The sequence below is a fragment of the Oncorhynchus mykiss genome, chromosome 1 (genome assembly GCF_013265735.2).
Source record: "Oncorhynchus mykiss isolate Arlee chromosome 1, USDA_OmykA_1.1, whole genome shotgun sequence".
Classification (NCBI taxonomy): domain Eukaryota; kingdom Metazoa; phylum Chordata; class Actinopteri; order Salmoniformes; family Salmonidae; genus Oncorhynchus; species Oncorhynchus mykiss.
In genome coordinates this window covers 77,675,799-77,736,746 of record NC_048565.1, presented here as the reverse complement: position 1 = coordinate 77,736,746, position 60,948 = coordinate 77,675,799, and the positions used below count along the sequence as shown (strand labels likewise).

Genomic DNA, 60,948 nt, shown 5'->3' with positions numbered 1-60,948 from the left:
TCCCATGGTGGCGGTGGGGTTATGGTATGGGCAGGCATAAGCTACGCACAACGAACACAATTGCATTTTATCTATAGCAATTTGAATGCACAGAGATACCGTGACGAGATCCTGAAGCCCATTGTCGTGCCCTTCATCAGCCACCATCACCTCATACAAGCATTTCGCATGAATACTGAATACATGAATACTATATAGGAATACAATTTTAAAAAGTTATTCAAGTATAAATTACCAAAGTTATGATAGATTGCCATAGATTTTCTGTTAATTACTGACGATTCCAGTAACTTGGTAAATGATTGGTAGCTTTGCAACCCTAACCGTGAACAAAGAGGTTGTGAGTTCAAATCCCAGGTGTGGGGGAGAATGTTTCTTTGGGACCATCAGGCAAAGTCCTGACAACTGATACACAGAAATGTTCCTGCAACATTCCCATGAAAGTGTCTAGAACATCAATATCTTATATATTAAGAACTTGGCAACCATGTTCTGTGTATGTTGAGTGTGATGTTAATCTCTTGTGGACAGATTCCAGTGTAAACAGGAAGTGACAACTTTCATGAGAATTTTACTTCTGGGTAACAAAGATTAGTGTGATGTTGATGGTATGTTCTCCTAACCCACAGAAAACTGGAAACACAAATGTTCTTGCAACGTTACCATGAAACTTGCCTAGAACATTGATATATTATATTCTGAGAACATGGTAACCATGTTCTGTGAATGTTTGGTGGGCTGTTGATGGAATGTTCTCCTAACCCACAGAAAACTGGAAAAATGAATGTTCTTGGCACGTTCCCATGAAACGTGTCTTCAACAATATCTTAATATCTGCGAACTTGGTAACCACGTTCTGGGTAAGTTCTATTTTAAGGGAATGGTCTCTTGGAAACAATCATTGCACATCACAGGAACATTCCTATGAAAACATTAGTTGATGACCTAATGAGACTCTTAAGGGAACAGTTTTACTAAAGTTGTGGAAACGTTTGTTGTTAGCTGGGTAGGGGAGTTCTGCAAACTGCTGCGAAACTGGCATATTCAGGACTTCCCAGAGAGCCACGAATTAAATATCCCATTAATAGGGTATGACTTTTAGGGAGCAAATATCTAGGTTATTTCTCTAATTATGGATGTTAGTTAAATTGCCCCGATGACGCAGGATGTCTCATCTTGGAGACTGCCTCCGTTTCCAAGCTCGTTTCCATGCACCGCCTTCTAACAACATGGCGCCAGTTTACAGCGGTGCTGCCTTCCAAAGGGATGCCAAAAACCGCGCCGTAAGAGGAACATATGATTATTGAAAGTAACAGTTAACTACAAAAAGGATAACGGTACCGTAGTTCTTATAAATAATACTTGTGTTCTTGTCATCTAAAATTCTGGAATTTGCGTGCAGCAACAGTTTGTTAGTGACAGGTTGCGCATGAGCCCACCTGCCGGAGAAACTGTGACGACGGTGGACCATTATGAATCTCCTGAACCTGACAATATAGTGGGCGATATCCTTTAATAGAGACCTGCAATATTATGCATATTCTTCGACAGCGAAGTAACGCGTAAACGTCTCCGTAGACTCATTGTAGTGCAATAAATAACTTTCTATTTTAAAAAAGAAGAAGCTCACTCTGTAATGAATGAAGAGAATTGTGCGCAATCGGAGGTGGAAAGGGAAAAGCTCCCTCCAATATGCCATACGTCACCAACTATGGTAAGTGCAAAATTGTTTACATTCAATCAGAAAATGCTTACAACTTGTTGCTGTAAAATATAGTTAATTATTTGAGCTCTTTTCTGTAATGTTTTTTCTTACACAATATTTCCTTTATTCAACTACAACCTAAAGACATTACTGAACTGGCCCAGTCAAACAATGTGAAGTATTTATTTTGCAGTATGGGCTACTATTATAATTTGTTGTTGTCAGCATCCCTACTATAAATGGCATTATAAACTGGGTGGTTCAAGCCCTGAATGCTGATTGGCTGACAGCTTATACCAGGGGTATGACAAAACATGTATTTTTACTTCTCTAATTATGTTGGTAACCAGTTTATAATAGTAATAAGGCATCTTGGGGGTTGTGATATATGGCCACTATACCACGGCTAAGGCACTCCGCGTCCAGGCACTCCGCGTTGCGTCGTGAAAAAGAACAGCCCTTAGCCGTGGTATATGGGCCATATACTACACCTCCTCAGGCATTATTGCTTAATTCTCCTGTGGAACAAGATGCTTAGTGATTTAATTCACAAAGTAAGTGGACTCAAGGACTTAAAGTATCAGAATAGGACCTATACCAATAATCCACACAGTTTGATGAACCAGGATATTTGTCATTGGAAAAAGCATTGACATTTGTTCCCCAACAGTCCCCCTCAAAAGAGGTACATTGGAAGAGTTTTTTTAAATTAAAGGGGCAATCCGCAGTTGCTACATCCGTTTTTGGACTTATAAATTAATTGATTCTTGAGGAATATAACTTGTAAATTCCTCATGAGCTTAGTTCAACTGTCATACCCCAACATAACCCAAAATATAAGCTTGTTTGAATCCAATGTTTGTAAACATTTTAAATGTAAACAAACAAATGCTTAACTATAATTTTTTGTATCTTGGATGGTCAGTCCTTACATCAAAAGCTTTGTGAATTTAAGAGTGGTTAGATTTCTCCAGGCCAATCCCTCAACTTTTTACCGTACAGAGGCGGGTGGGACCGCTTTGTTATTGTTTTGACTGCGGATTTCCCCTTTAACTATCCAATATGGAACCCATCATTTTTCATACTAATGTAGGCATAATGTCTGGAAATGTCCTAATGCTGCTTCTGCTCTCTTGCTCTCTCTTTCTTTCTCCCTCTCTCTCTCACCCACACACACACACACACACATTCCCACCAACACACTCATTACACGGTAGCATCATTGTAGTGATCTAGATAGTAAACGTCCTGGAAGAGCAACATGGGAAGAGATTTAGGAGTGAGGCAGACTTTTCCACAGACACAGACGGTTATTCTCTCATAAAGTGCTGCATTTTGGCACAGCCATGAATAACAGAATAGAAGGACAGGAGTGGTCGAGGAGGGAGGGGGAGGGAGGAGAAGAGGAAAGAGGAGTGTGATGTTTTTATCCAGAAGTTAGGGTTGTAATATAAAGAACAATTCTGTAATTCAGAGGAGAGGAGCCACACCAAGAATCACTTCGCCCATGATACAATATGTGTTATTGTGTCACATCATCATTTTCAGATTAATGTAGGCCTAATATCTGGAAATGTCGTAATGCTGTTATATATCTCTCTCTCTCTCTCTCTCACACACACACACACACACACACACACACACACACTCCAGCCTGTCCCTGTGTATCATTACACATAATGCTGAACACAGCAACTGCCTTGTGTGTCTCGCCTCACCATAAATAACACATTATTCCTATTTTTCCCTCCGTAAACAAAAACATTATTAGATCCTCTGAGTCCGCTTGGGAAAGGAAATGTTTAACTGTTTTTTTTTTTTAAATACCAAAGGCACACTAAAAGCAACACTAATAAAATTTAAACAAACTAAGCAGTTATTCGAACGCATGGAAAGTATAACCCAGACGTTATAGGCATTTCTGGTTATTGATGTTGTTAGAAGATGTGTCCTTATTATGAGCAATGGGTAAACTACAACTCTAAAATCAACTGAAAGGTTTGTGTGTGTCTAATGTTTGTGTGGTGTGCATGCGCGTACTGTTCGTTTTTTTTTCTTTAAGAGTGTGTCCAGTGTAGCTCAGTTGGTAGAGCATGACACTTTGATTCACATGGGGGACCAGTACAAAAACAATGGTCTTAACACTAGGTACTGTAAGTCGCTCTGGATAAGAGTGTCTGCTAAATTACTAGAATGTACAAATGTAAATGCATACTTCTTTGAGAGCGTTTTAATATGAGAGATGGAGAGATAATACACACTAGGTGTATCTCTGTGTGGCAGTCTCTTTCTGTATGTTAATGGAGTGTGCTGTTTGGAGATATTGTTCCTGTCTGTGTCTCGGATGAAGAGTTTGTTTGATCTGCCCTTTTGTACACACGAATGTTGAATTAGTTGAATAGAATCCATTGGATCGAATTAGACAACGGGATACGGGGGAGGAGATATCTTTTATCCCTCTGAAATTAAGCATCTACCATATTCCACTGAGGTGCAGGTTTTTACATTTTATTTTTATAGATGTCAGTTTGATTAGCACAAACTGAAAATGTTTTTGAAATTGTGCTAAACAATAGTTTTTACAATATGAGACATTGGAGACAATATTACTGTCTGTATCAGAGTAACTCCATGTGGAGTGCTAATGGCATAATCAAGGAAGATTTTTATGGGTGTAATTCTAATCTCAGTGATCTCATTAGGATTGTCTGGACTTGAGAAGTTCCCTTCCCTCTCTCTCTCCCTCTCTCCATGTCATCTGTAAGACATGTGTTTTCTCCCCCTCCTCTTCGTTCGGTGGAGAGTTTTAAGGTGTCAGGACCTGCTGCTGTGCATATGCTTTTAGTTGGCCCTCCTCTCTCTCTCTCAATCTGTCCACTGCACTCAGTTCCTACCTCCCACCCTCCTTGCTGTCTGGGCTACCAGAACAGTTGGCTGTAGGCATTGGTGAGAGCAGCAGCAAGAAATAGGAAATTGACATCATATATATTTTCTAAACTGGTTGTCGGATTCACCTTGGGTGGAAAAATCACGTGGACCACTTAACTGAATGAAATAAATGCCAATTATATGATATGGTATTCTATCCCTATGATTCATGTTGATTCATGAGTCTAATGTGTGGGCCTAATAGGGTTTCCTCTGGCAAAGGATAAAGTGCAATTATTATTTTTCTATTCACAAAATAACGGTAGCGGTAGTAGCAGTTGTTAGGATAAATAATGTTGCCAACTGTTGTGTACAGAACACTGGCAGAGCCAGGTAGAAATACCTTGTGCCACTTCCTGGGCTATAACATAGCCATAATGAGCAGTGGTGCACAACTGGTTGAAATCAATCATTTAGCCAACACGGTGGCTATATCACATTCATAGGTGTGTGTACATTCACATGTCTGCGTGTCCAATTGGAGCTCTGAGAAGCAGCAACAAACAAGAACACACACAGTAATCAACCTAAATAAATACACAAACTGAAGGAAAATAACTTCACTTGATTAACAAACATAGTCTAATGACAAGAGGGAAGTTTAATAGCAACAGAGCTCATTCAATTATCAAGAAAATGGGGGCAAATCAGACTTTAAGGCACAGTGCAGTCAAAATGTTTTTTTCCTGTGATTGTATCATATTGTACAACTGCTGATGACACTAACACTGTAAAAGTGTGACTTTTTTATCAGTGTAAATTCCTGATATTTGCAGGTTTAAAATACAATTTACACTGGATCTTCTAATCAGCAGGTTTAATAGAAAGTTAATAAAGTTAATAGACCAATAACAAAGAGTTTTCTCTACCAATAACAGATACTTTTCACTCCCTTAGGCCCCTCACTCAGACTACTCCCAAACAGTCCTAGAAAACTGATTGCTTGAAAAAGTGTTTTTTGCTAAAAAAAAAATAAAAAGCTATTTTTGACCATTTTAATGGAACAATATTACAGTAAGGTACCACGTTACCCAGAAATAATTTCATATTAAAATAAAAATGGCTGCATTGGGCCTTTAAGTCAAGAGCACACAAGGGAGAGGAGGGCTTGAACTTGAGCACGCCTGTCACCATCACAAAGTCATTCTTGAGCAAAGTTAACCTCTAACTCCTATATGAAACGTTTCCCAACAGCACAAACTGTAGCAGGAGTTCCATGACTCCATAGCTGTTAAAGTGTAAGACTCAAAGGCCCTTTGAACTCTGAGCCCACTACAAGAACACACAAGAACACACCGGCATACATACATAATTGTACATTGTTTTCAGTTCAGTTTTCCTCCCATAATGATGTAATCTTCTTGTGACAGGATTTGGGGCGTGGTGCGAAACAGCCCTTTCCCTCCCTCAGCACGTTCATCTCCTCCCTTAACCAGCGGAGGGAGACGGGAGGCCGGTTCAGCGTGGGCACAAACCAGTGTCTACCAGGTGGACGACATGGTGAGTTAACAACACTGGGCAGATTCACACACTGTGGTGGTCTACAAAGACACTGGAGAAACGTTGCCCTCGCGGATCCTACAATAATCTCTCCTCTTTCCAACCTGATTCCTGATGGGCTTCCCTATATTCACACAGAAGCTGGTCTCTCCACTGGATACAATGATATGTCACTCACCACTGTACGGCAATGGAGACATTGTTTATTTAGTTAAATGAACAAAATGACAGTATATTAAAGAACAGTTGTCAGGCCTGCAGTGCACACTAAATCCATTTAGTCGCTGCTGCTACTGATGCCAAAATAATTATGCGAACATCTCTGTCAAATGAAAGCCATATGAAGGCTTGTTTTCATGGGGTATACATGTTGGTGGAGAGGAACCATGCAGCAGGAAAGCATTTCCAAGCGTTTGTCATTTCAAATGTAGTTGTTTAGATTCCTTGCCTGATTTATTGTTATGCACAAACTATATGATTGCTCTGCCATTTATGCAAATCAATATGTTCCATCACTTGATATTTGTAACCTCACTGAAATTGAAACTCTGTTACCAATGTAAATTAACACATGATATTTGGCAGAAGTTTAAGATTTTCTTCCTCTGATCTTCAAATGAGATTTCTATGCATAAAAGGGTTTTGATAGGAAAACAAAAGCATGGGCAACATGAATAGGGTGAGATGAGATGGGTCAGCTATCTGAGGTAATGATGGACGTCGTCAATTGTTATGACCTGGCAACAGCCAGCAGAAATAGTTTAACAACTTCATTGTGTCTTCTTGTGAGAATGCTGTCATTAGTCGGTATACACTGTTGTCCTGGCCTGTTAGGTCCTGAAAAAGATTGGTAGAGGCAATCATGTGTCCATACTTAACGGAAAGTTGGCTTTGGTTAACTAAGGTCATGCAGTGAATGTACTATGTGATTACAGACTGATTGGGTCGAGTTTAATTAGTGTTGTTAGTGAAGCCAGTCTGAGCAAGTCGCAATCTAAGGATCTCGCAATCAAAGCCTTGTGAATCATGTCCATTGTGGAAGCTAGCAGTCTTTGCAAGCAGTAACAAATATATGTACATATCTGCCACACAACACAATAGTCATGTGTATCATACTCTGTGTAAAGGGAACTAACTATGTGGGTCTTGTAATTTCCCAGGGAGGGAGCTACCTCCTATTTGCAGTGATGTGAGGCAGAAACAGAGGATCTCCATCGACACACTTCCCCCCGAGGTGAAGGCCCCGTTCCCCTCTGAACCTGTCATCCCCCTCCGCACTAAGACCATCAAAGAGTTCCAGTGAGTAACACCACCTCTCTCCATGACCTCCATTTGACCTTTTAACAGTGAGTAGCATACCTTTATGATCGTCACGACTTCCCACTGGGCACAGACGTCATTTCAACGTCTTGTTTTGATTTCAATTTGGTAGAGTTGTCAACTAACGTAAATTCAACATGAAATAACATCATGTCATTGGATTTAGGTTAAAAGTTGGGTGAAAATCATTGACTGTTTGCAAATCCAATCAGTTTTCCACTTTGATTCAACATCAACACATTACATTTTTTTTGTTGAATTGACGTGGAAACAACGTTGATTCAACCAGTTTTTGCTCACTGGGCTATGATTCGCTATGACAATGATTTATTGATGGATTCCTTCCACTGTGTTGCAGGGAAGACATGGAGCGAGCCACAACCTCAGGGGACTGGAGGGATGTGAGGGATTTCTACCTAACCACCTTTGACTCCTTTCTAGAGATCAATGCTGCCTTCAAGGTAATGGCTCTTGAAATGGCTCATGCAGGCATTTTGTTATTATGTTGTGAGTTATGCTTTCCCCAAACATACCTTATCAATTTTAGAATATTCCACACCCTTTGGTTTAGTTCCTCGTATTAAATGATTGTTATTTGCAGCACCTCTTTCTCCATTGTGAATTCTCTTAAGGAAAGCATGCAGAGCATGTGTTCTGGAATGTGTTATTCATGAGGAAATCAACGGTACATAAACCAAGAGAAAAGCTGCACTCGAAAGTACTGACCTTGACTTCTTCCAAAAGTTCATTACGTTACAGCCTTATTCCAAAATATATTTTTTTCAAACTCATCAATCTACACACAATACCCCATAATGACAAAACAAAAACTGCTTTTTTGCAAATGTATAAAAAAGAAAATCCAGAAATATCATATTTGCATTAGAAGTCAGACTGTTTACTCAGTACTTTATTTAAGCATCTTTGGCAGCGATTACAGCCTCGAGTCGTCTTCGGTATGACGCTAAAAGCTTGGCACACCTGTATTTTGGGAGCTTCACCCATTCTTCTCTGCAAATCCTCTCAAGCTCTGTCAGGTTGGATGGGGACCATCACTGCACAGCTATTTTCAGGTCTCTCCAGAGATGTTAGATCGGGTTCAAGTCCGGGCTCTGGCTGAGTCACTCAAGGACATTCAGTGACTTGTCCCGAAGCCACTCCTGCGTTGTCTTGGCTGTGTGCTTAGGGTCGTTGTCCTGTTGAAAGGTGAACCTTCACCCCAGTCTGACGTCCATTAGCACTCTGGAGCAGGTTTTCATCAAGGATCTCTGTACTTTGCTCTGTTTATCTTTCCTTCGATCTCTGTTTATCTTTCCTTCGAGGATCTCACAGTCCTTGCCACTGAAAAACGTCCCCACAGCATGATGCTACCACCACCATGCTTCACCGTAGGGATGGTGCCAGGTTTCCTCCAGACGTGACACTTGGCATTCAGGCCAAAGAGTTCAGTCTTGGTTTCTTCAGACCAGATAATCTTGTTTCTCATGTCTGAGAGTCCTTTAGGTGCCTTAAGGGCAAACTCCAAGCGGGCTGTCATGTGCCTTTTACTGAGGAGGGTGTTCCGTCTGGCCACTCTACCATAAAGGCCTGATTGGTGGAGTGCTGGAGAGATGGTTGTCCTTCTGGAAGGTTCTCCATGTCCACAGATGAACTCTGGAGCTCTGTCAGAGTCACTATCGGGTTCTTAGTCACCTCCCTGACCAAGGCCCTTCTCCCCCGATTGTTCACTTTGGCCGAGTGGCCAGCTCTAGGAAGAGTCTTTCTTGGTGGTTCCAAACTTCTTCCATTTAAGAATGATGGAGGTCACTCTGTTCTTGGGGACCTTCAATGCTGCAGAAATGTTTTGGTACCCTTCCCTAGATATGTGCCTGGACACAATCTTGTCTCAGAGCTCTACAGACAATTCCTTCAACCTCATGGCTTGGTTTTTGCTCTGACATCCACTGTCAACTGTGAGGCCTTTATATAGACAGGTGTGTGCCTTTCCAAATCATCTCAAATCAGTTGGATTTACCACAGATGGACTCCAATCAAGTTGTTGAAACATCTCAAGGATGATCAATGGAAACAAGGGTGTTTTTAATTTTTAATATATTGGCACAAATGTCTACATTCCAGTTTTTGCTTTGTCCTAATGGGGCATTGTGTTTAGATTGATGTGGAAAAAAACACATTTTTAATCCATTTTAGAATAAGGCTGTAACGTAACAAAATGTGGAAAAAGGGAAGGGTCTGAATACATTCCAAATGCACTTATAAGGTCCGAACCTTGTTTAGTTGGCATCGAGCAAGAATGGTTCAACACACACTGCCATTGTTCAACACACACACACACACACACACACACTATATGTCCTCACTGCAGACAAGCCCAGGGTTTGGCTGTAGCAAGTGCCCGTTGTTTGAGCTGTTGTTAAAAAGGCCTGAAATAAAAACATTTTAACAATGAGAAATGTACAATTTTCCTTTTCCTCCTTTCTTAGAGAGAAGCTAACGCCCCATTTAACACAATCGAGGATTCTGGAGTCAACTCAAAATTTTTGAATGCAGTTTATGATGCTTTACTCTGCACAGTAAGTACTGCCAACGTGACCTTTCTATGGAAGAGGATATCATATGAGAAAACAAATGAAGTCCTATTCAGATTTTTTACCATGAAAGTGCTTCCTGAAACCAGCAGAATTTGGGTAATTTCATCCAATTTAGAGGTTAACTCATGTTTGTTTATGTTGTTTTAGCCCCAAGACATCCAGAAATCAGTGTTGAAGGGAATCATTAACAGCCTATTAAGAGAGTGGAAAGGGTGAGTGCTGCTTTCAATTTATACCGCTACTACCATTTACTGTTACTATGCTACCTGTTGTTACACTGCAGCAACCATTTACCATAAATAGAGCATTGCTTATGAGAACTAAATGACATTCATACAGTTTGGCATCTAATTACACACAACATTTCTTTTCAAATTTGTTGCCATTTTTTGTTGCCACAATGTGCTAGTTTGGATGAAATATGATGTCTCATTAGGCTGACGGTATACATTTTGATTTCCTCCTTTTGCTGAAAACAATGTGTTGTGTTTTCAGTCCCAGAACGAAAGATGACCTGAGGGCATACTTCATCTTAGTTCAGGTAACATTTACTTCTTAAGATAACATCTTATTAAGTACATGCACCAGTACGTTTTGTTTGTAAAAGTTTCATTTTATAAGGTATAAATAATGTCTTATGTTTTATGCTTTGTCGTTTGTGTTCAATTCCCTTGTGAACAATCTTGGATTGGTGTAAATGCTCAGTAAATCCCCATGTTGTTAAACAGTTAATTTCAGGACAGGAATAAATGGCTATAATGCTCCCGTCATCAGATTCTTGGTTTCCATTAATCCCTGTCATTTCCTGTGGAAAGTGGGTTATTTTGTGCTTTCCAAACCACCACTGCCACAGGCTTAAAGGGACTGTTAGGGTCCCATATCCCCTGTGGTATTCTAGCCCCTTTGGTATTCTAGCCCCTGTGGTATTCTAGCCCCTGTGGTATTCTAGCCCCTGTAGTACTCTAGCCCCTTTGGTATTCTAGCCCCTTTGGTATTCTAGCCCCTTTGGTATTCTAGCCCCTTTGGTATTCTAGCCCCTGTAGTATTCTAGCCCCTGTGGTATTCTAGCCCCGTTGGTACTCTAGCCCCTGTGGTACTCTAGCCAGTGTAGTATTCTAGCCCCTTTGGTTCTAGCCCCTTTGGTATTCTAGCCCCTGTGGTATTCTAGCCCCTGTGGTATTCTAGCCCCTGTGGTATTCTAGCCCCTGTAGTATTCTAGCCCCTGTGGTATTCTAGCCCCTGTGGTATTCTAGCCCCTGTGGTACTGTAGTCCCTGTGGTACTGTAGTCCCTGTGGTACTGTAGTCCCTGTGGTATTCTAGTCCCTGTGGTACTCTAGCCCCTGTGGTACTCTAGTCCCTGTAGTATTCTAGCCCCTTTGGTACTCTAGCCTCTGTAGTATTCTAGCCCCTGTGGTACTCTAGCCTCTGTAGTATTCTAGCCCCTGTGGTACTCTAGCCCCTGTGGGACTCTAGCCCCTGTGGTACTCTAGCCTCTGTGGTACTCTAGCCCCTGTGGTATTCTAGCCCCTGTAGTACTCTAGCCGCTGTAGTACTCTAGCCGCTGTAGTACTCTAGCCCCTGTGGTTCTCTAGCCCCTGTGGTACTCTAGCCCCTGTGGTACTCTAGTCCCTGTGGTATTATATCCCACTGCAGTCACATGTGAAGTGATACAGAGGCAGCCGTTCTGGCTCATTGGATTCAGTGGCAGGACTTCTTTCTGCCCTCACGTCAGTTTTGAAGATAGTTCTGGCTGTAGTGCAGTGAGTCTCTGTTTGTTTTGGTGGTCTAAGTGTCTCTGTTTTTCATAGAGAGACAGTAGTTATTGGTTTTGGTCTGATGTGTAGATGCTTATATCAGATGGTAGTGCTGGTTCAGTATGTCTTGTTTCAGTGTGCTGTGGCAGTGGATGTTCTTCTTGGTCTAATGCCTAGCTGTACAGTACAGTGGCCAGGTTAAGCAAGACCAGCTGGAATCCTTAGGCCTCCTCCCTCTCCATACACCCCATTGACTCCAGTCGTATGTCAGGCAGTCAGTCCACAGCAGTACTGCAACAACTACTCTCTGTGCCCCGAGCTAGCTGTGTGACTAGAGTCGTTGATTTGACTTCACCTGTTTCACCTCACATAAAATCTAGTAACCCTAGTCCGTCGAGGGAAAATGCTAATGATGTCATTAATTGAAATACTCTGAGTAAGTCTGTACTTGCTGTAACTAACAGTGCAGGACAATTGTAAACAAGATTGGCTATAGCAATTCTGTTTTTTGTTCAATTTCCTCTATATAAGTGTAGGCCTATTCTCTTGTTACACGTTTGTGTAAAGAATGTGGGTGGTTGTTCGACCGGGAGATACACAGCACACGTCTGATCAGCCAGATCCCTGATGTCATGTTCCTTGTTCTCCATGGAGACTGGGTGAGGTCATCCTGGACTGCTGGAATGTCGGTTTCCTGTGTGATGCTGTTCTTTCGGAGAGGCTGAATGTTTTATGGTTTTCACTGAAGTTCAGTGCATAGAAACCGATGAAATAGACTGGACTATAGTCAGCTTTTAAAGCTTTCTCTTGCCTCTCTTTTCTCTGTATTGGTGCAAGGCAATTTTGCAGTACATTCTGGATTTTTAGAACAGATGACATGTGTTTATTTGTTTTCTAGAACCCTCAGTATTCCAGCACCAGTACCTATGTGATCTATGCCCACCTACTGAGACAGATAGCTGGCCTGTCCGAGGCTGACCACCATTTCCTAGTGCACTGGTTTAAAAAGTAAGTGCAGTCTGCAAAGTGTGTCTTAAAGCCTCACCCCTGCATGGATTATAAAACATGTATTATTATAAACCATGTGTTTGTTTCACACTAACACAGCCCGCAGTTATGAATAGGGGTTGAGTAGTGAAGTATTTGATCTTCATAGAGGTGACTAACACCCAGCCTGTATCCAGTTTGAGTAGGCAATACACAGTCTCTCCCTACACGCTGTCACACCCAGACACTACCTAACGTTCACTCTGGCCTGTGGTAACCTAAATGTTGTGTGTGTGTGTGTGTGTGTGTGTGTGCGCGTGCGTGCTTCCTGTTCCTCGCCCCTCCCCAGACTGTCTCCAAGGCGTTTCAGGCAGCTGGTGGAGCGTTTTCTTCACTTCATCTCCACTCGTCTGTTACCTGCTCCTCCTGATGAACTGCCCCCTCTGACCAGGTGTTCCTGGTGGATCCCTGCTGCCACCAAGGTCCTCGCCCTCTTCAGTAAGTCATGTCCACAACATCAGGAACAGGGTATTTTACCCGGTGTACCCCTGGAGCTGTTCAGTGGATTCTGGGTAACCCCACAGTGCTACAAATGTGCCCTGTGTTATCCAGTATGTTCTGTAAAACCTGATACACATACCAGAGACAAAGTGAAAGTGTCATTGTTCAAGGGAGGCTGTAGGTTCAGGTGCTGTCAGGAGGGCCGGAGGGGTGACGTGGTTTTTCATGCATATAGAATCTCTACCTAGATTCTATCTCGGGTGTAAAGTCATTTAGACATGTGTAGATAAACTCTAATGCCCTTGTATACCCTGTCCCACCAGATGCAGCTAACAGCATATCCACGCCTCCTATCATGTCCTTCACGGACTTCTACAACATCACCTTGGACCACATCGACATCATGGAGCAGTACCGCACCTGGCAGAGCCACGGCAACTCCAACAAGTGAGTCCCCAGTTTACAGGATCAACACTCGGATCCCATATTCAGGGTCCAGTGTTTTTCCTAATCAGGACATTTTCTTAGCCCTTCTTATAGGCCATAACTTATTGGTTAAACATCTTCCAATTCTGAACATAGTTAGGAAGTCCTGCTGGGAAGATTGTAAACCACAGCATGTCGTTTTCCCATTTCCCATATCAGCCAGTGATTGACAGCACATGGCACTGAGAGCAGAACACACGGCACATTAGATATACTTCTCATAAGCTGCACATGTTTTTCCTCTCCCTGTGTGTCCGTTCCAAGTTTTTGATGATACAGCTCCCTCTTGTGTGCCATACATCATATGAACAGCTAAAAGTGCTAATGCAGCGCTACTGAAGGTTAGCCTTCCCCAGCTCTTCTCTTGCTGTGACAACCCTCAGTGGAACAGCTCTGTGAGTCAGAGCCGAAACTCAAAACAGAGCACATCACGCCTCCACATGGTGTGACCGTCAAGGGACACATATTATGGAGAGAGAAGGATATTGCACAATGATTCCTGTTTCTAAAGATGGAACTGATTGTGGAGCAGTCCAGAGACTGTGGGCTACTCTCTTCCTCTTTATGGAAATCCTAGGGGGTCCATATTTTATAATCTTCTTCCCAAGTGCATTTTTTCTTCCTATCTTCTCCTCCTCAGGTTCTCTTTCTGCCAGTTCCCATTTATCCTGTCAACGGTGGTGAAGAAAGCCATCATCCAGAGAGACTCAGAACAGCAGATGATAAGCATGGCCAGAGTGAGAGACAGCCTATTATCTTCTGTCAACCTTCCTCTATCAACACAGTTGTCCCTGAGCTGTGCATGAACTGAGATGCATATGATGTACAGTGACCTGCATTCATATTAAAACCTTTTCGTTATGTGTTTTTTCTCTCTCTCCAGCAAAGCCTGGTGAACAAGGTCTCTCGCAGGCAGAGAGTGGACATGAACCTGTTGTTCCTCAACATCAAGGTACGACGGGCCCAGCTACTCAGTGACTCATTGGATGAGGTAAGACCTCCTAACACGTTGTTGAAACACTGTCCTCTGTAAATAAATATAAAATGTGTGTGTGTATATATATATATACATATATATATATAATCAGTTGAAGTCGGAAGTTTACATACAATTAGGTTGAAGTCATTAAAACTTATTTTTCAACCACTCCACAATTTTTTTGTTAACAAACTATAGATTTGGCAAGTCGGTTAGGACATCTACTTTGTGCATGACACAAGTAATTTTTTACAGACCGATTATTTCACTTATAATTCACTGTATCACAATTCCAGTGGGTCAGAAGTTTACATACCCAGAAAATACCCAGAAAATGATGTCATGGCTTTAGAAGCTTCTGATAGGCTAATTGACATAATTTGAGTCAATTGGAGGTGCACCTGTGGATGTATTTCAAGGCCTACCTTCGAACTAAGTGCCTCTTTACTTGACATCATGGGAAAAATAAATAAAATCAAATTTTATTTGTCACAAACACATGGTTAGCAGATGTTAATGCGAGTGTAGCAAAATGCTTGTGCTTCTAGTTCTGACAATGCAGTAATAACCAACGAGTAATCTAACCTAACAATTTCACACAAGTGTAAAGGGATGAAGAATATGTACATATTGTAGCGATGAGACAAGATAGTAACTACAAACAATTGGATACCATGACATTGGGGAGAAAGGGGGTAAAAAAAAATATATATATATATATATAATGTACATAAAAATATATGAATGAGTGATGTACAGAACGGCATAGGCAAGATGCAGCAGATGATATAGAGTACAGTATATACATACAGTATGAGATGAGTAATGTAGGGTATGTAAATATATAAAAGTGCCATTGTTAAAAGTGGCTAGTGATACATGTATTACATAAAGATGGCAAGATGCAGTAGATGGTATAGAGTACAGTATATACATATGAGATGAGTAATGTAGGGTATTTAAACATTATATTAAGTGGCATTGTTTAAAGTGGCTAGTGATACATTTTTACATCAATTGTTCTATTATTAAAGTGGCTGGAGTTGAGTCAGTGTGTTGGCAGCAGCCACTCAATGTTAGTGGTGGCTGTTTAACAGTCTGATGGCCTTGATAGAAGCTGTTTTTCAGTCTCTCAGTCCCAGCTTTGATGCACCTGTACTGACCTCGCCTTCTGGATGATAGCGGGGTGAACAGGCAGTGGCTCGGGTGGTGGTTGTCCTTGATGATCTTTATGGCCTTCCTGTGACATCGGGTGGTGTAGGTGTCCTGGAGGGCAGGTAGTTTGCCCCCAGGCACTACTGGATATAAGAGCAACGTCAACTCACCATCATTATGACCAGGAATACGACTTTCCCAAAGCGGATCCTGTGTTTTGCCCACCACCCAGGATAATGGATCGGATCCCAGCCGGCGAACCAAAACAACGATGCCGTAAAAGGGGCAGACGAAGCGGTCTTCTGGTCAGGCTCCGGAGACGGGCACATCGCGCACCGCTCCAAAGCATACTACTCGCCAATGTTCAGTCTCTTGACAACAAGGTTGATGAAATCCGAGCAAGGGTAGCATTCCAGAGAGACATAAGAGACTGTAAATCATCCAGGACCTCGTCAAACCGCTCAGGAAGGAGACTCATTTTGTCTCCTAGAGATGAACGTACTTTGGTACGAAAAGTGCAAATCAATCCCAGAACAACAGCAAAGGACCTTGTGAAGATGCTGGAGGAAACAGGTACAAAAGTATCTATATCCACAGTAAAACGAGCCCTATATCGACATAACCTGAAAGGCCGCTCGGCAAGGAAGAAGCCACTGCTCCAAAACCGCCATAAAAAAAGCCAGAGTACGGTTTGCAACTGCACATGGGGACAAAGATCATACTTTTTGGAGAAATGTCCTCTGGTCTGATGAAACAAAAATAGAACTGTTTGGCCATAATTACCATTGTTATGTCTGGAGGAAAATGGGGAGGATTGCAAGCCACAGAACACCATCCCAACCGTGAAGCACAGGGGTGGCAGCATCATATTGTGGGGATGCACTGCTGCAGGAGGTACTGGTGTACTTCACAAAATAGATGGCATCATGAGGAAGAGAAATTATGTGGAAATATTGAAGCAACGTTTGACCCAAGTTAAACAATTTAAAGGCAATGCTACCAAATACTAATTGAGTGTATGTAAACTTCTGACCCACTGGGAATGTGATGGAAGAAATAAAAGCTGAAAAAATTCATTCTCTCTACTATTATTCTGACATTTCACATTCTTAAAATAAAGTGGTGATCCTAACTGACCTAAGACATGGAATCTTTACTAGGATTAAATGTCAGGAATTGTGAAAAACTGAGTTTTTAAATGTAATTGGCTAAGGTGTAAACTTCTGACTTCAACTGTGTGTGTGTGTGTGTGTGTGTGTATATATATATATATATATATATATTATAAAGAAATATATTATAAAGAAATGTACACTTTATTAAGTTATCTGGTTCTAATGGTGATAGAAAGCACATAACACTACAGCACAGAGCCGTTAGTGGACCCATTGCTTCCCCCTCTAAAGCCCATCTGGTATTCTGTTCTGGAGGTTCTGTCACCACGGCTTGATTTGGAAAACCTTCCTGGCCGTAAAACGCAGGGTTTGTGTCTCCCCTCCTCCCCTCCCCCTCCACCCCTCCCTCGCCTTGTCCAGCTGAGCAGGAAGAGAGCAGACCTGAAGAAAAAGCTCAAGGTCACTTTCGTAGGAGAGGCGGGGCTCGACATGGGCGGCCTCACCAAGGAGTGGTTCCTGCTGCTGGTTCGACAGATTTTCCACATTGACTATGGTGAGACATGGAATGCAGGACAGAATATATTGGCCTCATTTAGAAACTGTCACATAGAATCCATATATTGCTTAAAACCCATGCAAGATTCATCAAATGTTTTTCCCTCTCATTTGAGATACTGGAAGAAATGGAAAGCAAATCAGCTTTTATTAAATCTCAGCAGAATTAGAATATTAGCCATAAAGCCATTCTCACATACCCAATAAAAACCTAATAACTCTGAAACAGTGGCGTGAGCTTGTTGCTTTTGGAGTCATTGGGTCTCTCCTTTTCTCTCAGTCCTCCAAGCCCAGTTATTCTTTCCATAGATACATTTTCAGAGATGCGGGCTGCTTGCCTAGACTATATGAAAACTGTGCCCGCTCATTAAAAACGCGAACCAACCCATCTACACTCAAGTTTTTTTTCCTTGTCAAAAAGTTAATGCTAGGCACAATAATGTTTCATGTTTGAAGGTCAGAGTTTTCATCTGGTTAAGGAAACTGTTGAATGCACCTGTGAATGTTTTCGGTCAACTTTTAGAATACTACTATATAAAATATTATTAGACTAGACATTGAACAGACGTTTGTGTTACATTAGGCCTGTGGAGGGGTTTTCCCAGTCCCATTTATGCTCCCTACACTGGATTATATATCAAACTTGTTTGTTTTTTCAGGCATGTTCACCTACTTGAAGGATTCGCGATGTCATTGGTTCAGCAGCTGGAAATGTGACAACTACTCAGAGTTTCAATTGGTCGGGACTGTATCCTTTCATTCCTAACCCAGGAATTACTGTGTCAACGGTTTCAGATATGCAGCAATCTGCACCACACACACAGATGAGGCAGTGCTGGAAAACCACACTGGAGAAACTGATACTTAATGTATTTGCGATGCTATAAATCAGTCTAACCATTGCAATATATGCTTATTATCTATATTTAATAGGACTTAGATGACATTTTCACTGTATTATGTAAACCCCTTTTGCAAGACATGAACAATAACAGAATCTTCATGATATAATGTTAAGCATGAGGTTGTTTCCTGCATTCAATAAGTAAGAGATACGAAAAAGTAACATTTCAAACCACTGAACATAACATTCCTAACACTCCTGAGATAAAGCTGATCTGGACAGCTGGTCTGTCTATATATTAGGATGCCAGCGGCCACCAAATCATCATATTGACCTAGTAATGCTGTTACATTCATATGTCATGTCAGTGTAAGCCAACTTAATCTGACATCTTGTCCTCACTTAACCCACTGTACATTCCTATTTATCTACGAATGTTAAACCTGTTGTGTTTTAGTTAACATATGTATTACATATACTTATATTGTAAACAGCCTGGAGTGGGCAATATCCTTTATCTGTAGGTAGTCTTCCTTTGTCTGTAAAGACCTCATGGAGAACTCATGACTTGCAAACTTTGACCTAGGATTGTCCTCTCTTGACTTGATCTACTGGGTTGCAGTGCCTGAAGAAGACACTGTCGATACAGAAGTGGAATCCATGGGTGTGTTAGTGCTGTTAGGACTGATAACAAGTGACTGCAGCGCCAACACAGAAACCACTGTGCTGTGATTGGCCGGCCTATTGGGCGTCTGCCTCCTAGTGGGATGTTACAATTAAGCAATTAAATATATTTTATGAAGCCCTTTTTATATCAGCAGTTGTCACAAAGTGCTTTACAGATACCCAGCCTAAAAACCCAAAGAATAAGCAATGCAAGATGCAGAAGCACATTGGCTAGAAAAAAACTCCCTAGAAGGCAGGAACCTAGAAAGAACTAGAGAGGAACCAGGCTCCAAGGGGTGGCTTTACCGGGTGGAGATTTAAAGGGATAGTGTGAGATTTAAGCACTTTTTCTCATGGATACCATTTGTATGTCTGCATCCAGTTTGAAGGAAGTTGCTAACTAGAGTTGGCGCAATTGCTAACTAGTGTTAGCGCAACTTCCAGTCATTGTGCTAACACTAGTTAGCAATTGCGCCAACGCTAGTTAGCAACTTCCTTCAAACTGGATGCAGAGACATACAAATGGTACCCAGAGTCAGATGAACCCATGGATAAGTGGAAAAATCTCACTATCCATTTAATATTTTGTTAACTTTCACCTCAGTTTCACTTTCACCCTCCCGGGTGGCGCAGTGGTTAAGGGCGTTGTACTGCAGCGCCAGCTGTGCCATCAGAGTCCATGGGTTCGCGCCCAGGCTCTGTCGTAACCGGCCGCGACTGGGAGGTCCGTGGGGCGACGCACAATTGGCCTAGCGTCGCACGGGTTAGTGAGGGATTGGTCGGTAGGGATCTCCTTGTCTCATCGCGCACCAGCGACTCCTGTGGCGGGCCGGGCGCAGTGCGTGCTAGCCAAGGTGGCACGGTGTAGCCTCCGACACATTGGTGCGGCTGGCTTCCGGGTTGGATGCGCGCTGTGTTAAGAAGCAGTACGGCTGGTTGGGTTGTGTATCGGAGGACGCATGACATTCAGCCTTCGTCTCTCCCGAGCCAGGAGTTGTAGCAATGAGACAAGATAGTAGCTACTACAACAATTGGATACCACGAAATTGGGGAGAAAAAGGGGTAAAAAAATAAAATAAAAACATTAGTCTGTGGCTAGTGGCCTAGCGGGGCTGTGTGCTAGCTAAGTGCTAAATTAGCCAACCTGTTCCCGTAGTCTTGGCAGTCTGTCAGGCGGTCATGGAAAGAGCATAGGAAGAAACTTAGAGAGGAACCAGGTTCCAAGGGGTTGTCTTCTGGCTGTTCCGGGTGGAGATTTAAAGGGATAGTGTGAGATTTTGGCAATTAAGCCCTTTTCTACTTGTCCAGAGTCAGATGAACTCATGGATACCATTTGTATGTCTCTGCGTGCAGAACAGGCCAAGAGTTATAGATCTGAGACTACATCTGAGGCCTCTGAATCCCTCTCCTATTCGAGAGCTCAGAGCTCAAGGCAGTAAAAGGCAGCCTGTCAAATAAAAGCCAGATGGATGAGGAAGAAGCCTCTTATAGCTCACAGACTTTGATACGGATGGTGGATCACAGCCACTTACCGCTGAGATTTGTTTACACTGAAAGTGTGTTTCTATGATGTTAGAGTTGTGCTTTGCACGGTGCAGAGACAGTGCACACTGCATGCTGTTCCTACTTTGTGCATGTTGTTTGCAGTTTGTACACTTTGCAGTAGTCTTGTGCTGGAATTGAGCCTGCATATTGCTTTAACTTGCAATGGGATGGGTAGAGACACGTCTTGCAAAACGAGACTACAGGGACAGGTTCAAAGGAAGAGATTATTTTTCAAACTGTTCCCTTGTTGCAAACGCCATGCTCTACCAACTGAGCCACATGAGACCACTGGCATTACCGCTCTGAGCCACACGGTTGTCTTGGCATTACCTCTCTCATTACCCCCCATTTGCCTCATGCAGTGTGACATCTCCTTCGCATAGAGTTGATGAGGCTGTGAGAAGTTGCTGGATATTGACGGGAACTGGAACACGCTGTCGTACACGTCGATCCAGAGCATTCCAAACTTGCTCAATGGGTGACATGTCTGTGTATGCAGGCCATGGAAGAACTGGGACATTTTTATCTTCCAGGAATTGTGTACAGGTCCTTGCGACATGGGACTGTGCATTATCATGCTGTAACATGAGGTGATGGCTGCGGATGAATGTCACGACAATGGGCCTGAAGCCCATTGAAGATCTCGTCACGGTATCTCTGTGCATTCAAGTTTCCATCAATAAAATGCAATTGTGTTTGTTGTGCGTAGCTTATGCCTGCCTGCCCATACCATAAATCCAGCGCCACCATGTGGCACTCTGTTCACAGCGATGATAACAGCAAACCGCTCGCCCACTTGCCATACACACTGTCTGCCATCAGCCCGGTACAGTTGAAACCAGGATTCATCCATGAAGAGCACACTTCTCCAGCGTGCCAGTGGCCATCCAAGGTGAACATTTGCCCACCGAATTCAGTTACGACGCTAAACTCCAGACCCTGGAGAGGATGACGAGAATGCAGATGAGCTTCCCTGACACTGTTTCTGACAGTTTGTGTGGAAATTCTTTGGTGGTGCAAACCCATAGTTTAATCAGCTGTCCAGGTGGCTGGTCTCAGATGATCCCACAGGTGAAGAAACTGGATGTGGAGGTCCTGGGCTGGCGTGGTTACACGTGGTCTACGGTTGTAAGGCCAGTTGGACGTACTGGCCACCCGATACTTGTTTAGTAGAGAAATTAACATTCAATTATCTGGCAACAGTTCTGGTGGACATTCCTGCAGTCAGCATGCCAATTGCATGCTCCCTCAACTTGAGACATCTGTGGCATTGTGTTGTGTGACAACTGCACATTTTAGTGGCATTTTGTCCCCAGCACAAGGTTCACCTGTGTAATGATCATGCTGTTTAATCAGCTTCTTGACATGCCACACCTGTCATGTGAATGGATTATCTTGGCAAAGAAGAAATGCTCACTAACAGGGATGTAAGCAAATCTGTGCACAGAATTTGAGAGAAAATAGCTTTTTGTGCATATAGAAGATTTCTGGGATATTTTATTTCAGCTCATGAAACATGGGACCAACACTTTACATTGCATTTTATATTTTTGTTTAGTGTATTAGGTCTTTGCCCTCAAATTCCCCAAAATAACGTTGTGTGAAGCTCCTTCCCTCAGTGTTGCCTAATATTGTACGGTGAGATTTCCAACCGTTGAAGTACTTGGAAAGCCAATGACATTAGAGTTTCAGAGTAGGTGGCAGTGTATTTCCTTCACTACGGCAACCCCGTTGAATTTCTCATGGTTCTGTGAGTGTGAAAGCGTGTGCACAAAGTGTGTATGTGTGCATGTCTTAGAGTGTTGTGCGTGTCTGTGCAGTTTGCATACATGTGTGTTTGTGTGTGTACTCTTGAATCCAAGCACCCACTCTACCTGCAGTTGACACATTATAAAGTGATCTTTGTGTGGGCTTTAACTCTGAAATACATCCAGAGTAGCTTCCTCATTTGGAGGCAATATGGAGACTAGGCAGCTAGGAACGTGTTTGCATGCATTCGTGCGTGCGTAGGTGATGGAGAATTAATGGGATAAATGTCCTGTCCACCTGCTGGGTTTTGTGGGGTAGGGGCGGTGGCTGACGTAGTCTGAACACACACAGTAACACAATGTAGTCATTTATTCTGTCTTGGTGTAATTTAGAAACATTCTTTGTGCAGTCTGGTCTCTGTGTGCTTACTGGGCATCAGCCCAAACATTCACAGTCGTATGGTACTGTATGTTATGTTCAAGTTTCCTGTGTTATTGTGTTGCACTAATACATTCATTAATATAAGACACTGATCCTGCTTTGGTGAACACTGATCACCTAAAATGGCCTGATCTGTCTGTGAATCAATGTCTGGTCCTTGACTCTGTGCCAGCTCATGGGTCTCGCTGTGTACAACAGCATTGCTCTGGATATCCACTTCCCTCCTTATTGTTACAAGAAGCTCTTGACTCCACCCATTGTGCCATGTGACCAGAATACTCCCATCGGCATGGCAACCGCCACCCTGGGCGACCTGCAGCAGGTCATGCCGGTATGTCTTCTCTGATTGGTTCATCTGAAGCACAGCATTTAGAGTAAGAAATGTACTCATTAAGGATAGGCATCCTCAACAGTAGGTCAATCAGACCAGTGAGGATCACAATACCCTTTTTAACCAGCTGGGGGAACCACAGTTTAGCTTTTCTTTCTTTACTCCCAAATGTTTTCCTTTGGGCTGGATCCAATCTCTGAAACTCATCTGAATTCATAAAAATGTATCAGTATTTTACACCTTTCATTCATTTTTTCCAATGTGAAATAACTCTACGGTCTCTTATTCTAAAATGTACACACCCATTGCTGAGATGGTGTTTCTCTGTGTAAGAATTTGCTTTTAATTGTTAAACTGTGCCAGATGTTTGCCTCCTAGTTTCTTTGGGCTTTGTTCATAGTTTCATAAGAGTGGGGCGTTGTTCTCTGCCCTGTCTGTCCTAAAAAAACTTTGTTTTAATAACACTGTGGCTTTGATGAGGCAGGGTGGCTGGCCTGGCATACTCCCAGTGCCACAGTAATCCTGCCCTGGCTCCCTTTGGGGCATGAAAGGTAGGCACAGCCATGCCACTATACCACTGATCAGAGACTGTCCCTTCATCCTATGTAACTGCTTTGCAGCTTGGCTGATTCAAGAAGACGGTTGAAAGTCGCTTTGCTGTACAGTCCCATCTGCAAAGGCAATTGACCTTTTGCTAAGCCCCGCCCCCTTGATTACTGTTGCAATATCTGACAAGATTTTTATGGGAAGCCTATTTCCCCGTATGAACAACTGGAGAAATCTCAAACTGTGTTTTTAGTATATAATGAAATTTAAACACTGATTACCCCATGCTAATTAGCAAACTCTCGGGTATGTTGTGGTGGACTGTCATTACAATTGCTAAATGGGAACCTGGTAAAATCGTTTGTAGTGTGTCTAGCCATTGAATGTTTCTGAATTCACTGTCCGCGTGTAGCCAAAGCTACTAACCATTTTTCGAGCTAACTAGAGCTCTCAAATCGTATCCTGATGTCGACAGCAGATGAGAGTTGTATTAATAACATGGCTGACTTAGCTAGCTAACACACATTTTTAGAAAACTGGCTAGCTAGCTAGCTAGCTAGTGTTAGCAAAGTTGGGTAGTCAATGAGAAGCTAGCAAACAATGTAACAAAAGTATAATTTCATATTTAAAAAAATACTCTAACAGACTCTGCATTTCAGGAATCACAGTACCCCTGGTGCACTGTTCAATTATCTAACCAATAGTTTTTTGTTGTTGTTAAACTTAATTTTTCCCACTGCCCTTACTGGCTTACATGTGTTTTACGTGTGTTGAATGGTTTGCTGAATACAACAGCTGATTAGCTTTAGAACAGAAGCTTGCTAACATAACATGCTTATTCATGCAGCACACACAGTAAAACATGACCCGTGTCACGCTGTGTGCAACGTACAGTCCATTTGAAAGGAAATAATAAAAGTGACAAAGTATTTGCTATTTCAGGATTTGGCTCATGGGCTTGGAGAGCTGCTCTGCTATGAGGGCAATGTGGAAGAAGACTTCTATCTGACCTTCCAGGTATGGACCTCTCCTATGTATTAACAGTGCAAGGCCAACAGTGCACTATTGAACAGGACACAAATGTACATAGATCAAAAAAATAAAAGGATCTTAGTCCAATTAGTTTGGCTAAAGTGTTCCCCAAACCTTCAGAAGGTTTTGGCCTCACAAGGTTTTAATTACAGACTCCATCAAGATGACCAGGAGCTAGGCCTCCCGGGTGGCGCAGTGGTCTAGGGCACTGCATCGCAGCGCTAGCTGTGCCACCAGAGACTCTGGGTTTGCGCCCAGGCTCTGTCGCAGCCGGCCGCGACTGGGAGGTCCGTGGGACGACGCACAATTGGCATAGCGTCGTCCGGGTTAGGGAGGGTTTGGCCGGTAGGGATATCCTTGTCTCATCGCGCACCAGCGACTCCTGTGGCGGGCCGGGTGCAGTGCTCGCTAACCGGTGTAACCAGGTGCACAGTGTTTCCTCCGACACATTGGTGCGACTGGCTTCCGGGTTGGAGCCGCACTGTGTTAAGAAGCAGTGCGGCTTGGTTGGGTTGTGTTTCGGAGGATGCATGGCTTTCAACCTTCTTCTCTCCCGAGCCCCGTACGGGAGTTGTAGCGATGTGACAAGATAGTAATTACTAACAATTGGATACCACAAAATTGGGGAGAAAAGGGGGTAAAAAAAAGAAAAGATGACCAGGAGCTGTTTAATGATTTTAAAGAGTGACTCAGTTACATGACTTCATCAATTCAGTATTACAGTATGGCAGTTAATAGGTGGTGTGTCACTGGTAATAGAGCTACGTGTCATAGTGTGTGGGTATGGAGGGTCTGAAGGCTGTGGAGATGCATTCTCTCACGCCCTCCTCAAGACTAACACTCCAGTGTGAAAAGCAGTGACTATCACTGTGTCCGAATTGCCATTGGAAGGAGTGGGATCTGGGTAAGGCCTTGATTTTCATCATTAGTGATCATGAAACTTAAACTGAATCTGCGGTAGAGATAGAAGAACATCAGAGGTCAAAATCAATCCATCACCACTAATGATGAGTTAGGTGGTCACACCTCTGAACTATTATAAAATTGTGAGATAATTATTTTGGAAATGTGCATTTTGGCCTCTGAGTTGAGGCCCAAGGTTTCAGGGTCTTTCACCCTTTTACTGAGCCAGAGATATACTCACTGACCTGTATTCAGATCCCGACCACCACCATCCATTACCCCTCTATGCTATATCTATAGACATATCAAATCATATAGACATGCACTCAGTGGCCAGTTTATTAGGTACAGTAAATGGTTTGCTCCTACAAACAGTGGCCGTGGCTTGCTATATAAAACAGGCATCGAGGCATTCAGTTACTTTTCGTTTGAACGTAAGAATGGGCAAAACGAGTGACCTAAGCCGCTGAGCGTGGGACGATCGTCGGTGACAATGTTCCAGTATCTCAGAAACAGCCCGCCTCATGGGCTTTTCACGCACGACAGTGTCTAGGGCCCTCAAACTCAACTCTTCACGTCGAAGCCAGTTCTACTGCACTTTTTCATTGTTGCCTTCTAATCAGGGACAGATTTTCGACCTGGGAAACCAGGTGGGCTCAAATAATTGTCAGTTAGAACAGAAAAACAGCAGGCTCAAGACCTCGTAGGGTAAAAGTTGAATATCCCTGGTCTAGGGTTTACCGAGAATGGTGCGACAAAAACATCCAGTTAGCGGCAGTATTGTGGGCGAAAACAGCTGGTTGATGAGAGGTCGAGAGTGGCAAAAATCGTGCAAGCTAACCGGCGGGCCACAAACAGGCAAACAATGGTGCAGGTACGACAGTGGTGTGCAGAACTGCATCTTGGAATGCACAACTCATCAGTCCTTGTCATGGATGGGCTATTGCAGCAGACGACCACACCTGTTTCCACTCCTATCAGCTAAAAACAAGAAGAAGCGTCTCCAGTTGGCACTTTATAACTAACACTGAACAATTAAGGAGTGGAAAAACATTTCCAGGTCCGACGAATCCCCATTTCTGTTGCGTCATAGTGATGGCAGAGTCAGGAGTTGTTTGTAAGCAGCATGAGTCCATGGCTCCATCCTGCCTGGTGTCAATGGTACAGGCTGGTATTGGTGGTGTAATGGTGTGGGGAAGGTTTTCCTGGAACACATTAAGTTCGTTGATACAAATGAAGCAACGATTCCACGCCCCGAAGAATTCAGGCTATTCTGGAGGAAAAGAGGGGTCCGACCCGTTACTAGATGGGTGTACCTAATAAACGGGCCACTGAGTATATCATATAGACAGACATACAGTGCGTTTCGAAAATGATTCATACCCCTTGACTTTCCACTATGTTAGACTTATTCTAAAATGGATTAAGTAAATGTTTTTCCTCATCAATGTACACACAATACCCCATAATGACAAAACGAAAACAGGTTTTTCCAATTTTTTGCACATTTATCAAAAAACAGAAATACCTTATTTACACACAGTACCAGCCAAGTTTGGAAACACCTACTCATTCAAGGGTTATTTATTTGTACTATTTTCTACATTGTAGAATAATAGTGAAGACATGAAAACTATGGCATTCTCTCAAACAGCTTCACCTGGAAGTCTTTTCCAACAGTCTTGAAGTAGTTTCCACATATGCTGAGCACTTGTTGGCTGCTTTTCCTTCACTCTGCGGTCTAACTCATCCCAAACCATCTCAATTGGGTTGAGGTCAGGTGATTGTGGAGGACAGGTCTGATGCAGCAATCCATCACTCTCCTTGGTCAAATAGCCCACACAGTCAGATCAAATCAAATTGTATTTGTCACATACACATGCTTAGCAGATGTGAATGCGAGTGTAGCGAAATGCTTGTGCTTCTAGTTCCGACAATGCAGTAATAACCAACAAGTAATCTAGCTAACAATTCCAAAACTACTACCTTATAGACACAAGTGTAAGGGGATAAAGAATATGTACATAAAGATATATGAATGAGTGATGGTACAGAGCGGCATAGGCAAGATACATTAGATGGTATTGAGTGCAGTATATACATATGAGATGAGTATGTAAACAAAGTGGCATAGTTAAAGTGGCTAGTGATACATGTATTACATAAAGATGCAGTAGATGATATAGAGTACAGTATATACGTATACATATGAGATTAATAATGTAGGGTATGTAAACATTATATTAGGTAGCATTGTTTGAAGTGGCTAGTGATATATTTTACATCATTTCCCATCAATTCCCATTATTAAAGTGACTGGAGTTGAGTCAGTGTGTTGGCAGCAGCCACTCAATGTTAGTGGTGGCTGTTTAACAGTCTGATGGCCTTGAGATAGAAGCTGTTTTTCAGTCTCTCGGTCCCAGCTTTGATGCACCTGTACTGACCTCGCCTTCTGGATGATAGCGGGGTGAACAGGCAGTGGCTCGGGTGGTGGTTGTCCTTGATGATCTTTATGGCCTTCCTGTGACATCGGGTGGTGTAGGTGTCCTGGAGGGCAGGTAGTTTGCCCCCGGTGATGCGTTGTGCAGACCTCACTACCCTCTGGAGAGCCTTACGGTTGTGGGCGGAGCAGTTGCCGTACCAGGCAGTGATACAGCCCGACAGGATGCTCTCGATTGTGCATCTGTAGAAGTTTGTGAGTGCTTTTGGTGACAAGCCAAATTTCTTCAGCCTCCTGAGGTTGAAGAGGCGCTGCTGCGCCTTCTTCACGATGCTGTCTGTGTGGGTGGACCAATTCAGTTTGTCTGTGATGTGTACGCCGAGGAACTTAAAACTTACTACCCTCTCCACTACTGTTCCATCAATGTGGATAGGGGGGTGTTCCCTCTGCTGTTTCCTGAAGTTCACAATCATCTCCTTAGTTTTGTTGACGTTGAGTGTGAGGTTATTTTCCTGACACCACACTCCGAGGGCCCTCACCTCCTCCCTGTAGGCCGTCTCGTCGTTGTTGGTAATCAAGCCTACCACTGTCTGGAGGTGTGTTGGGTCATTGTCCTGTTGAAAAACAAATGATTGTCCCACCAAGCGCAAACCAGATGAGATGGCGTATCTCTGCAGAATGCTGTGGTAGCCATGCTGGTTAAGTGTGCCTTGATTTCTAAATAAATCACAGACCGTGACACCAGCAAAGCACCATCACACCACCTCCATGCTTCATGGTGGGAACCACACATGCGGAGGTCATCTGTTCACCTACTTTGCGTCTCACAAAGACATGGCAGTTGGAGCCGAAAATCTAAAATTTTGACTCATCAGACCAAAGGACAGATTTCCACCAGTCTAATGTCCGTTGCTCGTGTTTCTTGGCCCAAGCAAGTCTCTTATTATTATTGGTGTCATTTCTTTGCAGCAATTTGACCATGAAGGCCTGATTCACACAGTCCTGAACAGTTGATGTTGAGATGTGTCTGTTACTTGAATTCTGTGAAGCATTTATTTGGGCTGCAATTTCTGAGGTTGATAACTCTAATGAACTTGTCCTCTGCAGCATAATTAACTCTGGGTCTTCCTTTCCTGTGACAGTCCTCATGAGAGCCAGTTTCATCATAGCGCTTGATCGTTTTTGCGTCTGCACTTGAAGAAACTTTCAAAGTTCTTGACATTTTGTTGTATTGACTGTCCTTCATGTCTTAAGTTCTTACGACTGAGATCCTGTTAACGGGATCGATATGACAACAGCCAGTGAAAGTGCAGGGCGCCAAATTCAAACAACAGAAATCTCAATTAAAATTCCTGAAACATACAAGTATTTGACACCATTTTAAAGATAAACTTGTTGTTAACGACGAAAGCACACCATCTGATTATGTTAGAGGTCAGTCCCTAGTCACAGAAAAGCACAGCCATTTTTCCAGCCAAAGAGAGGAGTCACAAAAAGCAGAAATATAGATAAAATTAATCACTAACCCTTGATGATCTTCATCAGATGACACTCATAAGACTTTATGTTACACAATAAATGTATGTTTTGTTCGATAAAGTTCATATTTATATCCAAAAATCTTAGTTTACATTAGCGCGTTACGTTCAATAATGTTTTGCTTCCAAAACATCTGGTGATTTTGCAGAGCCACATTAATTTACAGAAATACTCAAAATAAATATTGATAAAAGATACAAGAGTTATGCATGGAACTTTAGATAAACTTCTCCTTAATGCTGTGTCAAATTTCTAAAAAGCTTTACCGAAAAAGCACACCATATAATCTGAGTACGGCGCTCAGAGACCAAAAAAGACATACAGATATCCGTCATGTTGTGGAGTCAACAGAAGTCAGAAATAGCATTATAAATATTCACTTAGCTTTGATCTTCATCAGAATGCACTCCCAGGAATTCCAGTTCCACAATAAATGTTTGTTTTGTTCGATAAAGTCCATAATTTATGTCCAAATACCTCCTCTTTGTTCACACCTTATGTTCACAAATCCAAATTCACGACGCGCAGGCCTGACGAAAAGTCAAAATATTCCATTACAGTTCGTAGAAACATGTCAAACGATGTATAGAATCAATCTTTAGGATGTTTTTAACATAAATCTTCAATAATGTTTCAACCCGAGAATTCCTTTGTCTTTAGAAATGCAATGGAACGCAGCTACCTCTCACGGGAGCACACCTGAATGCGCTCATGGCCTTCTGGCAGACCTCTTACTCAATCAGCTCTCATTTTCTCCTCCTTCACAGTAGAAGCCTCAAACAAGGTACTAAAGACTGTTGACATCTAGTGGAAGCCGTAGGAAGTGCAATCGAACCAAATTTACACTATATTGGATAGGCAAAGAGTTGAAAAACTACAAACCTCAGATTTCCCACTTCCTGGTTGGATTCTTTAATCAGGTTTTTGCCTGCCATATGAGTTCTGTTATACTCACAGCCATCATTCAAACAGTTTTAGAAACTTCAGAGGGTTTTCTATCTACTAATAATATGCATATCTTAGCTTCTGAGCCTGATTAGCAGGCAGTTTACTCTGGGCACCTTATTCATCCAAGCTACTCAATACTGCCCCCAAGCCATAAGAAGTTTTAAAGTAATGATGGACTGTCATTTCTCTTTGCTTATTTAAGCCGTTCTTGCCATAATATGGACTTGGTCTTTTACCACATAGGGCTAGCTTCTGTATACCACCCCTAACTTGTCACAACTGATTGGCTCAAACATATTAAGAAGGAAAGAGAGTCTACAAATTAACTTTTAACAAGGCACACCTTATAATTGAAATGCATTCCAGGTGACGACCTCATGAAGGTTGGTTGAGAGAATGCCAAGAGTGTACAAAGCTTTCATCAAGGCAAAGGGTGGCTACTTTGAAGAAAAGGATGATTACTTTGAAGAATCTCATATTTGTTTAACACTTTTTTTGGTTACTACATGATTCCATATGTGTTATTTCATAGTTTTGATGTCTTCACTATTATTCTACAATGTAGAAAATAGTAAAAATAAAATAAAAACCTTGAATGAGTAGGTGTATCAACTTTGAATGGTACTGTATGCCTTAGAATTGTTAAATCTTCCTTGAACTTCATGGTATAGTTTTATGCTCTGACATGCACTGTCTACTGTGGGATCTTATATAGACCGGTGTTTCTTTCTAAATCATGTCCAAACAATTGAGTTGGCCACAGGTGGACTCCAATAAAGTTGTAGTGACCTCTCAAGGATGATCAAAGGAAATCGGATGCACCTACGCTAAATTTGGAAGACTTACAGTATGTGAATGAGATTTCTGTATTTCGTTTTCAATATATTTGCAAAAATTGCAACAACAAAAAAATATTTTGGCATTATGGGGTATTTTGTATAGGTGGGTGAGGGGAAAAAATCGATATAATCCATTTTGAATTCAGGTTGTAACACAACAAAATGTGGAATAAGTCAAGGGGTATGAATACTTTCTGAAGGCACTGTATCATATGTTCTATATCCTTTATTCACCAGCTGAGTTCAACACCAGAGCAAATACATTATCTATACCTCTGGTTTCTGATTACAGTAGGCCATTTTTAAACCCACATGTTTGCCGTAAGTGAATGTTGACCATAAACCAATAAGCTTTGGCCTTTCCCAAGAAATCCACTCTCATCATTTTAAGTTAGTGACTGTATCATTGTATCTAGGTTTTCCAAGAGGAGCTCGGGGTGGTCAGGTCCTATAACCTAAAACCTGGAGGTGACAAGATTCCAGTCAACAAACAGAACAGAAAGGGTGAGTAGGCCTATACTGTAGATTAATATATGAAGGGTAGACATTCATGTACAGGACCACAGATGTGCTTTGTTTTGTTCCATCCCATCTCTAACGCAGCTGATTCAACTAGTTCTGTTCGTCAATTTAGACCACACCACAATAAAATCACACGTCGGGCCTCCGGGACAACATTTCTGTTAGAAAATCGCCGATGTGCTGTTCACTAATTCACCTTTCTGTGTATTTGTCTGTTCCCCATGTTATGTCACAATTCTCCTCTACCTGATGTCTAGTCAACTTACCCTTATACATACAGTGCATTCGGAAAGTATTCAGACCCCTTGAATTTTTCCCACATTTCGTTACAGCATCATTCTAAAATTGATTAACTCGTTTTTCCCCCTCATCAATCAACTCACAATACCCCATGATGACAAAGCAACAAAAAAAAGCAAATGTATAAAATATATATATTTTTTTTAGAGTACTTGAGTGTGATATTAAAATATATAAACATATATATTATACATTTGCTTTTTTTTGTTGCTTTGTCATCATGGAGTATTGTGAGTTGATTGATGAGGGGGAAAAAACGAGTTAATCAATTTTAGAATGATGCTGTAACGTAACAAAATGTGGAATAAGTCAAAGGTTTTGAATAGTTTCACTATGCACTATATCGACCTCTATCACTCCAGTATCCCTGCACATTGTTAATAAGGTATGAAGGTCTGATGAAACAAAAATAGAACTGTTTGGCCATAATGACCATCATTATGTTTGGAGGGAAAAGGGGGATGCTTGCAAGCCAATGAACACCATCCCAACCGTGAAGCACGGGGGTGGCAGCATCATGTTGTGGGGGTGCTTTGCTGCAGGAGGGACTGGTGCACTTCACAAAATAGATGACATCATGAAGAGGGAAAATTATGTGGATATATTGTAGCAAAATCTCAAGACATCAGTCATGAAGTTAAAGCTTGGTCGCAAATGCATACAAATGCCTACCAAGCACACTTCCAAAGTTCTGGCAAAAGTCAAGGTATTGGAGTGGCCATCACAAAGCCCTGACCTCAATCCCATAGAAAATGTGTGTGCAGAACTGAAAAAGCGTGTGCGAGCAAGGATGCCTACAAACCTGACTCAGTTACACCAGCTCTGTCAGGAGGAATGTGCCAAAATTCACCCGACTTATTGTGGGAAGCTTGTGGAAGGCTACCTGAAATGTTTGACCCAAGTTAAACAATTTAAAGGCAATTCTACCAAATACTAATTGAGTGTATGTAAACATCTGACCCACTGGGAATGTGATGAAAGAAATAAAAGCTGAAATAAATCATTCTCTCGACTACTATTCTGACATATCACATTCTTAAAATTTTGTGGTGATCTTAACTGACCTAAGACTGGTAATTTTTACTGGGATTAAATGTCAGAAATTGTGAAAACTGAGTTTAAATGTATTTGGCTAAGGTGTATGTAAACTTCTGACTTCAGCTGTAGCTTCTTACTTTCTCATGTTCTTATTTCTTTATTTCTTGTGTGTTTTAGTTCTACCTTGTGTTTAGTGCTACATTGATATCGATTACTGCATTGTTGGTTTTGGAGCTTGAAGAAATGCATCACACTGTACTTATGCTTCAATGTCACGTGCACAAGACTTATGTGTCTCAATTTATGGGTGCTTGAGTGATTTATTAAATTATTTTCTTTCTCTGCAGAGTATGTTCAGCTGTATGCTGGTTTCCTGCTTAATAAGTCAATTTACAAGCAGTTTGCAGCCTTCTATCGTGGCTTCCACAGTGTGTGTGCGTCAGACGCTCTGATGGTGAGTCGGGACTTCTCTAAGCTTTCTGTGGGGGTGGGGTTAAGGTCGGCTCGGTTCCCAGGTTCTTGGAGGGTTACAATAAGTTATTACAATAAGTTATTCACATCACTGTGGTCAGAACCTCCAGACGAAAGTTCTAATACAGGTTTCATAGTAAGAGGAGGAAAAAAGCTAATATCACTATGTGTACCTCACTGGAGGCTGGTGAGGGGAGAATGGCTCATAATAATGGCTGGAATATATTCCATATATTCCATTCCAGCCATTACTATGAGCCTGTCCTCCCCAAGTAAGGTGCCACTTAGCCACCTGTGGTGTGCATGCTTGTGTCTCACACATACACAATTGTATGAAAGAGTCTCTCTTGACTGTTAATGTAAATATACACAACTTCTACCCACCTGCCACCTCCTGACCCCCTCTGCTGGGGTATGTTTTGCACTGAGTGACATTGCTCAGATACTGTAGCCACCCTATATTGCGAAACAGGACCGTTTAAGTGGGTCAAGAATAGAGGTGATGAGTTGATTTAGTTATTTAGACAGACTATAGGGATTATGGCCTCCTGGGAAGAATGTTTTTACTTATCTCGTTACAGCAGCACAAATCTAACACAGCTGACCTCCATTGAATACCGATCAGCCAGAGACACAGAATAGCTTATGTTCTCCCTGGCCCAGACTTGGCCAGCAGGGTAGCCTCATATTTATTTATTTATTTATTTATTTATTGATTGATTGATTTATTAACCTTTATTTTAACAGGGGAAACAAGCTGAGATCAGGTCTCTTTTACAGTTGTGCCCTGTGATACAACAATTAAAAAACAACGCAACAATTAATAAGAATTTAAAAACCAAACAAAATTAAAACATAAAAAGTACAAGATGGAGATTAAAAATATTAAAATAAATGAACTTCTATAAGAAAAACACACATTACAAAAAGCAATCACAGTTTATAATAAGAAGTTAATGTAATGTGCATTTAAACTGTCTTTCAGGCACCAAAACATCTAACTGGAGTTCTCTCTGAAATTCATTCCATGAGTGTGAATCATGATATTCAAATGCCGTTTTGCCTAACTCAGTGAATCCGGGGGATCTCTAGCACTAGCATGTCCCGTGACCGAGTCTGATAAATACTGTTTGACCACTGAATGTTTGAGTTAAGATAATTAGGACATTTCTATAAGACCGCTTTATAGACAAGTATCAACTAGTGTCTGGCCCTTCTAAAAGTCAGGGAGTCCCAGCCAACCGATGTGCACAAAAGACAATGATGTGTGCAAAAGTTTTCATTAGTAACAAAGCGCAACGCTGCATGATACAATGCATCCAATTTCTTCACTACTGATGCTGATCCATGCATATATAAAACATCACCATAATCAAGCACTGACATAAGTGGCCTGTACAATTTTCTTTCTGTGCTGTGATGACAGACAAGATTTATTTCTACAAAAACATCTTATTCTCAATTTCAGCTTCTTTACCAGCTCAGTTATACGAGTTTTAAAAAAGAGATGATCATCTAACCAAATTCCAAGTTATTTATAGGTGGGAACATGTTCCAAAAGACAGCCATCATGGTTAGCATTGTTCAGAAATTCAAATTGTATACTTTTGGATCGTGAAAATACCATATACTTAGTTTTACTTAAGCACCAGCCTAAGATCTACAAGTGCATCTTGAAGCAATTGAAAGTCAAATGCTTTAGTGAGTGATGGGGCTGTGGCATATAGTAAGTACTGTGTCATCAGCATAGAAATTAAAGCAGCATTTTTTTCACTGAGATACAGATATCATTTATGTATATAGTGAATAATAAAGGACCTAAAATCAAACCTTGCGGGACTCCTTTGTGAACAGTGACAAACTCAGATTTGACCTCATCTGTAATAATAGCCTGAGATCTATCACTGAGATAATTCTGAAACCATAAACATGTATCTGAGGCCAACCCCAATGTGGTCAGCCTCTTCAGCAGAAGAGAATGATCAACTGTGTCGAAAGCCTTTGACAGGTCAACAAACAAAGCAACACAGTTCAACTTCTTATCCAAAGTCCTTACAATATCATTTATAACCAGTGTGGTGGCTGTGATGGTACTGTGCCCCGGTCTAAACTGGACTGAAATTTGTTCAGTATGCAGTTGTCAGACAAGAAAGATCGCAGCTGTACATTTACCAATGACTAACATTTTTACAAGACAAGACAGCTTAGAGATTGGTCGATCATTATCAAGGTCACCAGTATCCCCACCTTTGTGCAGAGGCAGCACATAGGCAGTTCTCCAAATCTTAGGTATGACCCCAGAGGTCAACGTGAGGTTAGAAATATGAGTAAGAGCACCAGAGATAAGTGGTGCAGCTCTAGCCAGCAACTCTGGATCAAATTTGTCAGCCCCTATTGCTTTGTTAGTGTCTATGGCTAGCAAGGCACCAATAACTTTCTTCTCTGTGAAGAGGCTTCGTGAGAAACCCTGACCATCAGCATCCGCACTCATGCATAATGCATATGTATATTTTCTTCCTTCATTTGTGGTTGGCATTTTCTCAACAAGATTGCCTGCTGCAATGAAGTGATTGTTGAAGGCATTAGCATTGGCGTTCTTATCAGTAATGAGACCAGTATCCAACCCTATCTGATTTGGGAGTGTAGATTGCATATTGTTCTTTTAATGTTTTAAATACTTTCCAGAATTTGTCTGGATTCCCATAACAGTCATTTTAAACTAGTCACATAGTAATCCGATTTTGTTCTTCTAACAAGTCTGATGCACAGGTTTCTTAGCTGCCTTAAAATCAGCCAGTCAGAGCTATAATAAGTTTACCTAGCCTTAGCCCATGCTACATCTCTTTTACAAATAGCATCAGAAATGTCCGACTTAAACCATGGGTTTGATCTATTCTTTACTCTAACCTTAGTGTATGGAGCGTGTTTATCGTATGTGGTCTTTTCATCTATGGCTAATGCGCCTTTCTAAAGACATGGGCACGTCATTTGTTGCCAATTTGGATTGTTTTTGGAAAAAACAGAGGTAATTCGTCAATGATGGAATTTATCTGGGTGAAAATGGTGTCCGCCTGCTATCCACATTCTGCAATAGATGGAATTCTATCCGAAATTACTGTAATTCTACAACAGTACCAGTCAAGAGTTGACACACCTACTCATTCCAGGGTTTTTCTATATTTTAATTTTTTTCTACATTGTAGAATAATAGTGAAGACATCAAAACTATGAAATAACATAAGTGTTAAACAAATCTAAATATTTTAGATTCTTCAAAGTAGCCACGCTTTGCCTTTGACAGCTTTACACACTCTTGGCATTCTCTCAACCAGCTTCATGAGGTAGTCACCTGGAATGCATTTCAATTAACAGGTGTGCCTTGTTAAGTTAATTTGGGGAATTTATTTCCTCCTTAATGCGTTTGAGGCAATCAGTTGTGTTGTGACAAGGTATGGGTAGTATACAGAAGATAGCCCTATTTGGTAAAAGACCAGGTCCATATTATGGCAAGAACAGCTCAAATAAGCAAAGAGAAATGACAGTCCATCATTACTTTAAGACATGAAGGTCAGTCAATACGGAACATTTCAAGTTTCTTTAAGTGCAGTGGCAAAAACCATCAAGCGCTATGATGAAACTGGCATTGAGGACCGCCACAGGAAAGGAAGACCCAGAGTTCCCTCTGCTGCAGAGGATACATTCATTAGAGTTAACTGTACCTCAGATTGCAGCCCAAATAAATGCTTCACAGAGTTCAAGTAACAGATAGCTCAACATCAACTGTTCAGAGGAGACGGTGTGAATCAGGCCTTCATGGTCGAATTGCTGCAAAGAAACCACCAACACCGATAATAAGACGAGACTTGCTTGGGCCAAAAAAACGACCAATGGACATTAGACCGGTGGAAATCTTTCCTTTGGTGGGATGAGTACAAATTTGAGATTTTTGGTTCCAACCAACGTGTTTTTGTGAGACGCAGAGTAGGTGAACAGATGATCTCCACATGTGGTTCCCACCGTGAAGCATGGAGGAGGTGTGATGGTGCTTTGCTGGTGACACTGTCTGATATTTATTTAGAAATCATGGCACACTTAACCAGCATGGTTGCAGCGATACACCATCCCATCTGGTTTGCGCTTAGTGGGACTATAATTTTGTTTTTCAACAGGACAAGGACCCAAAACACACCTCCAGGCTGTGTAAGGGCTATTTGGCCAAGGAGAGTGATGGAGTTCTGCATCATCTGACCTCAACCCAAGTGAGATGGTTTGGGATGAGTTGGACCGCAGAGTGAAGGAAAAGCAATCAAAAATGATGCTCAGCATATGTGTGAACTCCTTCAAGACTGTCGGAAAATAATTCCTCATGAAGATGGTTGAGAGAATGCCAAGAGTGTGCAAAGCTGTCATCAAGGCAAAGAGTGGCTACTTTGAAGAATCTCAATTATAGAATATATATTTGTTTAACCATTTTTGTGGATTACTACATTATTCCAAATGTGTTATTTCATAGTTTTTATGTCTTCATTATTATTCTACAATGTAGAAAATAGTAAAAAATAAAGAAAACCCTTGGAATGAGTATGTGTGTCTTAACTTTCGACTGTTACTGTGTATGCTTACTCATACTGTACATTCCTGAAATACTTTAGCTAAATACAATGGAATCAATTTTTGTTCAGATTGTGAACTCTCAATAGATTTGTCAATTTATTTATCTCCTAACAGAGAGGTAATTTAGTGTTTGTTACCTGCCTGGTAATTAAATAAACAAAATACTAATGTTAGTGGCACATATCTGTTTGTCAGAGACACTAAAGCATCCTAGAATAGGCATTCAGTATTGGTTGAAAACCTGCTGACACTGAAGAACTTGATGACCTACAGAATAGTTTGGAGTTACAGATGTAGGATCTTTAATTTGAGCCAGTTTGCTGCAGCAGGAAAATAATGCTCAGCAAGAGGAAATGTGAATAATGATGTGGATTGTAATTTATTTTTGTAGGGGTTCACACATGTTTCGTAAGGGAAATTACAAACTTCAGAAGCTTTTTTTAAACCTCAAAATACAGTGCAAGTTTTACATTGCAAATTAAATTAAGATCCATCTGTATTGTAACACACTGAGTTAATAAGTAAGAACGTTGTTAATATTGGTGCATCTCCAGGATCTGTGGCTGGTTGACTATGTTCAATGTTGGTCTGTCCACAAGTGTACACACACACACACTGTGGGTATGGTCTGCACCCTGCCAAGTTACTGTATGTCTGAGCCAATCCTAAACTAGTTAAGATCAAATATAATATTACCACCAAGATGTATGGTCATGTAGAATATATGCTAATCACTGTGAAGCACACATTGTAGGCCACAATGAATGTATGAGCATTGACTCAAACACAATACTGATAGACAAGATAAAGCACTGAACTTAAAAATATCTCATTGTATGTATTGTTGGCATTGTCAGCAAATCCCTCATGTCAGGGACTCAAGTCAGAGCTCTGTGCTCAGCTGTGTGATATAAATCCCTCATCTAAAGCTATGTCTCAAACTAAGCCCTGGATGCATAGTACAATATGTGATGTTACTGAATTACAGTAGGCATAATATAAGACGTTATGTTTATATCACAGGAGGTTGGTGGCACCTAAATTGGGGAGGACGGGCTCGTGGTAATGGCTGGAGCAGAATTAGTGGAATGGTATCAAATACATCAAACATATGGTTTCCATTTGTTTGATTCCATTCACTCCATTGTAGAGATTATTATGAGTTGTCCTCCCCTCACCAGCCTCCTTTGGTTTACACTATAGGGCACTCCTTAGTGATGATGTTGTGGTTGTGCAGCTGCTGAGGCCAGAGGAGGTGGAGATGCTGGTGTGTGGGAGCCCAGAGCTGGACATGAGCACCCTACAGAGAGCAGCTCAGTACGAGGGCTACAGCAAAGCTGACCTCACAGTACGGTAAGGGTCATGCACACAAACACCCAGTGCATCCAATCTATACAACTATGCATACCTTTTTCATCTTTCACCTGGCCAGCAAACCCTGATCCTGCTGTGAAGTAGAAAATATCCAATATCACAAAGCCTACAGCAACAAGCCATTATGACACACCCATGCAGTGCTATAGGGCCTTTCACTCTGTTGGAGGAACCTAGAACTGAACTCTTCATACTTCCTCCACTCTCTGGATGCCTGCAGCCAGCCTGTGCCCCCTTACAGCTGTAAGTTACTCCGCTCCCTTCCAGGCCTGTTTACTCCAGCTGCACCCCCCACCCCCCTTTCCTTACAGAAAAGTCACGTTGGCTATGTTTGTTTCTTGTGTGTGTGTGTTTAGCTGTTTTTGGGACGTGGTGCTGGATTTCCCCTTGGAGTTGCAGAAGAAGCTGCTCCACTTCGCCACAGGAAGTGACCGTGTCCCCGTGGGAGGGTTGGCCGACCTCAACTTCAAGATTGCCAAGATCGACGTGTCCACTGACTGGTACTGTACAGTCATCTCATCACTCATTGCCTCTTACTCTCACATATATCCAACCATATAGAACAATATCTAAATAGAACAGCTATTATATGTTGACTTAATTAACTGGTTGACTGCAAATGCTATATGTTGAGCAGCATACAGTATTGTAGAGTGTAAGTGGACAGATATTTAGTGGTGTCATTGTAATCTGTTATAATGCAGCCAGGTTTAGTGCAATGGCAACAGAAGGGCCCTTACAGTAATTGTTTAGACAGGTTATCCTTGTCTGTTTCAGGTTACCCATATCTCACACCTGCTTCAACCAGATCTGCCTCCCACCTTATAAAAGCAGGAAGGAACTGAAGCAGAAGTTAACCATCGCCATCTCAAACGCAGAGGGCTTTGGCTTAGAGTGACTCAGTCTGCAGCTATGAGATTCACAGTAAGATGAGAGTAGGTGATTCCTTTCCAAATGTACTTTAGAATTACATTCCTTCAAAAATAGAATTTGATATAGACTACATGACCAAACGTATGTGGACTCCTGCTCATTGAACATCTCATTCCAAAACCATGGGCATTAATATGGAGTTGGTCCTGCCTTTGCTGCTATAACAGCCTCTACTCCTCTGGGAAGGCTTTCCACTAGATGTTGAAACATTGCTGTGGAGACTTGCTTCCATTCAGCTACAAGAGCATTAGTGAGGTCAGGCACTGATGTTGAGCGATTAGGCCTGGTTCGCAGTCGGCGTTCCAATTCATCCCAACGGTGATGGGGTTGAGGTCCGGGCTCTGTGCAGGCCAGTCAAGTTCTTCCACACCGATCTCAACAAATCATTTCTGTATGGACCTTGCTTTGTGCACTGGGGCATTGTCATGCTGAAACAGGAAAGGGCCTTCCCCAAACTGTTGCCACAAAGTTGGAAGTACAGAATCGTATTGAATGTCATTGTATGCTGTAGCATTAAGATTTCCCTTCACTCAAACTAAGGGGCCTTGCCCAAACCATGAAAAACAACCCCAGACCATTATTTATCCTCCAACAAACTTTACAGTTGCCACTATGCATTCGAGCAGGTAGTGTTGTCCTGGCATCAGCCAAACCCAGATTTGTCTGTCGGACTGCCAGATGGTGAAGTGTGATTCATCACCCCAGAGAATGTGTTTCCACTGCTTCAGAGTCCAATGGCAGCGAGCTTTACACCACTCCAGCTGACGCTTGGCATTGCGGATGGTGATCATAGGCTTGTGTTCGGCTTCTCAGCCTTGGCAACCCATTTCATGAAACTCCTGACGAACAGTTCTTGTGCTGACGTTGCTTCCAGAAGCAGTTTGGACCTCGGTAGTGAGTGTTGCAACTGAGGAGAGACGCACTTCAGCACTCGGCGGTCCCTTTCTGTGAGCTTGTGTGGCCATTCATTTGAAGGGGAGTCCACATACTTTTGTGTATAAATAGTGGATTTTTGTGAGGTCAAAATGTGTATTTTGCTTGATTTGTATTACACTGTTATAAATATTCAAAACTAAGGCTTTGCTGGTTAAAGAATGTTACTTGTGTCATGAGATATAGATTGTCTTGTGAGGTCCAGGATGTGTATTTGCTGCCTGTTGATGGGCACAGCAGAATCTTTCACTTGTTTGGTAGTAATAAGAAATGTGAGCTCCTGTTTCTATGGTAGCAGTGGAACCATGACTGTGTCTGGTTGTGTGTTTGTTTATCTCTCTAACTATTACGGTAAGTAGCTTTGTGGCCTTATTTCTGCCTGCCTGGTAGACTGCCAATGTAAAGAGAATCCTTTGGTCAGAAACGTTGTGCAGGATCTTTGGTTAAACAAAGCATTATCAACATAAATCTGAAAAGTAAAAGGCACACTCATTAGCGTTATCATTTAAACAAACAGAGCATCACATGTAAGTCAAACCCAGATTGGTTGGGTAATTCAGTATCTTCACACCATCCTGCCTTCAACAACTTTCAGGAAGCTAATAATAGATGTTTGATACATTTATCATAGATGTAGCCTGTGACTATGAAAGCCTCCCATTCTAAGACTGATAGACTTGTATCTTCAACCCGTTGGCTCAAAATGATTACATCTGCTCATTAGACTGAAAACTTACCAACATATTTCTGTTTATGTTTTACTACACTAATCTGCCTATAGAATTTAATCTAGCACTTTCTTGTCTTACAAAGTAACTAATCATATGTCAATGTCAGAGTCTGTCACATGAATTAATAATAATGCATGTTCTATTCTGACTGTAGAGCTACACGGAATGTACAAAACATTAAGAACACCTGCTCTTTCTATCACCCAAAGGACATCTAGCCAACTTGGCACAACTCTAGGAAGCATTGGAGTCAACATGGGCCAGCATCCCTGTGGAGCGCGTTCGACACCTTGTAGAGTCCATGCCCCGACAAATTGAGGCTGTTCTGAGGGCAAAAGTGGGTGTGACTCAATATTTGGAAAGTGTTCTTAATGTTTTGTACACTCAGTTTATAATGTGTATCTTTAGAGCAAGTCCATGATGTGTAATGTAACTGACTGTTGATGATGTTATGTTGTGTTTCTATTTATTTGTAAAAATTACTGTCTAGTCCCAAGTAATAAACTTATCTTTGAGGTTTTTACACTCAAAAATGAAGTTGTCTGATGGTAAATATTTTATGTTGTGAATCTGAACGATCTGACAATGTGTGCAGGGCCAGGTTAAATGTCGAAGGTTGATTCCATTTGGCAGAATCTCTGAGCTGTTATCAGGCGTTGCTTTGCAAAACAGATATTGTAATTGGTTTAATGTGGCTCCATTCAACTTAATACCCCATGTCTATATTTCAGCCTCACACAACCATATCTGAGTTTGAACTACCACAAGTCGTAATTTAACAGGTCAAAACGGCCTGCCTGAAGAGGAGGAGCACAGAGGACTTGACACTCTAAGAGAGGGGTAGAGGAACATGCTGTAATTTTCAGAAATGGCTAATAAGTCAGGTACCGCATTCTGACAGCTGACTGATACACAGCCAGGGTCATAGGCCACAGAAACATAATTAAAGGCCCAGTGCAGTCAAATTTGATTTTCCTGTGTTTTATATATATTTCCATAGTATGAGGTTGGAATAATACTGCAAAATTGTGAAAATGAGGCCCTTTTAGTGTAGGAGCGGTTTCAAAAGACTATCTTAAATGTCAGACTGTTTTGGTGGGTTGGGGTTTTGACATGGCCAGGCAGTAAATTAGTACATAGAACAATAAGAAAGAGTTTCAAACCTCTCACTCAGACCACTCACAGACAGTCCTAGCAAAATTCTTGCTTGAGAAATTGCTCTTGGCTTTTGTTTCTTTTCAACCATTTTAATTGAAAACAATCACAGTAAGGTACATAATTGTTACCCAGAAATGATTTGATATTCAGATAAAAATGGCTGCATTGGCTCTTTAAAGCATGTTGATGAGTGGCTTGTAAACCAGTGTCATATATAGAAAGAGAGAGTGATAGAAAGGGAGAGAGTGATGAGGAGGAGTAGCATTGTCAACACAAAGTTCACAATCCGCTGCAGAACACTTTGTCCCTGCAGCTTAAATCAAGTGTACCAGAATAGGAACCATCTGTGCTTACAGGGTGACCTAGGGAAATGAGCCAGACAGAGGTGTGATGAATCATTTACACGTTAGGGTGCATTGTTTAAGCAACATTTAGTACAACTTTTGAAATAACCACATACTATGCACAATAATCATAGAACAACAACTAAAGAAAATACTTATTAATATGACATTATGACAATATTAACATTATATCCAACTTCCGTTGTGACTGCTCTGGGTTGTTCTCACGTGATGCAGTCTAACCACAAGTTGTTGTGATAAAGCATAGACTTACGTCCCAGGAATATGATTTCCTCCGTGCCATGGCCATGTTTTAGAACACCTTGGTGGTGATTGTAGTATCTGACATCAAATCAGTACCCACAATTTGGTTTGCAAAGGGAGGGTATATTACTGGAAACTTTCTAAGTTTACCAGTAAACGACCAGAAATTTGGTATCTTTCAAGAATTGTATGTAATCTATCACAAGACCCTTTTGGGAACTTCAGATTATCACAGGTGTCTGTAATTATCTCCGGCCCTCTGTGTGGACTTCCAACGCAAAAATAATGAAATCAATCAAATGATTTTAAGCAAAAAATTGAATGACAAAGCTGTGAAACATTATCCTAAATATAAACCATCAACTAAGTGAATACCATTGGTGTTTAATATGAGGGTTTCAGCATGAAATATCCTTTATATTTTTTAAACACTTATTTGACTATGTCAGTATGTATTTGTTGTCAATATTTTTGTGTCAAACTGACTTTTTCCAGTTGTGGAAAAAGTCAACAGTTGAAAGAGTTGCGGAGTTCATTGAAAATAATGCCATTGTTGATTTAGATGTTTTTTTTCATTGATTAGGCTGTTTTCTCTTGAACCATATAGTTTATCTACTAGAAACGCATGGACAAGATGGACACAGATTTTTTTTAATTAATAGTATATGTATATTATTCAAATAGAAATTCCCCAAATTACAATAAATGGCATAGATTATCTGAATTACTGAAATGACTGAAGATTCCAGTAAATTACCAGTAGTTTTGCAACTACCCACAATCCATGTCTGTAGAGCAATACGTTTGCTATAGCATAACACTGTTCTTCCTGCCTTGTCTGCACCAAGTCTACCCAACCTGACTCCTCCCCCCTTTCTCAAACTCACACACACAAACATACACCAAAAGCAGCATAATTCCTGTCCCCACTCACCACTTTCTACCTCAGAAATATGAAGTTGACAGGCAGGGAGAACTCCTATACAAGGAATATTTAACATGCTCCACCATTGCTGAGAGTTTTACATGGATGAGGAAGTAAATAGTCTCTACAAGATGCATTATTACATTCCACTTGAGCTTTGCAGGGTGCAGAGGCATAAAAAAACGAATGAATCACTTTGAACGCAAAAAAAATGTTATTTTTAGGGAATTATATTACTGGTCGATCATGGTTGTAAATAATTCTAGGAGGTTCATTGTTTTAAAAGGTTCATTGTTCATTCATCTCCTGATTACTAAATTTTATTAGGTATAATACAGACTATGGTATGATTCAGATTATTTCAAATCCCCTTCTGAAACAAAAGTATGTGTCTATAAAAGCAAGAAGGGACTATCCCCAAAGCTGTACTCACTATGCTGTTCATTGCTCCAGAATAGCCAACTGACCCTTGTTCGGGTTCATGAGGACATCACAACATCACAAACAAATATGCAACCCCATTGGTCATGTCATCTCCTGCCAGACAGAAATGTGATTTCACATATATGCTCACCAGTGAAATAGAAACATAATTAGCTACCACACCCTGGTCTGTATGAGCATCTCAAGCATAATATGTCCATCAGATCATTGAATGTCCTGCCCTCTCACATTATCATCCTACTTGTTTTTATCAAAGGTCCACTTGACTGTTGCACAACCCCAAATGGCCCACTTCAGTCAACTAGTTTGAGAACACCACAACATACATTATTTATTTTTTTTTTTTTGAATTTTACCCCTTTTTCTCCCCAATTTTGTGGTATCCAATTGTTGTAGTAGCTACTATCTTGTCTCATCGCACACCCTGATCACACCCTGATCTTCAACGATACGGATTAAATCAAGCCCCAAATTATTCATGATGCAACGGTACAGAATGTCATCTTTCAATTGAGGGTTTTTACTTTTTTTAATGAGGGCACTTTATGGGTCTAGTAGCCCCATGTAAAGAAGTCATAACTATTTGGACAAATTCATTTGTAGTCAAAAGTTGGTCCCATATTCTTTGCTGGTGTCCTTTGACAGCTCTTTGGTCTTGGCCATAGTGGAGTTTGGAGTGTGACTGTTTGAGGTTGTGGACATGTGTCTTTTATACTGATAACAAGTTCAAACAGGTGCCATTAATACAGGTAACAAGTGGAGGACAGAGGAGCTTCTTAAAGAAGAAGTTACAGGTCTGTGATAGCCAGAAATCTTGCTTGTTTGTAGGTGACCAAATACTTATTTTCCACCATGATTTGCAAATAAATTCATAAAAAATCCTACAATGTGATTTTCTGGATTTTTTTTTCTCATTTTGTCCGTCATAGTTGAAGTGTACCTATGGTGAACATTTATTTGCAAAATATGGTGGAAAATAAGTATTTGGTCACCTACAAACAAGCAAGATTTCTGGCTCTCACAGACCTGTAACTTCTTCTTTTTAAGAGGCTCCTCTGTCCTCCACTCATTACCTGTATTAATGGCACCTGTTTGAACTTGTTATCAGTATAAAAGACACCTGTCCACAACCTCAAACTCCTGTGTTCCAATGGCACGTTGTGTTAGCTAATCCAAGTTTATCATTTTAAAAGGCTAATTGGTCATTAGAAAACCCTTTTGCAATTATGTTAGCACAGCTGAAAACTGTTGTTCTGATTAAAGAAGCAATAAAACTGGCCTTCTTTAGACTAGTTGAGTATCTGGAGCATCAGCATTTGTGGGTTCGATTACAAGCTCAAAATGGCCAGAAACAAAGAACTTTCTTCTGAAACTCATTAGTCTATTCTTGTTCTGAAAAATGAAGGCTATTCCATGTGAGAAATTGCCAAGAAACTGAAGATCTCGTACATTGCTGTGTAATACTCCCTTCACAAAACAGTGCAAACTGGCTTTAACCAGAATAGAAAGAGGAGTGGGAGGCCCCGGTGCACAACTGAGCAAGAGGACAAGTACATTAGAGTGTCTAGTTTGAGAACAGGCATTATTCACGGTTCATCAATGATTATCCATAATCATGGTAGCATCCGTATGAATGTTGAAGTGTTCAGAAACATATATTCTTACTTAAAATAAAAGTGACTCCAAAATGGCACAAGAAATTATTCACCATTCAGTTTCTATTGGACAGAACGTAATCCAAAACACAACCAAAACATACCACAAATGCATCCAATAAGTTTGTAGAAATGTGCCAGGAATATAGGACTAAATACTAAACTTTGACAACTTTAATGCACTATAAGTGAATTTGTTCAAATACATTACTTTTTCAAATGGGGGACTTGACACATTGTGTTTTTATTTCTAAACAGTAAAACAGATATGTATGAAAGTACTCTCATTCTGTTCTGCTGCCTAATATTAAAATTATTAAAAATAATATCTCAAATGCTGAAGAATAGAGCCAAATGTGTTGTTAAATTGCTTCACTGTCCAAATACAATACATAGAACACAGAACCTGTATAACAGAACCGGGCCTTGGGCTAGGGACACAAATCTGAGGAGGGTGTGGTAGATGATAAAGTTATTTAAAAGGTAAGCATATTTGTGAGGAACATCACGGGTGCATACTGTTTCATCACACACACACACACACACACACACACACACACACACACACACACACACACACACACACACACACACACACACACACACACACACACACACACACACACACACACACACACACACGGAGAGAGAGAGAGATCACCTACAGATAAGTAAACCTGGAGAAGAGCCCCCTAAGCAAGCTGTTCCTGGGGCTGTGTTCAGACCCCACAGAGCCCCAGGACATGTATATATATATATATATGAGAGTGAGAGAGAGAGAGAGAGAGAGAGAGAGAGAGAGAGAGAGAACACAAATATGCCTGGATATATTTGGATTGGTGAGAATGTCAAACTGTTTAGTATACAGTTGTTGTTATCAACGTATCATTATGACCCCAGGAAGCTATTTTTGAACCTGAACCCTTCATGTGAGGGACACACTGATCGAGCTGCAGCAGCAAACATACCTAATGAAGCAGTTCATCACAATACAGAGGTCCTGTCTGCAGCACCTAAAAGTATAGGCTTTGAAACATCCCCACAACTCCTTATATTTTAACACTGTGTATCTGTAGGTCTACACTATTATATAAGCCTGCCCTGGACACACTCATATTGCCAAAACAGGTGCCTATCTCTGGAAACCAGAGAAACCTGCATTTTATCAAATGCCTGATATAACCATATGAATCAAATCACCTGGAACTTGTTATATCACAGCTTGCAATATGTACCAAAATGGTAAATGTGGTGCCTGTTGGATTGAGAGAAAACATTTTACCATGTCAGTTGGCACTGTATTGGTCTAGTTTCCAGCCTCGTGTCTTTAACACACAGCTGCTATATTATAGTGCCGATGTAAGCTTGCCAAGCCTGACCAACTCAGTATCAATGGGGCCTGAATGCGGTGCCTGGTTACATGCTATAGAGCTTGAAATATTCTGCATGCAACAATTCAATCTATATGGCTACATTTTGATACACTAGATAGTAAATAACTTGGTTATAAGGTGAATACAGCCTATATGGATCTACGGTTGCTCACCGTGTAAGTGACATTGTACACCACATCATTAATGCTAGGGGTCGGTCACCTTAGCCCACCATGTTGGACTTGTGCCATTACTATACACAGCCCTGAGTAGTCACGTTGCACCCGGCAAGTCAACAGCATGTTCTGGCTGAGCAGGACTTTCCCCTCTAGGCAGCATGCCATGCTCTTCATGTTGATTCATCCTCCTCTCATACAACAGGCCACCAGGCCTGTCCTAGTTGCTATAGTGAACAGGACCGCAGAGGATGTGTGTCTGTTCAAACACATTAAGATGATGTTGATTGTTTTTTGGGCCAAATTTTATGCTGAATGGATGGATCTTGACTTGTGAACCTTTCTTAGGAGGGGTGAGCATGGGTATATGACAGAATGTAAACAAAATAATGGCTGTAGGGTCAGAATGAATGAATGAACACCGATTGTGCTTTGTATATTTAGATGAATGTAGCCAGTGAGGGGTAACAGCTGTCCACTCATGGCGGGTTGGGGTGAGGAGTGCACTCCTCTCGTCTTTGTTGTCACAGAAAGGCCCTTGGTTTATGAGACTCACGTGGCCGTTTTTTTGGTTAACCCAAATTCCACTTTCCCCAGTACTTGATGGAAAGGAAAACAAGCTCTACTGTTTCCAAATGACAACACAATGGAGGTACAGTAGATATTTTTCATGTAATTTCAAAGCCTGTATACAGGCTTCTGAATGGCAAGAACCATGTGACTCTCTACACCTCCCTCATTGTCTTGCTCTACCTCCTTCTCTCCCTCTCACACTTGCTTCCTCCCTCCCTCTTGCTATCTCCCTCCCTCTCTCCCACCTGAGCTTGAGGGTGATCATGCCCATAGAACAAGGACAGTGAATGGCTATAGTCAGTTTCACCTTCCCATAGTAAACACATGGAACAATCCTCAGTCATGGACAAACATAGTGGTTCCCTCTATGCACATGGAGAAAGTATGTGAACTAAAATAAATGTAGGGGGATAAAGCATGTTTAGCTATCTATTGTGAAGAATGACAAAAACATTATTTTTCCCCACTGTTATTTAACCAGGTAGGCTAGTGGCCGGAGACTTTAATGCAAGGAAACTTAAATCAGTTCTACCAAATTTAAATCAACATTTTAAATGTGCAACCAGAGGGGAAAAAAATCTAGATCACCTGTACTCCACACACATGAATGAAGCAGATGCTAAACTACAGGACTGTTTTGCTATCACAGACTGGAACATGTTCCGGGATTCTTCCGATGGCATTGAGGAGTACATCACATCAGTCACTGGCTTTATCAGCCGGCATTAGTTGTAAAAACACTGCCAGTTAGTGTAATTCAAATGTACTTTTATTATGTTTTATTTTGACTTTTTTTTCTCCTTTATCTTTTGACCATCATTCTCTCTCTCACACAGCAACTCCATTCCCACTTGTCTCCAATTCCACATACCAACCCTCAGCTTCCCTCAGCCCATCCCAACCCTCAGCTTCCCTCAGCCCATCACATCTATCTCTGCTGGCCACCCACTTTGTATTTCTATGCAACACATATCTTTCAACTATACTATGATGTTTAATGTACAATTTCAATCTATCTAATCGAATAGAATCTACAGATTGCATGTTGAAGATAAATACTTTTACTAAGAGTGTTAGTATATTAGTAGTTGACTGACCCGGTCTCTCCAGATCTCCTAACAGTACTATTTCTATGGTCAATTTTAGATCAATGCTATGTAATTTCAGCCATTCCTGAACCTGAGACGAGAAACAGGCTACCTGAGGGCAATACCAAAATAAATGGTTTATTGATTCTGTATCCTCAAACAAAATCTGCAGAGCTTCGATGATTTTATGCCCCAAATATTCAACATTTTGTTGGTGGGAAAAATGCTATATAATAAATTTAGCTGAAAAACACGAAGTCTTGAATCTTGCATTGTTTTATATATCAACTCATACACCCTGGAATCGGTACATCAAAAATCTCTTCCCAACTATTTTGCAATCTGTATGGCACAGTTGTCAACATCCTGGTCCTCAAATGAAACTGGTATACTTTCCTATTTATGCTATTTTTATTCCTCTGCCAGTTTGATCCTTTATATTGGGCAGACAGACCAGTTCCCTACCTCCTCCTGCTGCCACCCGCCTCCTCCATTTTTGGGGCAATGCTGTAATCTTGGATTGAGCAGACTTTCCCCTACAATTCTGAACTCCATGAAGGACCATTACAATTTACAATATAATTTAAGAACAAAATACCCTTTTCCAACATCTTTCCCATAAATACAGGTATTTTATCAACCAGCACATTTGAGTTCAGCCATAATATTTGTTGTAATATTAGTTCTGTCTTTTCAGGGGGATGAAATTGAAATTGTAGCCATCTCTGCAATGCTTGTTTGAAAATTTGAGAACCATTTAGGGTTCAAATAAAACTTTTGAATGAGTGAAGCTTTTAGAGAGAGGTTTAGTGCTTTTATATTTAATAATCTCAACCCACCCAATTCATATTCATTATATAGATAGACTCGTTTTATTTTGTATATGATTTGAAAAACAAATCATCATGAGTAGGCAGCTCCATAAGTAAGTGAGTAAAAGGAGTTAATCAGGGCATTTTTTTCCATAAATAGACAGGCATTTACCTCTCCATGGTTGCAGGATCTTGTCTATTTTTACAAGTTTTCTATTGGAATTCATTGTGGAGAGCTTATTTATATATTTTGTGATATGAATACTGAGTATGTCTATTTCACCATCAGCCCATTTTATCAGTAAGCTACAGGGTAATGTAAAAGTTGTATTTTTTAAGGATCCAATGTGTAATATTGTACACTTATCATAATTAGGTTTTAGTCCAGAGAGTACAGAAATGTTATCTAGATCTTTAATGAGACATTGCGGGGATCTAGCTTGTGGACTTAACATAAAACTTGAGTCATCGGCATACATGGACACCTTTGTTTTTAAGCCTTGGATTTCTAATCCTCTAATGTTGTTATTGGATCTGATTTTAATAGCTAGCATTTCGATGGCCATAATGAATAGATATGGTGACAGCGGACACCCTTGTTTAACTCTTGACAATTCAAAACTCTCTGAGAAGTAGCCGTTATTTACTATTTTACACCTGGGGTTGCTATACATTATTTTTACCCATTTTATAAGAGAATTACCGAAATTTAAAAAATCCAGGCATTTATAAATAAAATCCAGTCTTACTTTATCAAATGCCTTTTCAAAATCCGCTATAAATACCATTCCTGGCTTCTTATATGTTTCATGATGATCTATTATTTCTAGTAGTTGTCGTATATTATCTCCAATGTATCGTCCATGTAAAAAACCTGTCTGATCAGGATGAACAATACCTGGTAAAACCCTTTAAATTCTGAGTGCTATGCATTTTGCTAGTATTTTTGCATCACAACATTGAAGTGTAAGTTTTTTAGATAGACTGGGGCTTTATATTTGCCATCTGGGTCGTTTTAATAATATACCTTCCTGCTGAGTACCTGACAGACTACCATTTCCATAGGAGTAGTTAAAACAATCTAACAATAGAGCTTTAAGTATATCAAAAAATACTTGATGTACCTCTGCCGGTATGCCATCAAGCCCTGGGGTTTTACCAGCGTCAAAAAGTTATTCCTCTGTAATTTGGCCTTCGCACTGATCTTTCTGTACATTTGTTAACTCTCCATTTTTTATATTATTTGAAAATAATTATTTACCGTAATCTTCATTCAGTGGGAGAGGATGAGACGGAAAAGAGAACATCTGCCTAAAATAATTAGCTTCCTCTTTTAAAATATAATTCAGAGAATCATAGATGACTCCATCTTCAGTAACGCGTTTCTGCAAATTATTTTTGTTAGCATTCCTGTATTGGAGATTCAGGAAGAATGTTGTGCATTTTTCTCCATATTCCATCCAGTTTACTTTATTTTTGTGATAGATTACATTAGATCGTTCTTGAATAAGTTCCTCAAGTTCTTTTTGTTTTTCCTCCAACATATTTTGTTACGTTTTTATTGCTATCTACCTGTACTATTAGTTCATGGATTTCACTTGTTAGTCTTGTTTCTTTAGCCAGAAACTGCTTTTTTATTATTGATGAATATTGAATTGAATGACCCCTGAAGGTACATTTAAAGGTATCCCAAACAATAAGGGGATTTGCTGAACCTATATTATACTGGAAATATTCAGTTACAGTTACAGGGGGTTCTTCAGGGCTGGTCAGAGGAGTGTTCAGGTAGGTGTATGGGAGTTTCCATTGGTGCCACGTCGGTGGTGAGTCCAGACCAGGTTTCCACTGTGTGCATTCCCCCTGAATATGCCGATTTGGCTATCGCTTTCTGTAAGAAGAAGGCGACTAAATTACCACCTCGTCGACAGGGGGATTGTGCGATAAACCTCCAGGTAAACGCTGCGCTTCCAAAGAGTCACGTGTACCCATTGTCACAGGAGGAGACGTTGGCTATGGAGACAAATTTCACGGAACCTCTGAGACAGGGGTACATTCGACCCTCCATTTCACCCGTCTCCTCAAGTTTCTTTTTTGTGAAAAACAGGAGGGAGGTTTGCGTCCGTGTATTGATTATAGAGATCATTTCACGGGGCACAGTTTTTCACGAAACTGGACCTCAGGAGCACGTATAATCTGGTGCGTATTCGGGAGGGAGACGAGTAAGAAAACCACGTTTAGTACCACATCGGGCCATTATGAGTACCTTGTCATGCCGTATGGGTTAAAGAATGCTCTAGCCGTCTTTCAATCCTTTGTAGACAAGATTCTCAGGGACCTGCACGGGCAGGGCATGGTTGTATATATCGGTGATATCCTGATCTATTCTGCCACATGCGCCGCGCATGTGTTTTTGGTGTGCGCAAAGTGCTTGGGAGACTGCTGGAGCATGACCTATATGTCAAGGCTGAGAAGTGTGTGTTCTCCAAACGAGCCGTCTCCTTCCTGGGTTATCGCATTTCCACCTCGGGGGTGGTGATGGAGTGTGACCGCGTTAAGGCCGTGCGTAATTGGCCGACTCCAACCACGGTGAAAGAGGTACAGTGGTTTTTAGGGTTTGCCAATTACTACCGGAGGTTTATCCGAGGTTTTGGCCAGGTAGCGGCCCGCATTACCTCACTGCTGAAGGGGGGGCCGGTGAGTTTGCGGTGGTCAGCAGAGGCTGACAGAGCCTTCAATCGGTTGAAGGTACTGTTCACAGATGTGCCCGTGTTGACGCACCCGGACCCTTCTTTAGCGTTCATAGTGGAGGTGGACGCGTCCGAGGCTGGGGTGGGTGCCGTGCTATCACAGCGTTCGGGTACGCCACCGGAACTCCGCCCCTGCGCTTTCTTTTCAAAGAAGCTCGGTCCGGCGGAGTGTAACTTTGATGTGGGGGACCGGGAGTTGTTAGCTGTGGTAAAGGCTCTGAAGGTGTGGAGACACTGGCTTGAGGGAGCTAAGCACCCTTTTCTCATCTGGACTGACCACCGGAATCTGGAGTATATCCGGGCAGCTAGGAGACTGAATCCACATTAGGCAAGGTGGGCCATGTTCTTCACCTTATTTAGGTTTACCATCTCATATAGACCAGGCTCCCTGAATACTAAGGCCGACGCGCTGTCCCGTCTCTATGACACGGAGGATCGGCCCATCGATCCTACTCCCATCCTTCCAGCCTCGAGGCTGGTGGCACCGGTGGTATGGGAGGTGGACACGGACATTGAGCGGGCGTTACGGGTGGAACCTGCACCTCCACAATGTCCTACAGGTCCTAAGTACGTGCCGCTTGGTGTTCGTGATCAATTGATTCGGTGGGCTCACACACTACCTTCTTCGGGTCATCCTGGTGTGGCGAGGACATTGCGGAGTCTTAGGGGGAAGTACTGGTGGCCCACCTTGGCTAGGGACATTAGGTTCTATGTCTCTTCCTGTTCGGTGTGCACCCAGAGTAAGGCTCCTAGGCAACTTCCTAGAGGGAAGTTACAGCCCCTCCCCGTTCCACAACGGCCGTGGTCTCACCTGTCGGTAGACTTCCTTACCGATCTTCCCCCGTCTCAGGGGAACACCATTGTTTTCTAAGTCCTGCCGTCACCTCCCGTTGCCCGGTCTCCCTACGGCCCTACAGACTGCGGAGGCTCTATTTACCCACGTCTTCCGGCACTACGGGGTGCCAGAGGACATCGTCTCTGATCGGGGTCCCCAGTTCACGTGCCGAGTGTGGAGGGCGTTTATGGAACGTCTGGGGGTCTCGGTCAGCTTGACCTCTGGTTATCACCCCGAGAGTAATGGGCAGGTGGAGAGAGTGAACCAGGAGGTGGGTAGGTTTCTGCAGTCGTATTGCCAGGACCGGCCATGGGAGTGGTCAAGGTACGTACCATGGGCGGAGTTAGCCCAGAACTCACTCCACCACTCCTCCACGGACATGTCACCATTCCAATGCATGTTGGGCTACCAGCCGATCATGGTAGCAGAGTCAGACCGAAACTCCTGCGGTGGAGGAGTGGGTGCAGCGCTCCAAGGAGACCTGGAGGGCCGTCCAGGAATCCCTCAAGCAAGCAGGTGGACGGAAGAAGAGGAGCGCTGACCACCACCGCAGTGAGGCCCCCGTGTTCGTACCGGGGGACAATGTCTGGCCCTCGATCCGAAACCCACGGTTTCTGGTTGGGGAAGGTTTTAATAGTTGCTGTGGGTACAACATCACCGATGCACTTGCTAATAAACTCGCTCAACGAATCAGCGTTTTTGTCTGACGCTATGCAGAACATATCCCAGTCCAATGAATGCAGCCTCAGGATATGTGGTTTCCAGTATATATATAGCCCAATGAAGTTAATTCAGGGCCATCGATGAGTCTGCTTGGGGGAGGGGGGGGGGGGGGGGGGGGGGGTAATATACAGCTGTGATTATAATCGAAGAGATTTCTCTTGGTAGATAATGCGGTCAACATTTGATTGTAAGGAATTCTAGGTCAGGTGAGCAAAAAGGACTTGAGTTCTTGTATGTTGTTATGATCACACCACGTCTCATTAATCATAAGGCATATCCCCCCGCCCTTCTTCTTACCAGAGAGATGTTTGTTTCTGTCGGCGCGATGCGTTAAGAAACCAGGTGGCTGTACCGACTCCGATAGCGTGTCTCGAGTGAGCCACGTTTCCGTGAAACAAAGAACGTTACAATCTCTGATTCTCTCTGGAAGGCAACCCTTGCTCGGATTTCATCTACTTTGTTGTCAAGAGATGGACGTTGGCGAGTAGTAAACTCGGGATCGGTGCGCGATTTGCCCGTCTACAGAGCCTGACCAGAAGACCGCTTCTTCTGCCCCTCCTGCGGCGCCATTGTTTTGGGTCACAGGCTGTGATCCGATCCCTTGTCCTGCGTGGTGAACCAAACAGAGGATCAGCTTCGGGAAAGTCGTATTCCTGATCGTAATGTTGGTAAGTTGACGTTGCTCTTATATCCAATAGTTCCTCCCGGCTCTATGTAATAAAACTTACGATTTCCTGGGGTAACAGTGTAATAAATAATACATAAAAAAACAAGATACTGCATAGTTTCCTGAGAACGCGAAGCGAGGCGGCCATCTCTGTCGGCGCCGGATGTAAAAAATGATCTGTCGATATACAATTGTTGGAAGAATTACTTGTGTCATGCACAAAGTATGTGTCCTAACCGACAAACTAGTTTGTTAACAAGATATTTGTGGAGAAGTTGAACAACTAGTTTGAATGACACCAATCGAAGTGTATGTAAACTTCCAACTTCAACTGTAAATACACTGCATTTACACTCTGGACTCAGACATTGCTCATCCTAATATTATATATTTCTTAATATTTTCATTCTTGTACTTTTAGATTTGTGTTTATTGTGAATTGTTAGATTTTACTACATTGTTGGAGCTAGGAACACAAGCATTTCGCTATACTCGCTATAACATCAGCTAAATATGTGTATGCGACCAATACAATGTTATTTGATTTGAAGACTTATACCAGTAATACAGTATAAGCTATCAGCAGCTTGATGGATTTTTGCTTCTGTCTATAGATTAGCCTTTTGAGAAGCCATGTGCACATGCATGTGATATTTGTTGTGACCTTTGGGACCTTCATTTATTTACACTTGATTCATGTCAGTCGACTTTGGCCATTGTAATGGGTCATTCCACCAAATGAGTGCCTTTTGCGTCCCTTTGATATTTTAAGTAGATATTGTGCACCAATATTTAATTTTAAAAGCCTGTTGTATTAAATGAAGAGTCCTTTAGTATAGACCACATTGAACATTTTAAATATAATAAAGACTTGCTCATTTGACAAAATGTAGCATTTTGACGTGTGACTTCTAGGAAGTTTTCAAGTTTTCCAAGTTTTCACCATCATTGCAAAGCCCTGGTTATTTTGTTGCTATGTCAAAGTCATTTCTGAAGATAATTTATTTTGTGTGATTACTGATTCATTTTAAGATAAAACAAAACCTGTCCCTCATTCCCTGTTACATGGACTGAACTCTAGTTGTAATATGGTGAAGCTATTTATTTTTAAATAGATTATTTTTCAAAAGAAACATTGAACTTCTAATCATAGTGTAAAAGCAGGTGAGCTGGTTCTACTCTTTTTGGCCATTTTTGGGTGTCACGACTCCCACCAAAGGTGGCTCCCCTTCCTGTTCGAGCGGTGCTCGGCGGTCGTCGTGGCCGGTCTACTAGCCGCCACCGATCACTTTTTCCTTTTCTGTTCGTTTGGTCTTATTAGTTGCACCTGTTCCTTATTGTGTTTCTTGATTTTTGTCTATTTAAACCAGTTAGGCCTGCCTAGGTTTGTGCGGGATTGTTTTACTATTAGTTGTGGATGTTTGATTGTATTTTATTTTTCCTGACATTTTGGGTCCTGTATATGGGCCGGTCAGTTGATGCGCCTTGTGTTTTTGGCGTGACCGTTTTTTCCGGTAATAAAATATACATTTATTCGAACCCTCTGTTCTCTGCACCTGACTCCAAACCCACTGTTTTAAAGGTCTCTGACAGAATCCTTTGAATTGGAGTCAGCAGGAGCAGCTGCACCTCCTCTCCAATCGATGGAGGAGTGAGTACTCCATCATAAGTCCATTCTCCACCGGATTGGGTCGGCAATGGACTAGATGATGGAGAGGATGGACCGATGGGAGAGGAGTGGCCTCCCTACCTCACCCCCAGCTCCGCTTCCCGCTGTACCTGGCTACCATTCGTCCGACTCCCTCGGGGGAGGAGAGTGTGAGCGTCCTCGTCTCCTGTCTGACGTGCCGAGCCCTGGAGTGGGCCAACGCAGTGTGGAATGGCCCAGACTCAGCGAGGAATCACTACCCCGAGTTCACCCGCCGGTTCCGGGCCGTGTTCGACCACCCACCAGAGGACCGAGCGGTGGGTGAAAGGCTGTTTCACCTGCGACAGGAGACGAGGAACGAGCAGGACTTTGCACTAGAGTTCCGGACCTTGGCCGCCGGGGCGGGGTGGAACGACAGGGCCTTGATGGACCACTATCGCTGTAGCCTCAGGGAGGACGTCCGCAGGGAGTCCTCTCCTTCTCCCTCGACGAACTGATTGACATGTCCATCCGACTGGACAACCTGCTGGCTGCCCGCAGGCGTCCAGAACGGGCCCTGTTGATTCCACCTACAGGCCCTCCCGCTCCAACCCCCATGGAGTTAGGGGGGGCCGCATCAAGGAGGACCGGAGGAGGAGGCTCCTCCTGCACCAGGTGTGGTCGGAGAGGACACACTCCCGATCGGTGCTGGTGGAGCTCGTCTGGGAGTCGGGAAGGCAGGCAGAGCACTCCTCGTTCACCCCAGGTGAGTCAGCACCAGACTCACCCAGAGTTCCCTGTTGGCCATATGTTCTTACTAATTTATTTTTCTGTTGTTTCTCACTCTCTACCGCTTAAGGCGCTAGTCGATTCAGGCGCAGCTGGGAACTTTATGGATTGTGGACTAGCGTTAAGGCTAGGGATTCCCCTGGTGTTGTTAGACCAACCTTTCCCCGTGCAGTCCTTAGATAGCCGATTAGGGTAGCGGATAGCGGGTTAGTCTCTTCCTTATTGATTCACCCGCGTTTCCAGTGGTGCTGGGAATTCCCTGGCCGGCTCATCACAATCCGGAGATTTCTTGGAGAGAGGGGGCTCTCCGAGGGTGGTCAGAGGAGTGTTCAGGCAGGTGCATAGGAGTTTCCATCAGTGCGACGACGGTGGAGAGTCCAGACCAAGTTTCCACTGTGCACATTCCCTCTGAATATGCAGATTTGGCTATCGCCTTCTGTAAGAAGAGGGAGACCCAATTACCACCTCATCGACGAGGGGATTGCGCGATAAACCTCCTGGTAAACGCTGCACTTCCCAGGAGTCACGTGTACCTGTTGTCCCAGTAGGAGACAGTGGCTATGGAGAAATAAGTCACTGAATCTCTGGGACAGGGGTATATTCGGCCCTCCATGTCACCCGTCTCCTCGATCTTCTTTTTTGTGAAGAAGGACGGAGGTCTGCGTCCATGCATTGATTAAAGAGGTCTAAATTCCATCACAGTGGGGTTTAGTTACCCGCTACCTCTCATTGCCACAGCGGTGGAAAACAGGGCACGTTACTTCACAAAACTGGACCTTAGGAGTGTGTATAATCTGGTGCGTATCAGGGAGGGAGATGAGTGGAAGACCACTGTTACGAATCCCTTTTGGCCCGACAGTCTAGGGTGGATGGTAATGAGACCCGTAACATAACTAATGCAAATTCTAAGAGGGACAAAGTAAAAGTGAGAACGAAATAACTACGACAACTGAAATCTACCGTCAAACTCAAGGTTTATTTGTAAGCACACGTAATGGGGGGAGCACGAAAAGGGGCTGAGCTGGACCCAAGGAAAGAAACAATAAGTATTCAAAACACCCCTAAGCTAGACTAGCCTACTTTAACAACAGCTAACTAACTAACCAAAAATACAGTGGGTGGTCCGCCCAGTTCTAACTAGTGTATTTAACAAAGTCTACCTACGGGTAGTGTATGCCCATGGGCGACTTGTCTTGTTTCCCCCTTTTCCCACCAGCAAACAAAGAAACACCATAACCAAAACAATACTCACAGGTGATGACAAAGTGCTATGGAGGTGCTCAAACAAAAGAGAGGTTAAGACACAAAGAGAGAGTGAAACACAGAGACCTACAGACATGGCATTTACAGAGAGATTGAGCACTAGAGCAAACAACTGACAGGGTTTTTAAACCAAGGGAAAGGAACTGTGATAGGGTAGGAAACAGGAGGAGGTGTGTCTTCTGATTGATGATTGGTGACTGATTGGGGAGTGATGATTTTCACCTGTGAGGGGAGAAGGAGAGAAAACACAGGATACATACACACACACACAGGATACCTGTATCCGTAACAACCACGTTTAGTTCCACATCTGGCCATTATGAGTACCTCGTCATGCCGTATGGGTTGAAGAATGCTCCAGCCGTTTTTCCAATCTTTCGTAGACGAGATTCTCAGAGACCTGCACGGGCAGGGGGTGGTAGTGTATATTGATGACATACTGATCTAATCTGTCTCTGGTGCGCAAGGTACTTGGGCGACTGCTGGAGCATGACCTGTACGTCAAGGCTGAGAAATGTGTGTTCTCCAAACAAGCCGTTTCTTTCCTGGGTTATCGCATTTCCACCTCTGGGGTGGTGATAGAGTGTGACCGCGTTACAGCCGTGCGTAATTGGCCGACTCCGACCAAGGTAAAGGAGGTGCAGTGGTTTTTAGGGTTTGCCAATTACTACCGGAGGTTTTGGTCAGGTGGCTGCTCCCATTATGTCACTGCTGAAGGGGAGGCCGGCGCGCTTGCGCTGGTCAGCTGAGGCGGGCAGAGCTTTCAGTCGCCTGAAGGAGCTGTTCACCAACTCTCCTATGCTGGCTCATCCGGACCCTTCTTTGGCGTTCATAGTGGAGGTGGACACGTCCGAGGCTGGGGTGGGAACCGTGCTATCACAGCGCTCGGGCACGCCTTCAACGCTCCGCCCCTGCGCTTTTTTTCCCAAAGAAGCTCAGTCCGGCGGAGCGGAACTATGACGTGGGGGACCGGGAGTTGTTAGCTGTAGTCAAGGTTCTGAAGGTGTGGAGACCATGGCTTGAGGGGGCTAAGCACCCTTTCCTCACCTGGACTCACTTGGACATGGCCCACTTCAGGCCAGGTGGGCCATGTTCTTTACCCGTTTTCGTTTTACGATTTCATATCGGCCAGGCTCCCAAAATACGAAGGTCGACACGCTGTCCCGCCT

At 42.2% G+C, this 60,948-nt stretch overlaps 1 protein-coding gene across 1 annotated transcript; it reads left to right on the top strand.

The window, feature by feature from the left end:
- Positions 1-1,198: 1,198 nt before the first annotated feature.
- On the top strand, positions 1,199-40,840 carry LOC110529991 (probable E3 ubiquitin-protein ligase HECTD2). Its single transcript, XM_021612720.2, has 21 exons — positions 1,199-1,714; positions 6,004-6,133; positions 7,294-7,432; positions 7,812-7,914; positions 9,937-10,026; positions 10,192-10,256; positions 10,540-10,585; positions 12,698-12,807; positions 13,136-13,284; positions 13,611-13,734; positions 14,414-14,510; positions 14,657-14,764; positions 17,443-17,575; positions 18,237-18,325; positions 22,995-23,153; positions 24,642-24,716; positions 31,817-31,904; positions 33,608-33,714; positions 39,583-39,698; positions 40,076-40,219; positions 40,497-40,840. The coding sequence occupies exons 1-21, from the start codon at positions 1,637-1,639 to the stop codon at positions 40,615-40,617; spliced, it is 2,271 nt and encodes a 756-aa protein (XP_021468395.1). The 5' UTR covers positions 1,199-1,636; the 3' UTR covers positions 40,618-40,840.
- Positions 40,841-60,948: the final 20,108 nt, after the last annotated feature.

Bases quoted from the DNA above. Each gene is read 5' to 3' on its own strand.
- LOC110529991 (XM_021612720.2), top strand. From the start codon at position 1,637: ATGAATGAAGAGAATTGTGCGCAATCGGAGGTGGAAAGGGAAAAGCTC. The intron at 12,808-13,135 runs GTAAGTGCAGTC...GCCCCTCCCCAG, and splicing joins CTAGTGCACTGGTTTAAAAA to ACTGTCTCCAAGGCGTTTCA. The intron at 17,576-18,236 runs GTGAGACATGGA...TTGTTTTTTCAG, and splicing joins GATTTTCCACATTGACTATG to GCATGTTCACCTACTTGAAG.